The sequence below is a fragment of the Acomys russatus genome, chromosome 19 (genome assembly GCF_903995435.1).
Source record: "Acomys russatus chromosome 19, mAcoRus1.1, whole genome shotgun sequence".
In the NCBI taxonomy this organism is placed as follows: domain Eukaryota; kingdom Metazoa; phylum Chordata; class Mammalia; order Rodentia; family Muridae; genus Acomys; species Acomys russatus.
The window spans coordinates 9753243-9825331 of NC_067155.1; the positions used below are offsets into that span (position 1 = coordinate 9753243).

At 38.3% G+C, this 72089-nt stretch overlaps 4 protein-coding genes and 1 pseudogene across 4 annotated transcripts; 3 read left to right on the forward strand and 2 right to left on the reverse strand.

The window, feature by feature from the left end:
• Positions 1-9332: 9332 nt before the first annotated feature.
• Positions 9333-10304, forward strand: LOC127203583 (vomeronasal type-1 receptor 4-like). The gene has a single exon (XM_051162409.1). The coding sequence runs from the start codon at positions 9390-9392 to the stop codon at positions 10302-10304; it is 915 nt and encodes a 304-aa protein (XP_051018366.1). The 5' UTR covers positions 9333-9389.
• Positions 10305-18326: 8022 nt separating this feature from the next.
• LOC127203079 (vomeronasal type-1 receptor 4-like) lies at positions 18327-19286 on the forward strand (annotated as a pseudogene).
• Positions 19287-24294: 5008 nt separating this feature from the next.
• Positions 24295-24740, forward strand: LOC127203608 (thymosin beta-10-like). The gene has a single exon (XM_051162430.1). It carries the CDS (start codon positions 24354-24356, stop codon positions 24486-24488), a length of 135 nt encoding a protein of 44 aa, XP_051018387.1. The 5' UTR covers positions 24295-24353; the 3' UTR covers positions 24489-24740.
• A 19114-nt stretch (positions 24741-43854) lies between these two features.
• Positions 43855-44823, reverse strand: LOC127203080 (vomeronasal type-1 receptor 4-like). Its single transcript, XM_051161887.1, has one exon. The coding sequence runs from the start codon at positions 44821-44823 to the stop codon at positions 43855-43857; it is 969 nt and encodes a 322-aa protein (XP_051017844.1).
• A 17908-nt stretch (positions 44824-62731) lies between these two features.
• On the reverse strand, positions 62732-63682 carry LOC127203561 (vomeronasal type-1 receptor 4-like). Its single transcript, XM_051162388.1, has one exon. The coding sequence runs from the start codon at positions 63680-63682 to the stop codon at positions 62732-62734; it is 951 nt and encodes a 316-aa protein (XP_051018345.1).
• Positions 63683-72089: the final 8407 nt, after the last annotated feature.

Consider the following 72089-nt stretch of genomic DNA (forward strand, 5'->3'; position numbering starts at 1 on the left):
AGGAAACATATCATTGTATTTTAGGAGCATATATATGAAAATATATTTTTATTTTCCAAACTACATAGTATAAAAAAATGTAAAATTCTGCCACCATCAAGAATCAACAAAGGCAGATCAAAGCACAAGCCTCTGCTACTATGCCTGGAAATGTTGGTACTGTTGTATTGAATTTTTAAGTATTCTTTCATTTTATTGATAAAGGAAAATCCCAATATATAATGATACTTAATAACAGCTGTTCCTTTTGTAATATAAGACTACATGCACCTGGATTGAATTAAAGCATTTACTGTCAATATAAATTCTAAGTACATGTACCATGGAGTTTTCTACAGCATGAAACCCAACAAAGCATGACACATGCAACATGGGTGAATCATTTCCAAACCTTTACCTGAAGGATATGATGCACAAAAACCTATGATGTTGTGCATCCTCCCTACCCTTTAATACTTGAACATTTTCATTGAAAATGTGCAAGTGTCCAACCCAAGGAATTGTTTATAAAAAGTGTTTTTATTGTAGATATGATGTAGAGAATAGGCCAATGCATCAGGAAGAGTCCAGAGCAGCTATAGAAGGTAATACAGTAGACATGGCCAATCTACTGAACAGGCCAAGAGAAGAGAGAGAAAGTGGTAGACTGAGAGAAAAGAAGACAGAGGTGACAGGGCAGACAAGGGAGCTAAGAAGACAAAGTTACAAGAGAAGAACCAAGAGCCCAATAGCATATGGTGAAAAATGTCTGTGTTTATAATAAAGAGAAGCTGGGGGAATGAAAGGCAAACCCACAAGCCAGAGAGGTTTAGGGTAGGGATCTAGGGTGAGATGTACTGACAGGAGCAGGTCTTTGAAAAGCTACTTGCAATGCTGGGAGAGTATGACAGCAAACATCTTCTTTGATATGTTCATAGGCAGCCCAGGTAGCCTCTTGTCCAGAGTGTCTTTGGGACCAGACAATTTTGAGATGCTCAAATGGTCTAGACCACTGAGAGATAGGGAAAGGGCCTCCAGGGGCAAGACCATGCAATTTGCTTATACTTTCATAACATTCAAGTTCTTTTTGTAATGCCTCCCTGTGGTACCCTTTTTGCTCCAAGGACTGACAGAAGAGTTTCTATCCTGTTTCCTAATTGCTTCCTCAGAGCGGTTTGTGTAATTTGCCCTTCTTGTTCTGTTCATATATATATATAATATATATATTGTTTTGGACAGGAAGTGTTGAAATGTTACTTCAGACCCTTGTGGAGATGCTGTCATCATGGATCTAGACTTGATTTGAAAATCGCCAATCTGTTGGGAAAAAGAATACCAAGAGATCATGAACCTTTAAGTGAGGGATCGTGTCTCACCACTGTTTCAGCAGAGACTCATTTCTCATGGCAACAGGCACCATCATGGTGTCTTCATGTACTGAGGTGAGTGGCCAAAGCATAGGACTAGTAAAAACTAAAGACATTAGAAAGCAATTCTTGGTAAGCTAGGCATTGTGCTCTCTGATGCATTTTGTTTTCTTCCTTATGGTCTCTCCTAATCTTAGTTATGCTTAAAATTTGTACTAAGAATTTATTTCGACATCCATGTGCAAAGCAGCATGAGGGAGGTGAGGAAGAAAGGTACAACTGAAGGAAGGAGGGAAAGAAAGAAAGAAAGAAAGATAAGGGGAAAAGAAGGAAGGAGCTGGTGGGGGAAAAGGAAGGAAGGAAAGAAGGAATGGAGGGAGGGAGGACTCAAGGCACAGATAGGATAAGGATAAGGGACTGTGGTATTATTAGGAAGTGGAAACTTGCAAGATCTTTTGGATGAAATTGGGGCTGTTTCCAACTCAGGGCAGAGGAGATTGTCCCCAATTCTTCCTAATCTACGTGAACCTATTCACCCTGTAAGCTCCTGTTAACTACGACTCCATTTTCTTTTTTCCTTTAGCTTCTATATCTGTCTTTCCTGTGTCTTTGTCTCCCACATCCTCTTACTATCTCCTTCTGGATATCTTTTTAGTTTTTTTTTAAAAATTTTTTTATTAATTTATTCTTGTTACATCTCAATGGTTATCCCATCCCTTGTATCCTCCCATTCTTCCCTCCCTCCCCTTTTCCCCTTATTCCCCTCCCCTATGACTGTTCCTGAGGGGGATTACCTCCCCCTGTATATGCTCATAGGGTATCAAGTCTCTTCTTGGTAACCTGCTGTCCTTCCTCTGAGTGCCACCAGGTCTCCCCCTCCTAAAAGAAAGATTTGTTTTTGATTCTTCATTTTTGTAAACTGATGGCCATGGGGCTTACACCCAGTACCTTGGGAGGCTAGCCAAGACATGCTCTATGTTTGCATCTTACAGTAAATAGATCGAATGTTCTATTCTTTCCATTCCTTCCTCTCAGAAATTTATATGCTTCTGTAAAATGCTAATTCTATTTTTGTGTTTGAATAGTTGAAATATAGCAATAAGTGGTATAGAATATTGATGCTAGTAACTAAAATAGTTTCACCACTGATAGAATTATAAGGTTATTTTCTATGAGGAAACAATTTTATGAAAATTGAAAATAATAATTAAAGTTGAACGAACTACCAGAAAGGAGTCAATGCATACTAGGAGTATTTTAATTTCTTGGTACTTCATCTATTTTGAAGTATGAGGGATGTTTCCCTGATTTTATTTCTATGTTTCACTAAATGAACCTCAAGATTGGTTGGTGTATGATCCACCTTAACTTGATATTAGAAAGAACATTGAAGACACAGTGTTCCTGGGATGCATGTAAACGGTTAGGCTTGTCCACTTCTGGAAAATGCTCTCAGGTGTTTGGCTTTCTCTATTCCTTTTGCCATGGTCACTGTTGAGAGCTTTAGAAGCCATCCTATGTCTGCCTGATCTCAGGAATCATTGTTAATAAGAGAACCCCAAAACAACAACAGAGAGTCTCTAGCACAGTATACTCTTATCTAATATTATTTTAAATCTTCCTCCAGGATAAAAACATACATACACTCTTGTGACCCTAAGCTTTATTTTAGAAACCTATGAGCCAAAGTCAGTGTCCAGTTTAGTTTATTGTCTTCACTGCAGTTCCATATCATACAACATGGGGAAAACGTCTTATTTATTAACAACAATTCACTCATCATTAAAGTTAGAACCAAAGTCAAATCACAAATATTTATGATGTTCAACATTGGGAGTGCACAGTGTATTCATGTGTATACTATTGTTCTAAAGCTGATCTCCAGAAACTTTACCACAAACTCAAAACTCTGCACCCTTGAAACAAACATCCATCACTTTTTTGCATCCCTGTCAATCATTATTCTAATGTCGTTTGAATTTTCATTACATGATCCATTTATTTTGGGGAGGGCATGTGCACCTAACACAGCATACATGTGTAGAGGTTAGAAGGTACGTTTTGAAAGATGGTTCTCTTCTTTCACCATGTGTGATGTTTTCTGTCTTTAGTCATTGAGCTTGTTACAAAGCACCTTGACCTGCTGAGAAGTCTTGGTGGCCCTCATCATTTTAGCATGTGTGTGTGTTTTTAGTTAATGATTGAAGTTAAAACAGTTGGACACAATCAAACAACAGTACAAGTGGTCATACAATTTAACACAGGAATACTTGGAATTATCTATCTTGCAACATGTATCAACTTACTTTTCAAAGGATGGCCGGTTTCATTTGTTGTTTCTTTGTTTTGTTTTGTGAGACAAGGTTTCTCTGTGTAGCCTTGGTTGTTCTGGACTCCTTCTCAGACCAGACTGGCCATGAACTCACACTGATCCACCTGCTTTGCCTCTCTGAATGCTGGGATTAAAGGCATGGGCCACCATGCACAGATCAAAGAATAAAGGTAAAACCATTTTATGCATACACCATGTTGTTTTCATGAAATTCTTTGTTGATGGACATGTGGAATGCTTGAGTTTTGTTGTTTTGGGTCATGTTTTGTGGATGTTAATAAGGAAGTATCTCTTCAAGACATTGGTTTTAATTATTTTATATTCATATGAAGAAATTGAATTGGTGGATGACATAGAAATTCCTCTTTCATAAGAAACAGTATTTTATCTCCTTAAGGCATATACACTATAAGTACTTCTTTTGAATGGTATTTATAAAAGCAACACAATTAATAAAGCAATACATTAATTTAACAAGTTAGTAGTAAATAATCTTGTTATTTATTATTTTTTCTTTATTATTTTATAATTATTGGTTAATTTACTGAATGATTTATTAATTTGTTAATATTGAATGAATTGATTAAAATTAATGAATGAATAAGTCTAGAAAATGCATTTCTTTTAGGAATAAAATTACTACAATTCAAAATGTGATCTATTAAGTAAGGAGGAAGGAATATTTATGGCATGCCTTTGAAGGAGAACTTCTGAGGTACAAACAAAGTTGTTTTCCACAAATTATTCTATGCACAATATAACAGCATAGACGCTGTATCCCTAAAAAAAATAAGAATTACAAATTTCGCTATTCTACAACTTAATATACTGACTTAAAATTCATATAGAAAGAGTAGGACTGTAGCTCCATGGTAGACAGCTTGATTTTATGACTGAGATTCTGGGTTCAATCCAAGTCCTTCCAAAATAATAAAATTCCCATAGAAGACAAATAACACAATGACAGCTATAGTCATTTTAAGTATTGTGTGTAAGTTTGCAAGATTGCATTGAATGTAAGAACTGTCTTTTCAAATGACAAGATTGAATATAAAACCATGTTTTTTTTTAATGTCTACTTTCTTTTTTTTATTAATTTATTCATATTACATCTTGATTGTTAGCCCTTCCCCTGTTTCCTCCCATTCTTTTCTCCCTCCCACTTCCCCCCTTCTTCCCTCCCCTATGTCTGTGATTGAGGGAGACCTCCTCCCCCTATACATGCTCTTAGAATATCGAGTCTCTTCTTGGTAACTTGGCTATCCTTCCTCTGAGTGCCACCAGGCCTCCCTATCCAGGGGACGTGGTCAGAAAAGGGGCACCAGAGTATGTGTGAGAGTCAGATCTCACTCTTCACTCAACGGTGGAGAATATCATGTTCATCGGCTAGGTCTTGGTAGGGGTTCGAAGCTTACTGCCTATACTCTCCTTGGCTGGTGCCTTAGTTTGAGGAGGACCCCAGGATCCAGATCTGCCTGTCATAAAGTTCTTCTTGTAGGTTTCTGGGACCCTGTGGGTCCTACTATTTCCCCATTCTTCCATGCTACTCTCGCCTAAAGTCTCAATAGGATGTCCTCTCCTCTGACCCACTTTCTTGGTAAGTAAAGTTTTTCATGGTATGTATCCCTTGGACTAGTGTTTTGATATAAGTGAGTATACACCGTTTGTCTCTTTTTGCTTCGGGGTGAACTCACTCATTATGATAATTTCTAGATCAATCCATTTGTCCACAAATTTTGGGAATTCCTTGTTTTTAATAGCTGAGTAGTATTCCATAGTGTAAATGTACCACAGTTTCTTAGTCCATTCTTCTACTGAGGGACACTTGGGCTGTTTCCATGTTCTGGCTATTATGTATAAAGCAGCTATGAACATGGTTGAGCATATGTCCCTGTTGTGTGGTAGGGCATTTTTTGGGTATATTCCAAGGAGTGGGATAGCTGGGTCTTGAGGAAGCCCTATTCCCATTTTTCTGAGAAAGCGCCAGATAGCTTTCCAAAGTGTTTGTACTAGTTTGCATTCCCACCAGCAATGAAGGAGTGTTCCTCTCTCTCCACATCCTCACCAACATGTGGTGTCATTTGAGTTTTTGATCTTAGCCATTCTGGTGGGTGTAAGATGGAATCTCGGTGTCGTTTTGATTTGCATTTCTCTGGTGACTAACGAGGACGAGCATTTCTTTAAGTGTTTCTCGGCCATTTGATATTCCTCTGTTGAGAATTCTCTGTTAAGTTCCAAGCCCCATTTCACAATTGGGTTGCTTGGTTTTGTGGTGTTTAATTTCTTGAGTTCTTTATATATTTTGGATATTAAACCTTTGTCAGATGAAGGGTTGGGGAAGATCTTTTCCCATTCTGTAGGCTGTCGCTTTGTTCTCTTGACAGTGTTTCCTGCCTTACAGAAGCTTCTCAGCCTCATGAGGTCCCATTTATTAATTGTTGACATTAAGGCCTGGGCTGTTGGTGTACTGTTCAGGAAGTTGTTTCCTGTGCCTATGTGTCCCAGGCTCTTCCCCACTTTTTCCTCTAACTGAATTAATGTCTCTGGTTTTAAGTTGAGGTCTTTAATCCACTTGGATGTGAGTTTTGTGCATGGTGACAAATAAGGGTCTAATTGCATTTTTTCTACATGTAGACATCCAGTTAGACCAGCACCATTTGTTGAAGATGCTATCATTTTTCTATTGAATAGATTTGGCTTCTTTGTCAAAAATCAAGTGAGCAAATGTGTGTGAATTCATCTCTGGGTCTTCAATTTCATTCCATTGATCCACTAGCCTAATGCTTTGCCAGTACCATGATGTTTTAATTACTGTTGCTCTGTAGTACAGCTTCAGATCAGGTATGGAGATTCCTCCAGAGGATCTTTTGTTGTATAGGATTGTTTTTGTTATTCTGGGTTTTTTATTTTTCCATATGAATTTGAGAATTGATCGTTCAATGTCTTCACAATATTTTGTAAAAACCATGTTACTTTTTGGTTTAGTTTTTAACATTTTAAACTACCATATACAATGTGATATTTTCAAACAAATCTATTTTTATTCTCCTCTTCCCCAGTGTTTCTCCAATAGCCCAACACCTCCTAATACCTCTCTATATCCTTTATAATCCTTTTCATACTGTGCCACATTTATATTAATGCCACGTTTGCTCTAATGCCCCACTTTTGATTCCTCAACACCACTTTTTTCATTTTTTTCCACTGAAGAATTTTTATTTTTTAAGATATATTTTATTAATTTATTCATATTACATCTCAATTGTTATCCCATGGCTTCTTTTTTTTTTTTATGTTCATTCTTGTTTCAAAGCTATCACTTTCTCTCCGTTTACATTTACATGGACATATCCCTGTTTGATGAAAAACATGTAATTATTGTTTTCCATATTTTTGTTTTGATACCACCATACTGAATTCTCTCTGAGTCCATCTAACTATTGAATATTTTTCAGTATTTTATTTACTTTATAGAACAAAGTCCCACTGTGTAGAGAGATTATATTTTCCTTATCTTCAGATGAACCTCTAGGTTGTACACCATTTCTTTGATATTGTGAATAAAGATTATCATAAATGAATGCAGGTATCTCTGTGCTAGAATATAACGTCATTTTGGTATATGTTCATAAATTATATAGCTGTGCTATATGGTAATTTTATTCTTAATTTCTTGAGTATTTATATTTACCTCTATAATGAATGTAATACTTTGCCTTACCACATGTGTAGAGTGGTTACTTTCCCCACATCATTGTCAGAATTCATTATTATTTATTGTCTTGGTGACAGTAATTCTAAGATGTGAAAAGCAATATCAAGGCGTTTGTCATTTTCATTTCCTGAAAAGTTATTCAGGGTGAGTATTTTTTTTAAAAAGTCTTTATTGCACATTTGTTTTTCTGCTTTAAAGAAATCTCTGCCCATTTCATTAGCCTGTTTGGTGACTGGAAAGTTTGTGGAGAAGCAGTTTAATCTTTATTTTCATTTATACATTTTAGGTACTAAGCTCCTGATTGAAGTTTAGAACTCAATGTTTTTCTCCTATTCTGTAGGTTATATCTTGACTCCACAGTTACTTTCCCTTAAAGTGCAGAAAGATTTGAATTTCACACATTTCCACTCATTAATTCATGGTCTGTGATATTGAGTCCTCTTTCCTCTACCTCTATCTTTTATTATTAACATTTTCCTCTTAGAGTTTCTAACATTTCAGCTTTTGAATGATTTAACATTATTTTTGTGTGCAGGTGGAAAGGAAGGGGATATAATTTAATCCTGTTTTTTCTGCCAGTGATTGTCCAGTTTACACATAATCATTCATTATTAGAATTTCTGTCCAGAAAGCCCTATGAAACATTCAAGAAAAAAAAATGACTCTGATTTTTCAAATTCTTCCTAAGAACTGAAGAAACTCAGGAAAGCTATGACAGAGAAATCTAGAAACTTCATTTATCCTTCTTACTCAAAAGTAGTCATTCCCTATATGACTCTGGGTCCTTGCATATCCCCAGATCCTTGTAACACTATATTTGGAACTAGGTAATGATTGATTAGTTTTTTGAATAAAAACAACACTAATTTGAACCGTTGCTACGACATTCTACTTTTCTTTATAGTCTGCACAAGGGTTATTATTTCACTATATTCTCAGCAGATTTAACTTCTGCTTTTACTTGTTAATTTCTTTTGATTAATACCTGTTTATAAATATGTAATGATATCTCATTATAACCTTGATTGCATCAGATCATTGTGTTCCTGTAATTGTTGGTAATATTGATCCTAAACTTTGTATACATTTTGGACGTCTGAATTGTTCAGAGAAAATTTACCCAAGACATGAACCCATATCTCATTTGTTTTATGTTTTAGTTTGTTCTCAAACATACTTTCAAATATTTTTGGTAGGATATAGGGATAAATCAGAGTTTAAGAGAGCATACTGCTGTTAATTGGGATCTGGGGTCAGAATATACAGCCAATCAGTGGCTCACAATTATCTACAAATACAACTCTAGCAGAGCCCAACACTCTTGCCCACGCTGGTACTCACACTCGCGTGCAGCCACAAACATAACTAAAACAAAGTAAAACATAATTAAAAGCAAAATAATTACTGAATGAAGTATGCTTTTCATATCCTAAGTGTTTACTTACTCGCTCTCAACACTATTTTTAAATATTTTCTGTTGTTAATTCTCTTTCTTGTATATTTAAGGAATAAAGAAACGCTTTGAAAATTCTTTCTTTGAAAAGTGACTCCAAATAATTGTGGTTGGTTAATATCAGAGAAATCATGAACTATTTTTTGGTGGTTTTTGGAGGCGGGGATTTAGTTTGTTGCAGAACTGCATGTCCTGGATCCAACTCTGCAGATCAGGCTAGTTTCGAGTTCATAATCTGTCTGCCTCAGTCTCTTGATTGTTATGTTGAAGTGGATGGGAAGCCTTGTCCTGTGAACATGTTATTCTTCAGTAAAAATATCCAAAACTTTTCATTCAAGTGGTAATGAATATTTAATTAAAAAATAAAGAACAAATCTTTAGACAGTCTTCTTGAATGGGGGGGGGGGACCTCTATAAATTCTAGAAAATGTTAAATATATTATTTTGGCTAACACCATGAAACAGTGCCAAGTGATAAGGTGTTTCAAGGGTTTCATAACCATAATATATATATTTTTTTTTATATTTTCAATAGGAAGGAAAATGGCTTTTGAAAATATTGCAATGGGAACTTTTTTCTTGTCCCAGATTACAGTTGGAATGCTTGGCAATTCCTCGATACTATTTCATTATGTTGTCCTGATATCCACTGGAAAGCACCTAATGGCCAAAGATATGATTATGAAACATTTGACTTTTGCCAACTGCCTGTCTCTCATCGCAAGAGGCATTCCTCAGACACTGTCAGATTATGGATTTAAAGATTTCCTAGATGACATCGGGTGTAAATTGGTCGTGTATATTTTCCGAATAACAAGGGGGGTGTCCCTGTATGCCATGTGCCTACTGAGCTGCTTCCAAGCAATCACAATCAGCCCCAGGAATTCCAGGTGGATGAACCTTAAACACGGAGCCGCCAAGTACACCGGTCCCTCCTGCTCCCTCGGCTGGCTTGTGAACCTGCTTCTAAATATCATGGCTCTAGCAAGAGTGTCAGGCCCCCGTCACAAGGAAAACGTCACCGACAGGATGAGCTATGAGTACTGTTCATGGTCTACCTCGGGTAATTTAGCAACCTCACTATACATGTTCTTACTCTGTTTCTCTGATGGGCTGTGTCTGGGTCTCATGCTTTGCTCAAGTGTCTCCATGGTGACCATCCTCTACAGACACAAGAGACAGGTCAAGTATATCCACAGTGCTCAGCACCCTCTAAAAGTGTCACCTGCAGACAGAGCGACACAAACTGTCCTCATCCTGGTGTGCACGTTTGTCATGTCTTACTCATTCTCTTCCGTTATGGTCATCTTTACTACCTACTCCAAATATCCGATGCTATGGCGAGTTAGTTTATTTACATTTCTAGAAATATGCTTTCCCATATTTTGCCCCTTTGTTCTCATCAGCAAAATGAAGTCTAGTTTTTGCCTTTACGTTCCCTTCTCTCATAGAAGATAGCTTTCTCTAAGTATAATATGAGCCCTGGGTCATCTGTCTCTTCTTATGTATTGGTATACTATTTTATCTATTTTATTTGCTGTACAGTGCTACGACTGCAGTTTGAAAATATCAGGCTTTGTTATATGTAGTGATTAGGAGTCAATTATCTGTTATCATAACTTTTTTTTTTTTTACAAAGCTTCCTATAGAATATTATCAAATATTCAAATATCTGATTTACACAGTTACAAATCGTTATGTGATATTAGGTAAAAATACAGGTAAGTAGGGGAAAATGCACAAGGCCAAACATTTTGTCTCCAGAGCATGCGTGTGTGTGTGAGAGTGAGTGTGTGTGTGTGTGTGTGTGTGTGTGTGTGTGTGTGTGTATGTTCTGTGCATGTGCAAAACATCATTTTTATTTTATATGAATGGGTAATTTTCTTGCATGTATCTGTGTACCACATAGACATAGCATCTGCAGAGCTTAGAATCGGGCATTCTAATCCTTAGCACTGGAGTTACTTACAGGTTTGAGCCACCACTGAGGGAAACAAAACTTGGGAGCTCTGGCAGAGCAGTCCATGCTCCTAAGCACCAAGCAATCTCTTCAGCTCAGAATGTTTTTCATAATATTTAAATTTTTAAAATTTTGTATATGTGTGTGCCTAAGCATATGTACATGCACAGAATTCATGGCTGCTTCTCACGATGGCAAGAACGGTGTGGTGGATCCTGTGGAACTGGAATTACACGCAGTAGTGAGCCATTCATTGTGGTTGCTGGGAACTGAATCAATTCCTCTCCCAGATCATCACATGGTTCTAAACACTGAGCCAGTCTCCATCTCCAAGGTCTTGCATATCACTTCTCATAGCAAGACACTACCCTTCTCCAACTGCCATGACTGTAAAGAAAAATGTAGGACTATGGATGGAAAAATGGAATCTCGCTGCCATGACTGTAAAGAAAACATAGAAATATGGATGGAAAATGGAATCTTAAGAAAATCAGTAAGCTTCTCAAAGGCCAGTATAACATTTTTTTTCCATGTTAAATCAATGAGGGAAAAATGAACCAATGTAAAATATGAACTATTGAGAAGAGGAAAAGGTCTGCGGAGCAAGAAAGAGGTAGAAGAATAAGATAATGAGGGATTAATATGAAACAAAGTCATAATGCACATGTATGAAGGTATCACAATGCAGTCCCTCACTGTGTACAATTAAGATAGAAAGAAATTAGAACTGTCACCACGTCCCTGTGGTGTCTTTGGGTTCATGTTACTTACATGACTTTCTTCCTGGCTCTAGCTCCTACATGCCATGTGATGTGTCATCCATTTTCTAGCAAGTTCATAAAAAAAAAAAAAAAAAAAACTTTAACTTTATAATTTAACCATTACACTCTTTGCATCTATTCATTTTTCTCAAAAAATGAAGATATGGCCTCCTGCTTTTTCCTAATGAGTTACATTGCTAATATACTTTATTCATTGTAACTTTTCATTGGCATTTTTTTTTCTGCAAAAAAATGTGGTTATAGTCTGGGGTTCCCTAGAGTATATACAGCCCAAATACTACACATTGATTGTTTAAAAGCTCTGTATTTTCTATGTTGGGGGAAAAAAGTTAACAAATGGAGCTTGGTGGAAAGACCTTTATATTCAGACTTTAGCATCCGTCTTAAAATGCACTCAGATATCGTTTTCTAAATAAATGTGACACCACCAAATCATGAATATCATGCTTGGCTCTATTTAGATGGGGTGTAGCTATGTTTTTAAGTTTGTTTCATTCAAACATCCCGTCATTAGCTTTATTTTTTATTTTCCAATTTCACAACACATAACAATTTTCCACATTTCGTCTTATTGATCTGAGCATTTTAAAGTCTTCTCTTTCCAGACACTGCATTTAGCCTCCCAATACCCAGGCACTGTGCATGTTGGGCATTGCCACAATGACAGCCAGAAAAACATCTTCCTCTTTGAAGGCCTCTTTGACTCTGTATTTATTAGTTCTTTAAGAAATTTATTTGTTTCCACTTTAACAGCCTCTGAACATCTATGCTCCCAATACAAGGGCACCCACATTTGCAAAAGATCTGTTAACAAAGCTTAAACCACACATCGATCCCTACACAATAATAGTGGGAGACTTCAACACCCCACTCTCACTGAAGGATAAGTCATTGAAACAGAAACTAAGCCAAGAAATAACATTATTAACCAATGCCGTGAATCAAATGGATCTAACAGATATCTATAGAACTTTTCACCCAAACAAGAAGAAATATACCTTCTTCTCTGCACTCCATGGAACCTTCTCTAAAATTGATCACATCATAAGTCACAAAGCAAGCCTCAACAGATACAAGAGGATTGAAATAATACCTTGTATCCTATCAGATCACCATGCTCTTAGGCTGCAATTTAACAGAAATAAAAAGCCTACACATACGTAGAAACTAAACAACTCTCTGCTTAATGACACCTGGGTCAGGGAAGAAATAAAGAAAGAAATTAAGGACTTCCTGAAATTCAATGAAAATGAAGGAACAACATACCCAAATTTGTGGGATACATTGAAAGCAGTGCTAAGAGGAAAATTCATAGCACTAAGTGCCTTTAAAGAGAAATTGGAAACATCCCACATAAGCAACTTAACGACACAGCTGGAAGCCCTAGAAAAAAAAAAGGAAGCAGAAACACCCAAGAGGAGTAGACGCCTGGAAATAATCAAACTCGGGGCTGAAATTAACAAATTAGAAACTGAGAAAACAAAGAATCAACAAAACCAAAAGCTGGTTCTTTGAGAAAATCAACAAGATAGACAGACCATTAGCCAAACTAACTAAAAGGCAGAGAGACAGTATTGAAATCAACAAAATCAGAAATGAAAAGGAAGACATAACAACAGACACTGAAGAAATACAAAGAATCATAAGACCCTACTTCAAAGGCATATATGCCACAAAAAAAATGTGAAAATCTAAGGGAAATGGACGATTTTCTTGATCAATTACACTTGCCAAAATTGAGTGAAGAACAGATAAACAAGCTAAATAATCCCATTTCCCCTACAGAAATAGAAGCAATCATTGATAGTCTCCTGTAGGGGACCGGCTACATGGCCAATGTTCAGCCATCTTGTCAGAACCTAGGTTCCTATTTCTCCAGAAGTCTGACATTCACCACAGACCTTGTAGTAGGTCGGCAGTTAGACACCTGTTGTGGTTTATTGTGGGAGCCGGTCATTCCAGACCCCCGAGCTACTCCTTTTCCGGTGGGACTACTGATAAGATTAGATTAAAGGCCAGTTGCCTGTGAGCAGCAGTTCCGGGAACTTTTTCCTGACTAACCAGATCCCTCACAACTTCTCTGGAATTTCTCTCTTCTGCAATTATAGCAGCTGTAAAGGTAGACACCTGCTGGAGCATTCCAGAGTTAGGTATCCACAGCAACCCTTGCTTAGGCAAATACCCATGCCTCTGTGCCTATATAAACTCTCCCACCGGGGTTCGACCGATGCTCGGGAGGAGAATTTTCCTGTATAGAGACAGAACACTAGACACGAGAAAGGGGGCAAGTCTGCATTCCGATCAAACCCCATTTATTGAGAATTTTTACAGAGTTTATATAGGCACAGAGGCATGGCTATATGAAGTCTGGTTACACTTACACGGAGGTAACTCATTAATGCTGCTGCTACTTTCTGCTAGGTGAAGCGCCCCTAATCTCTATATCCTGTGCAAACACAGTGCCTTATGTAGCCAGACCTTCTCTTTGATCATTGCTGTTTGTAGGGATGTTATATCTTTTTCTGTTGTACTTATTTCCACCACTTATGTTCATTAAAAGACCCTGAGCATCAAATCCAAAGCAAAAAAACAAAACAAAACAAAAAACAGACATTCACACAGTCCTTAGGAGATTTTAACTAATTAAATAATCATGTCCCTCTAAAGGACATTTTTCAGTGTACATAAGTTGTGTGTCAATAAGAGGGAATTGTATATACAGTTTTATCATTTTTTTAGATTCTTCATAAAAACCCACCAGAAGGTTTCTCTCTCTTAAAGGAGGATTTCTTTAGTCATTAGCACAATAGTAGTTTAGGCACAATCATTTCTGTTCTGCATGATAGATACACAGGAAGAAGAAATTTCTGTGATTGAAGCACCTCTAACTTGTCAGGGCCACATGATTATTTTTTAAAGGGTAAAGGCTATATGATCACTGCGTGCACAAATTTGTTATTATGTTGTTTGTTTGTTGGTTGGTATTGAAATTGTTTTGGAGGAGAGTGGATGTATGGAAGGATTTTTTTATCTTTAAGGTTTTTTGAAAGATTCTATTGTGTAAGTGACTAATGTGGCACCTCTTCAACCCCCTGATTTTGATTCTTTTTCCCACATACTAAGAAGTGGAATTGGTGAGTCGAATAGAGATCCCTCCTATTATTATACGCACAGGACGTCTACACCATGAGGACTTCTGTCAGAAATGTGTTTGTAATATCAACAAATTAATAAAGCATAAATAAAAGTTCTTAACAATTGCATTGATTTTAGGAGGAAATCATTACAAATTCAAACAGATCCAATCAAGCAAAGAGCAATGTACATTTATGTTACGTTCTTTAACGAAATCTCCAGGGACTCATACAAGACCCATTTCAATGCACAAAATGACAGCACAGCCACTGATCACCAAAAGTAAGAATTACAAATATCCTTCGTCTACAACTTGTAATACTGATATTTAATTCATATAAAGAGTCCAAGATCAAAGCATTATGTCAGAGTGATGAGATTCTGAGTTCAGTCCACAGGCCTTCAAGTATAATAAAATTCTTACAGAAAAGAAACCAGACATAACGTCAATTACAATTGTTACTACTTTTGTAAGTCGTTAAATTTTCATTAACTATAATCCAAGAGCAAAATTTATTATAATATCATAATTAAAAAAAAATTTGGTATATTTTTAAAAGTTTAAGTAGCACACATATTTTACATTCTATTATGACATTGTCAAACAAATTTAGTTTTCATGCTTCTCTTACATGCTTTGTCCCATATTTGTGACACACACTCCTCTATAATCCTTCATAGTCCTTTGACTTTAAGGCTAAATTTATCCTCTTCTCCTTACCTTGATTCTTCAACACATTTTCTAATCTTCTTATATTCCTTCTGATTTCATAGCCCATAATCAGTTGCTCTCAAGACTTAGATATTTATAGTCATTGCCATTCAAGTCTCTTTTTGAAATAAAAAAAAAAAAATGTATGATTTTCCCCTTAGTCTATGGTATCTTGCTAAAATATTTGTATGTCCATATAGTTTTGGAAATTTTTATCATTTCATTTTCTTCTACAAATTAACAACATACCATGCGCTGTTATCTGCTGATGAATATAATTTCTTTGCTATAGTGAATTATGCATTATTTATTATGGGCAGGCAGTATCTCTGTGGTAGGACATAGATCCTTTTGCGTCTGTGTGTCCAAATTATATAGTTGTGTTATATTGTAATTCTATTTTTGTTTTATTGAGAAATCTTTGTATTTCTTTTTTCAATGACTGTAGCACTTCACCTCCTACCATTATTCAGCAAGGGTTCTTTTTTCCACATCATCGCCAACATTTGTTGTGGCTATTCTTTGTTTACGATTTTAAGGTGTGAAGTGGGGTCTCAGAGTATTTGTAATGTGCATTTCCTTGATATGTAAACAAGATGAACACTTTTACAAACCATTTACTGCCAATTTTTGTCTTGAATTAAAAAAAAAAAATTTCTTTGGCCATTTCTTTCACCATGTGTTGACTAAGAAGTTGGTGAAACACTGTTTAATCTTTATTTCCCTTTATACATTGTAGTTTATAATCTCCTGAGTGAAAATAAGACATTAATAATTTTCTCCCCAATTTTAATGTTGTATCTCCACTTGGCTGGTAGTTTCCTTTAGTAGGCAGAAAGCTTTTGATGTCATACGCTCCCACTCATTAATTCTTGGTGCCTTTGCTGAGCTGTTAGTGTGTTGCCCCTAGCTACACGTCTTGTGTTTCTAACATTTTCCACTAAGAGTTTCAGCATCATTTTATGTGCACACCAAGGGCATATAGACATAATCCATTCTGTATGTGGATATCAGTTCTAAATAAAGTCATTCGGGGTAAGAAGGTCCGACCACCAAGTATCACCAAGCATTCAAGCAAGTAGTGATTGTGTCTTCCTGATATTTTCCTGAGAACTGCTGAGACTCAGCAGGGCATTGGAATAAAGTGCCTGACTCTGCATTTATCCTTCTTATTCAACACTGGCCACTCCCTATGTGGCTTTGTATCCTCCCATGCCCCCAGGTCCTTGTACAGCATTCACTATTGTGATTAACAAAAGGTGATGACCCAACATATGAGAGATTCAGTAAAACTACAATGGAAATTTGGTAATTACTTTTCAATTTTATTAATGAAAAACAACACAAATTTCTATAGCTTCTACATTTTATGTTCCTATAGAGTATGCACTATGGTATTTTTTTCCTATGTTTGCAGTAGCTTTAAATCCTGACTTTAGGGGAGGGCATCCTATTGGGACTCTAAATGAGAGACGCATGGGAGAATAGCAAAATAAAAGGATACAGAGGGTCCTAGAAATCTACAAGTAGAACAATATGATAGGCACATTTGGGCCCAGGGGTCCCGCTCAAACTAAGGCACCAGCCAAGGACAATACAGGCGGTAAACTTTAAACCCCTACCCAGATCTAGCCAATGGTCAGAACATTCTCCACAGTTGAGTGGAGAGTGTGATATGACTTTCTCACGTACTATGGCGCCTCACATTTGACCATGTCCCCTGGAGGGGGAGACCTGCTGGCACTCAGAGGAAGGACAGCAGCAGGTAGCCAAGAAGAGACTTGATACCCTATGAGAATATACAGGGGGAGGTAATCCCCCTCAGGAACAGTCATAGGGGAGGGGAATAATGGGAAAATGGGAGGGCGGGAAGAATGGGAGGATACAAGGGATGGGATAAACATTGAGATGTAACAAGAATAGATTAATTTAAAAAAAATCCTGACTTTATTTTCTTAATTTGTTTTGATTAATACCTGCTTATATGTATGAGATGATCTGTAATTGCAACTTTGATTTGCATCGCTTCATTGTATTCCTTTAATTACTGGTGAGGTGGAGCCTAATTTTGCTAAAATTTTGGACATTACTAAACAGGGAGGTTTTTTGAAACATATTCATAAACCCATTTTAATTTATTTAATTTTTTTTTCCAAATTCAGATTTAAATATTCTCTTTAGGCTAGAGAGATGAGTCAATGGTGAAGAGTGCATATTGTTTTTTCTCTATGTGTTCAGTTCCTAGGTTCTATTTGTGGCACACAAGTATCCAGAAATTTAGATTTATGAGAATCCAAGCCACTGGCCTCTGATGGCATTCAAACTCGCATGCAACCTCCCAAACAGACACTTAATTTAAAAATCAGATTAGTTTTCCCTCACTTGTTGTGAATATGATTTTCAAATATTTTCTATTGTCTCTCTTGATGAATTTTGAAATCAGTTTCATGCAAATCTCAGAAAAAATGGCATGTTTTGAAAATATATTCTTTTGAAATTGGCCTAAAATCATTGGGGTTACTAAAAAAAATTATATATATATATATATATATATATATATATATATATATATATATATATATATTCATCAATCCTTTGGTTTCTTAAACTAGTTTGTCTGGGTGTAGCCCTAACACTCATGTACTGCTTTAATAGACCAGGTTATCCAGAATTTTGTAAGTCAGTCTTTCTCTGTCTCTTGAGGCCTAAAATAAATGATGTCTACCACCACACATCCAATTTGTGGCATTCAATTAAAATAATAGAGAATATATAATTTCTTTAAAAAATCATTTCATATACTCCCTGTTTTCTGTGTAACAGCCACATAAACACAATAAATCATTGAATGTTTTATTTTATCTAATTGCATTAAATAGTATGCACTTAAAATGCATTTTCTGAACCCCTAGACCATAATAAACTTATTTCCTTTTAAAATAGGAATGAAAATATTTTCTAAAAACTTTGCAATGGGAATTTTTCTATTCTCACAGATTACTGTGGGAATGCTATTTTCTTACGTCCTTTTGATATTCTCTGGGAAACAATTAATGCCGAAGGACCAGATCATAGGACACATGACTTTTGCCAACTGCTTGTCAATCATGTTAAGAGGCATTCCACGGGCAATGTCAGATTGTGGATTTAAGGTATTCCTGGATGACATTGGATGTAAACTGATAATGTACATCCCCCGAATAACAAAGGGGATGTCCCTTTATGCAATGTGCCTACTGAATTGCTTCCAAGCACTCACAATCAGCTCCAGCAACTCCAGGTGGAGAAAGCTGAAACACAGAGCCACCAAGTACGTAGGTCCCTCGTGTTCACTCAGCTGGCTTGGGCATCTCTTGCTAAATATCTTGATACCAGTCAGAGTGTCAGGCCCCAGTTATATGAAAAATGTGACCAGCACTGTGAATTATGGGTACTGCTCATGGTTTGCATCAGGAGATTTTTCAACTGCATTGTATATGTTCTTACTATGCTTCTATGATGGACTTTGCCTGCGTCTCATGCTTTGCTCAAGTGTCTCCATGGTGAGCATCCTCCTCGGACATAAGAGACAAGTCAAGCATATCCACCATGCTCGGCATTCTCAGACATTCTCCACTGAGGACAGAATCACACTAACTATCCTCATCTTGCTGTGTATATTTGTCATCTCTTATTCGTTTAATTCCATCGTGGTGGTCTTTAGGGTATATTGTAAATATCCAATGCTATGGGGTCTAAGTGTATTTACATTTGTAGAAAGATGTTTTTGCATATTTAGCCCCTTTATTCTCATCGCCAGTATAAAGTCTAGTTCCCGCCTGTTTTCACCCTGTTGCGTTAAAATATTATAGCTTTCTTCAAGTGTGAAATGATCCCTAGTCATCTGTTATTCTAGACTATTCTCATATTGATTTATGTGTTGTACAATACAAAACTGAAATTAGAAAACTCTAAGATTTTTTTCTTTTTTTATTAAATAGTTTTCATTTTTACGTATACATTTATGTTATTACACATATATACAATCAACTACCTACAGCCAGAAGAAACCATAAACAATCAGGAATTATATAAATGTTACATTCTTAGTGTTTTGGCTATTTGTATTTGGCAGCCTTGAAGAAAACATCTTTCCTATCTTGGTGCATTGAAAATTCTGAATGTAAATCAATATCTATCATATCTCATCATTTTCAACTTAAAACATCTACCTAGACCTAAAAACATCTGAACCCCTAAACAACTAAATTTAATTGTAAAACTAAACTCTCTGGTCTTCAACCCCATCAGAGACTTGAGAAGGAATAAAATTAATTACCTGAGTACACAGGGGCTGCAGATTAGCAGCTTCCCAAATGAGAAGATGAAAGAGACAGTTTGCTACCTCAGCAGTCATCCAAAATTCTCTATGATGTTGTAGCATCATCTTCATCCTCCTTGGCCGAAATATATTTAGCAGACAACTGACGCCTTCTATATGGGGAATAGTCAGTAGTGATTCTGTGGGAAATCATCGGATAGGTGTGTTATTTCTTTTCTTGTTATTCAGGCAAAATACCTGACAAAAAGCAATTCAAAGAAGGAAATATTTCTTTACTTCCATAGTTTGAATTTGTGTCCATGATGGTTTTGTAGAAGCAGTCATGGAAGACGGGATTGTAGTGAGAGGATCTTAAGAAGTGTGGTAAAGATACTTGAATTCCTGTGCTCAGCTATTTTCCTTTGGCATTTTTAATTAAGATTCTACATCAGTCTACAAGATGGTACAACCCTGGGTTTCTTCTCTTAATTAAACCTGTCTGAGACACCCTCATCGTCTACCAATGGTAGAATGTGAGTATCATAACTCCATATTGTCAACTTGTCACTCATACATATTATTTCAAGTATATAAAAAATCTTTAAATTGGAATTTATGTCTATATTTATGCCAAAATGTCATTTTCCAACTTTAAAATGCATAGTTAATCTTGAGACTATAAATTCATATATACTAAAATTGGCATAAAATCCTAACACAGATTCCACAGGTATATATATGTACACACTTACATATATATTACATACAAACATCCCTACATATACACATCCATCCATCCATCCATACATACATACATATACAAATATCTATATATATATGTATATGTGAACCATCAAACATTTATGCTAATGGTATATGTTCGCAATTTTATAAAAATGCTTGACAATATATTAACAAGGGAAGTGAATGAAGGTGAACAAAATAGGATGATTAACAATAAAGATGCTTGAAAAAGCTATATAGAGGTCTATCTATAGTGTGTGTGTGTGTGTACATGCACATGCATGCATGCACACATGTATTTATTTGGGCTTACTATATACAGAGTGTTTGGTTCACCTCAGAATCCAGAGGGTTCTAACTAAAGAAACATATGGTAAATGCCTACCCTTCAGTTTTTAGGCTGAGTAATGGAGACATACCCCCCCCCAAAAAAAACATACAGACTGTTGACATTGGTCATGATTACCAAACAAAACTTTATAGCAAGACCTTCTCACTGAAAATACCACATAGTTAGGAGGTGGGACAAGAGAAATCAAGCTCCTGTTGTCCAATATGACTTATTACTGCTCTGTAGATTCCATTCGAGAAAGAAAGTCATTAATACTCATACCCAATAGTAAGCAATGTGAGTTACAACAATATCTGTCCTAGTAAGGTATTCTAATCATGACATTGATAGCAAATCAATTATGCAATGTGTTCCTCAAGGCCCAGGACCGACAGACTGAGAACAACTGCTTTATAGGAGGCCAGGTGCTGCAAATCACTCCAAGAATTCATGGTAGGGGACTTCACACGCCACATGGATTCACTGAAAATCAAAATTTGGCTAAATAAACGTAATATGTCAAAGTACCCTCGAAATGTATATATTTATGCCCATAGAGAAGTGTATCACTTATAACTCATCATAGAACTTTCTTTGTGCTGTCACTGTGGACATCACATTGACCGAAGTCCAGAGAATGGATGACTCTGTAACGCCAGGCCACGTACCTATACCATTCTCCTCACTACAAAGTTCAGATCACATCACCATAAATAAGATGAAAAAATTCAAAGAGAAAGATATGAGGGGGGGGGATCAGAGAATATTTTTTTCCTACAGGCTATGATAGGACCACTGCTCCCATGAAATTCACAAAGTCTGTGGATGACTGCGTAAGACACACACAATATTGAACCAGTCAAAATCCTGCCAGGAGGAAGAGGCTCATGACAACCCAGGTGTAACTGAGAAGTTCATGCTTGGTGGGCAGGGGACAACATATTCCATAATATTCTGTCACATAGTAGGTCATCCAGTCACCAGGGGGAAACCTCACACACCTATGAGTATATGAACAGTGGAAACTGACTTGAAAGGTTATAAAAAAAATAGAGTATATGAAGTAGAGAGCATTTGGAAATGTAAATGTAGACCTAGAGAACTTAGGAGAATAGATGGGAGACCTGGTGGCACTCAGGGGAAGGACAGCAGGTTACCAAGAAGAGACTTGATACCCTATGAGCATATATAGGGGGAGGTAATCCCCCTCAGGAACAGTCATAGGGGAGGGGAATAAGGGGAAAATGGGAGGGAGGGAGGAATGGGAGGATACAAGGGAAGGGATAACCATTGAGATGTAACAAAAATAAATTAATAAAAAAATAAAAATAAATAAATTTAAAAAAAAAGAGTAACAAAACTATAAGGATATCGGTTCTGAGGACTGATTTTGCTGGCATTGCCAGCAGGATTTCTTCTGCTGGAACCTGGAGTAACCAGAACCTGGAACCTCAGCAGGAGCCCAGAGCCTCAAAGCCTTTCCTAGAGCGGTTCTCTCTAGGAGAATATCAAGTGGAACGATGAACAGTCAAAACTATCCCAAGTCTCCAAAGGCCCTGCCTCCAGTTCTGGGCTCATTTATCTATCTCCTCCCAGAGTCTGTTCAGGGGATCTTTTCAGCTGGCAACAATCAAGCTCCCGCAGGAGGTGGTTTGTCTTCTAGTGGATTAACCTCACCTGTTCTCGCAAGACTGTTCCAATCTCACACTTGGGATCACAACAAAAACAGGTTTATCTCTCCTTCAGATATAGAATGTTGATGCCTCTAGAATTGTTTTTTTTTTCTTACAATATGTGGAAGAATTCAAATAGTTCTTTTTATAAACTATATTTTCACTTTTCAGATATTTGTTATTAATTTCTCTCAAGTGATAACGATAAGCTCTTTGCCAGCCTTCATTAACCATCCATAGTGACATTGTCTCTGCATTAGTAATAAGTACTATACTCTCAGCCAGATCTGTTGCTGACAATTGTGGTGGTCTTATTCTACCTTTCACATATGTCGTCAATATTTTCTTTGTTTATGAGCTAAGAAAGTTCATTCCATGATACCATCTTCCCTTTGCATACTGTGCCCAGTGAGAATGAGTTGAAAGCAAAAGGACCAAAACCTAATCAAGTTTCAGGTCAATTTGATTCACATATTCATCTTGCAGGCTTTGTTCTATAAGAGTTAACACTCTCTCTCTCTCTCTCTCTCTCTCTCTCTCTCTCTCTCTCTCTCTCTCTCATTCAACTGTTAGACATCTGTGACTGTTTAAAGTTAAATATCCTTGTAATGTTTTAAGCACATTATTTAACTCATCAGTATGTAATTAAACTGTAGGCCTCATCCAGTTAACAGGATAGGGAAAAGTTTGCTTTCTGAGTACCTACTCTGAAAACCAGTGAGCGGTCCAATAAGGGATACTATTGGAAGGTACTTCCACAGGGAATGTTAAATAGTCCAACTTTATTCCAATATTTTGTGGGGCATCGAGTGGGAATATTTCATAGGCAATTTCCTCAATCATTCACTTATCGTTACATGGACAATATTTTGATGACTGATTCTGACTCGGATACTTTAGAGAAAATGTTTAAGAAAGCACAAAGAGGCACCCCCTGGAGTGGGAGACCTGGTGGCACTCAGAGGAAGGACAGCAGGTTACCAAGAAGAGACTTGATACCCTATGAGCATATACAGGGGGAGAAAATCCCCCTCAGGAACAGTCATAGGGGAGGGGAGTAAGGGGAAAATGGGAGGGAGGGAAGAATGGGAGGATACAAGGGATGGGATAACCATTGAGATGTAACAAGAATAAATTAATAAAAAAATTAAAAAAAAAAAAAAGAAAGCACAAAGAATTCTGCCATGCTGGGTGTTATAGGTTGTTCCAGGAAAAATACAAAGAGGAGATTCACTTAGTTGTCTGGGTTATAAAAATCAGTCAACAAAAAATTTGACCACAAAAGGTAGAGATTCATAAAGGCCAACTACAAACTCTTAACTATTTTCAAAAATTAATGGGAGATATTAACTGGATGATGTCTACAAAGGGTCCTTTATATCCCGGACTTCCTTTACCTTCTTTGTTACTGAGAACATGGCCTATAATAAAATTGACTTGAAAGGAATCTTTCCTGCATCTACCAAAACTTCTATTTTCAACATCATGATATTTGTAATTTGGCTCTCTGATCATTGACCACTGCTTGCCAAAACACACATTTTTCCAGTACTCCCAAAGCTCCTCTTCTTTCTACCAGAGCAGCCTTACCCTTGAGTACCGAAACAGTAACACCCATGGAATTCTAACCCCTAAATTAATTTGCATCTCCTTTTTCACATATGCCATTATCTTAATATCTTCCTTGCCATCCCCATCTATAATACCCAGATGCAAAATAAATTCTTGAGCAATCAATCCACTTCTTCCCAATATTATTCCCACTGTCTCTGAAGTTAAAGGACAGTAAACACCGGTCTCTTGCTGCAGCAACGCGAGTGGGAGCACCTGGAGCGCGAGCTCGGAGCGAGACTTCACGGGCTGCAAGAAAATGGCAGACAAGCGGGACATAGGGGAAATCGCCAGCTTTGATAAGGCCAAGCTGAAGAAAACCGAGACGCAGGAGAAACACACCCTGCCGACCAAAGAGACCATTGAACAGGAAAAGAGAAGTGAAATTTCCTAAAAACCTAGGAGGATTTCCCCCACCCCACCCCACCCCGTCATCTCCAAGACCCCCCTCGTGATGCGGAGGAAGAACCACCTGCAAGATGGGCGCGAGCCACAAGCTGCACTGTGAACCCAGGCACTCCGTGCCGATGCCACCGGCCTGCGGGTCTCTGAAGCGAGACCCCCCCTACTATAATCAGACTGCCAAATTTCACCTGTTTGCCCTGGGATATTATAGAAAATTATTTGTATGATTGATGAAAATAAAACACACTTCGTGGCAAAAAAAAAGGGGGGGGGCAATAAACACCAGTGGTTAACTTATAACATCCCCCCTTTTGAGTATAATGTCAGAGGCATATCCGTGGCCAGATCCCATAGCTTAACTTTCTTCTGTAGTATGTATAAAATCAGAAATACATAATTTGGATTCTCTTGCCTCCTTGGTACCTCCTGGCCGACAAAGGAAGATAGCGTATATTGTTGGCCACTGGGCCTCGAGCTGACTGACCTCACTGTTCATTTCCTGAGGTCAAGAGGTTACCTCATATGTCTCTCTTGGACCTACAATCTTTAGACTAATGTCTGCCCTCCCACAGTGGCTACAATGCTCCGGAAGCCTTTGTGTTCCATTGTAGCCATAGACTAATGTCTGCCCTCCCACAGTGGCTACAATGCTCTGGAAGCCTTTGTGTTCCGTTGTAGCCATAGACTAATGTCTGCCCTCTCACTGTGGCTACAATGCTCTGGAAGCACCTGATATTTGGAGCTCTGAAAACTGTCATCTCACAACTTCTTTGGAAACGGCCAAATTCACCACAATTAACACACCACGCATTTTAATTCCTGAGCATCAAAATCTACGGCTTGCCCTATGATAGATATTGGCATGATACTCCTGAGAGTTAATGTCTCTCTTATCTATTCATCCGTCAGGGCTTCTGCTTTCAATAGTCACACGCTCTCTTATATTCAGGACTTGCATTCTCAAAGGCAAAGGTCTCTATCTCCAACTTTCTGGTTTCAGTGTCTGATATGGTTCTAGTTACAACTGAAGCCGATCTCTGTAAGAAATTCAGTAAAGGCTTCTGCAGGGTGATGTATTACCTTAGTAAATAAGGTGGTTTCTTTCCCCAGCTCCTCAAACATATTCCCTCAAGCTCTTATGCTGCAACGAGACATTGTTCAATAATAACATCATAATGCCCATTACCAAGCAGTTGGCTTTTCACAACATTTATCCTCTTTTTTCTTTTTTTAAGATTTATTTATTATTTATACAGTATTCTGCCCGCATGTGCATCTTCCTGCCACAAGAAGGCACTGGATCTCATTATAGAAGGTTGTGAGCCACCATGTGGTTGCTGGGAATTGAACTCAGGACCTCTGGAAGAGCAGACAGTGCGCTTAACTTCTGAGCCATCTCTCTGGCCCCTGAACTTTTTTTTTTTTTTTTTTTTTTGGTTTTTCAAGACAGGGTTTCTCTGCGTAGCCTTGGTTGTCCTGCACTTGCTTTGTAGACAAGGCTGGCCCCAAATTCACAGCGATCTGCCTGCCTCTGCTTCCCAAATGCTGGAATTAAAGGCGTGCGCCACCACACCCAGCAACATTTATCCTCTTGATATATTTCTTCTTGCCTCCACCACAACAACCATTGTAATTGTTGACCAATTTCCAGCACAACTGACACCAATCCCTTTCACTCTTGGGGGAAAAGCTCTATGCTGAGTAGCCCAGTTATTTAACATTTTGTTAATGAATGGAGAATGTAAGCCATACAATACAGAAGCCTCTTTGAAATGTTTTAGATCTAGCATGTCTACTGGGCATCAGGTCATGACCACCACTGTCATGAGGCATATACTGCACAAAGACAGGGAAGGCTGATGTTGCCTGTGTACCCACAGGTAACTCCTCTGGTGGTGCACTTGGCTCATCACTAACCACTTGCCCCTGTACAGCCTCCTCTTCCTGGTACCTTCGCTCACAGAGGTGCTTTGAGCACCTGGCAGTGGAAGTGTGTGGACCAGGGCAGGATGGTAGTCCTCCTTCCGGGCTAGTTTGCTTCCCTCTTTCGTTGTGCAGGCAATTCCTATGTTGGACACCAAACCCGAAACCTGTTGTTCTTCCACTGGTTCTAGTTTCTTTCCACACATATTAATTCATATCCATAAACTTTCTAAGTTCATAGCCAACTCTGCAGTCTTTTCTAACCCAAGAGAGTTAACTGAACCTTCTGAGTGTTCAGCTGTATGCTCAATCCTTTTCAACACGGTGTATAGGAAAACTACAAAACAAAACCAGAACACTCTCTCCAGGAGCAAGGCAGGAGACCACCCCACAGACAGTAGCTACCTTTTGCCAACCCCTTAAAATAATAACATTGCCAACTCACCAAAACCTGTCAATTCCTCTACTACATTAGGAGCAAAGTTACACTTATACCTAGGCCACTTTGGGCACTACTCTCAAGGCTAGATTTTGGAAATCTTCTTTACTTAGGATTCTAAAACACTTGAGCCTCACTTCTAACCCACCAACTGGAGGAGGTGGAGAAAGAGTGTTAATAGTGCAAAGGGATTGTGAACCTGTTTAGATGCAGTATAAAGGGTTCAATACCACTCTGTACTGTCAAGATACCAGTAGCCTAGTCCAATAACTAACACCAAACAGTCACAGGAATATGTAGCAGTGGCACAACCCAGAAGAAACTGCAAGGTTCTGCCTAATTGGCATGAGTCCATGGGACCAGCCAGAATCACCCAGGGTACCACTACAGATTCTCTGGAAAGGTTCTTTCCGCAAAGCAATGCCCAGCAAAGACCAGTGAAGTGATATATGGCAGGGAAGCCATGCAAAAGCCTTCTTCCACTGTCTGAGGGCTTCTATTTATACCCTTTGAAACCTCATGCACTCTTTCACATGTCTTCTCCCAGCAAAACATCACATGCCTTCTCTCAAGATCTCTCCCAGAAAAACCTCACCAGACACAACGATTCTTCAAAGAGTCCAGAAACTTCCACTTCGACACTCCTAATAGCAGTACCAGAAAGCTGTTCTTTCATCTGTTTTTATTGACTGTAGATGAAGGCAAACTTTTAAATTGTTTTCAACTATATGTTTTGAAATTTTATAAAATTCTATTCCTATATACATACTCTTTATTATATGTGTCTGTAAAAAAAATATGTTATTCAAAAAATAGCTACCCTGGATCTGGAGAGTTAACCCCAAAATCAACAGCATTTGTTGTGTTTCAAAATACATAATTTAGTTTCCAACATTCACTTGTTAAAGACCAGCCATCCCCCAGCTGATTCTAAGCCTTTTGCTGATCTCCATGGGAAAAAGGAATATACATGGTGTACATATATACAAACATAAAGACCAGATATTGATATGGATAGAAGCAAATATTTAAAGAAAAAACAAAAAATTAAACAATCACTGGGCATTTTACTCCTTTTCAATTCAGTCAGGAATTTCATTAAAGATCTTAAAAAGTATGAGAAGCTTTAATCATAGAAATTCTTCCTTTCTATGGTATCTGTTCAAGGATAAGTGAGGTGAGTATAAGTAAAAAGTTACTGTGCTAATCACTGAAGGAAATCCTCCTGTAAGAACTCTTTGCATTGATTCTCCTAAAGAATTAAGGAAGGATAGATCTACATGTCTGTTTCTCATATATTCAAACAATAAGGTTTTATGTGTACTGTAAAATAGCCTTTATAAAAATTGTATTTATGTAATTAAAGTATCTTAAGAATTATATAAATGTCTATTCATGTACTTAGGGTGTGAAACCTACTGTCATTTGATGAACTTAAGTGGTGGGAGAAAATAACCAGAAAGTGTATTACAGCCTTACAAATGGGTACTGTCAAGGTGAAGCTCTGTCTACATAAGGAATCATATTTCCAAAAGATGAAAGCAAAATTGTAATTTGATGATTCTCTTGCCTCCTTCAAGTAGACAAAATGTTAGTTTCATAACAACTGTGTATCCCTAACGCTGCCTACCTGATCAATGAGAATTACTACCAAATCACTTTGTCTTAATATTGTCATGGAGTGAAAACAAGAATAAATTACACAAACAAATTCAAAAAACTATTAGTAAGTGTTGGGAGGAAATTTATTCTATCAGACATTGACATGCTCAGTATATTGCAAGAAGCATAGATGACACAAATGTTTAATACGAAGCAATGCTCTAGCCAATGTTGGAAAAACAGAATTCAAGGCTTTGTTGCCCAATAGTGGTGTAATAAGTGAATCCACAAAAACCAACCCATTAAAAAAAACATAAATACATACAGGCAAAATACTGGTACCCTGTAAAGAAAAACAAAACTTTGAAAATGTTTTCCAAAAGAAAAAAAAATTGTTTCAGTTTACAAAGAACATTTTATAACAATGGGCAAAACAGGAAACCTGTTGAGAGCTTAGAATCAGTAACTTCACCTGGCAGTGAAAACTCCACTCTGCATAGGTATTTAATTAGTAGGTTGTGATTGTGGAAGAATTATCAGACAGATATCAGGGTTTCTCCCCTTTTGTTACCTAAGCTGTTTTACATGATCCCTTGCCCCTGGCCCATATTGTAGAAATTTACTAGTAGAAGTGAGCTAACAATCCATCCACCAGCTGAAGCCCTGTACCTCCTTTCGCATAGAATTCTTCAAATTTGCTTCCTTTCCTTCTTACTGTCATTGTAGAATCAATTATTGGAAAAGTCAATCTGTCCTTTTGGTATCTTCCTGTGAATAAAATTGCATTGCACAGCACCTGTACAAAGGATTTAATAAAGTTAACCCTAGGTCAAGAGGCAGAGCAAGAAACCAGCTGACAGGGATTAATTAAGGAACAGGAGGAACTGTGAGATGAATGGTATTTAAGACAGTGTGTAGAAGTAGAAGGAGCTGTTTGGTTCCTTAGCTCTTGGGCTTTTAGCTTTTAGCTCTTTAGCTCTTCAGCTCCTCAGCTCCTTGGCATTTGGCTTTTTGACCAAGAAAGCCTTTGGCCTTGCATTTTGTTTGGTTGCTTAGTCTGTTCTATTTTTTATTTTTTGGCCTTTTACTTCTGGGCTATAAGCTGAGCTAGTGAGCCTTTTGGGCCCTTTCCATTAGGACATGAGATGAGTGCTTTCTCTGCCTCTCTGAGATAGCAGGTTTTCACCCCAGAATCTGGGTCCTGAGTCTGTATTGGTAAAATAGAACATTTGGGATTTTCATTTAAAACCACAGGGATGTGTAAGGTTGCCCTTGCATTGTCTTATATTGGAGTTGCTGCTGATTGCTGTTGTTTCCAAAGCTGAACATTTCCTTAGAGGGCATACATACCCTTAGAAAAGAAGGTTTCCCATTCCTGCATGGAGACTTAGGTATTTAAACATGGGTAATGCATGGTTAATGAATCTGTGGCTGACAGAAAACCTGCTCTCTGCCTGTTAGCACAAGATCATTGAACTAAGGGTTAGCTAACCTCTCTGGTCCACCGCTCACAATGTTATCCTGGCATGCACAAGTTCTGTCCTTTAAAGTCACTATACACACTGTGTTTGAAAATGTTGAATCACTGTCCCTAGGGAAATATAAAGGTAGGTTTCTATGGGCTCTGGCCTAGATGTTCTTTTCAACTAGACAATGCATTAAAGGATGATCAACTAAAGGTATCCCAATCTCAAAAACAGGGACTGTATCTTTAGCAAAGGCTGGTAATTATTCCATGGATTCCCTCCAGTCTACACTACAAGCCCGTGATATTCCATCTATTACAAAATGTCTGTCTTGGGGGAAAGAGGTCAGGACTGTGGAAGGCAAAGCAGGAAGAGGAAGGGACCAAAGAAGCCTATAAAATATCTGACCCAGAATGACCTGGGCCACTCTTCCATCCCAGGAACATCTCTTCTCCCCTTGATGGGAGGTGTTCGTCTTTCTTAATAAAATTTTCTGTTTTAGAAGACCCATCTCTCAGACAAAAGGCATCTCTTCCAAACTCTTAAATCCTTTTCCAAATGTCAACTGCCCAGTCTCTCTGCAAAATGGAAGTACACTAAACTGAATTAGGACCATTAAACGATGAATGGACCCCTTTCTACTTTATTCACACTCATTTAGAGCAGTGAATATTCCTTCTTGCTACAATTTTGGTGGTGGGAGTACATTCTCACTAATAACAAAAGTACAACACTTTCTCTCAACATCTTTCTAAATCCAAATGACTGTCTTTCTTCTTAACTTATTCATTTCTCCCCTTGGTTACTCACCATGACAGGAGACTTCATATACTCATTGGTCGGACTCCCTAGAAATTTCCCCATGTTTCTGCCTTTTGATTCCCATTTCTCTGTCAAGTCAAGCTTATACTTGTGGTGTCCAGAAATGAGAATCTGCTCCAAAACCAATAGAGAAATCATCTGCTCCTGCTTGATTTTTCAGGAAAGAACACATTCTAAGCAAGCATTTTAAATCACTGTGGTGAAAGGAGAAAGTACCATACTGAGAGAGAATATCAAGGCTGGCATTTATATCTCATGACTTCTGAGCCTGTGTTGTCACATAAGGCTCATTCCAAAGATTTTAAAGTTTCCTGATTTCCAGAGGGCTGTGGATCACAAATACTGCAGTAAACAAAATTAAACCCTTGGCATGGAATGACTCAAAGGACAAGAGCTGCCCAGGAAGTGTGTCCAAAGGACATCACAGGAAAGATAGAGGATAGATCATCTCTGTCAGCAGAGAGAGGGGCATGTGTTTTATTTTGGTAAAACATGATGTTGGATAGGAATGATGTGAAGACTTTTGTCATGGGAGGAACTAAAATAGTAGGGCCAAACATGAGTGGTGTTTTGTTTTGTTTTGTTTTTGTTTTTGTTTTTGTTTTGTTCTCCCTTCTTTTCCCCCCATCTTTCCTGGTCTTTGCTTGCTTTTTGCACACCGGTGTCTAGTAGTCTAGTCTGATTACTAACTCACTAAGTAACTGAGCCTAACCTTGCACACTTCTTGTATGCTTTTTACCTCCCCAGTACTGGGTTTTTAATAGATGTTCTACTGGGTTAAGCACAGTCTTTGTGTACTTGCCTGTTTTGTTTTGCTTTTTTTTTTTTTTCTTTTTTCTTTTTTAATTTTTTAAATTTTTTTTTATTAATTTATTCTTGTTACATCTCAATGTTTATCCCATCCCTTGTATCCTCCCATTCCTCCCCCGCCATTTTCCCATTATTCCCCTCCCCTATGACTGTTCCTGAGGGGGATTACCTCCTCCTATATATTCTCATAGGGTATCAAGTCTCTTCTTGGCTACTTGCTGTCCTTCCTCTGAGTGCCACCAGGTCTCCCCCTCCAGGGGACATGGTCAAATGTGAGGCACCAGAGTACGTGAGAAAGTCATATCACACTCTCCACTCAACTGTGGAGAATATTCTGACCATTGGCTAGATCTGGGAAGGGGTTTAAAGTTTACCTCCTGTATTGTCCTTGGCTGGTGCCTTAGTTTGAGCGGGACCCCTGGGCCCAAATCTGCCTATCATATTGTTCTACTTGTAGATTTCTAGGACCCTCTGTATCCTTTTATTTTGCTGTTCTCCCATGCGTCTCTCATTTAGAGTCCCAATAGGATGCCCTCCCCTCTGTCCCAGTTTCCTGGTAAGTGAAGGCTTTTGTGGGACATGCCCCTTGGGCTAGTATGCAGATATAAGTGAGTATATACCATTTGATTCTTTCTGCTTCTGGGTTAACTCACTCATTATGATCATTTCTAGCTCAATCCATTTATCCACAAATTTCGGGAATTCCTTGTTTTTAATAGCTGAGTAGTATTCCATAGTGTATATGTACCACAGTTTCTTTATCCACTCTTCTACTGAGGGACACTTAGGCTGTTTCCATGTTCTGGCTATTATGAATAAGGCTGCTATGAACATGATTGAGCAAATTTTCTTGTTGTGTGCTGGAGCATCTTCTGGGTATACTCCAAGGAGTGGAATAGCTGGGTCTTGAGGAAGCCCTATTCCCATTTTTCTGAGATAGCACCAGACAGATTTCCAAAGTGGCTGTACTAGTTTGCATTCCCACCAGCAATGAAGGAGTGTTCCTCTCTCCCCACATCCTCGCCAGCATGTGGTGTCGCTTGAGTTTTTGATCTTAGCCATTCTGATGGGTGTAAGATGGAATCTCAGAGTTGTTTTGATTTGCATTTCCCTGATGACTAAGGAGGTTGAGCATTTCTTTAAGTGTTTCTCAGTTTTGCTTTTTTTTTTATGTAATATCTATCTATATACACATGGCTGTCTCGAACTTGCTACTTAGATCAGACTGGCTTCATACAGAGATTCACCTGCCTCTACATCCTGAGTACTAGGATTAAAGGTATGTTCTACCATGACTTTTTCTACAAGCACTATATTTGTTAGGTTGAATTGTGTACCCTAAAGTTAATATTTTGAGCTCTTACTCACAAATACTCAGATCTGATTTCTAAAAATTGCTTAGCCTCAACACAAAAGTCAGAACACCAAATGCCATAATACAAAAGAAAGCTGGATGTTCAGTTCAGTGATTAAAAATTCTGAAGCCTAAAGTCCTCAAAAAATCCACAACATTTAATATTTTGAATGCAAACCTTTATAAAAATAGCATAATAGCATTTGGAGTATTTTGCATTGATAACTCTTTCTTGACAAGCTGTGTTTGGTATCATCATAAGTCTCTTCCCATATAATCTATGGCTGTTGGTTATTGAAGTAGTGTTGGCTTTTGATTGGTTACCTCTCATGGCGTGGGCCTTAAGTCAAATCAGTTATGGGATTTCTAGTCTCACAAGTTTGTGTCAAAATTGCTCTAGCATATTTTTCAGGCACAATAAATTGTAGGCCAAAGATTTTGTTGCTGGGTTAGTGTCTACATTCCTCTTTTTGTATCCTGCAGAGTACCTTCCCACACCAATGAGATGAGAGCTTGAGGGTGAGGGCTCTATGTAGACACCAGATCTCCTGCTCCACATCAATGATTTGTGTGGGTGTTGTACTCAGATCTGGGGTGCCACATTCATTTTGCAGAGAGCATCCCCTCATCTTAGAATCAGCTTGAGTTGTTTAGAAATTTCCATGGGGCCCCATTGGTCAACAACTCAATTAAATACAACCCAATACTGCCACTGGAAGCCAGTCTTGGTAACAAGAGATGGAAATCAATACTCTCAATTCCAAATTACTAGGAATCTTCATAGGATTACCTTGATAAATTCCAGGATGTTTCTACTGCAGAAGATTTTTACACCACCCCCCAAATGCCCAATAATTCCAGCAGTCTTTTCTTATTCACTCTTTCTTGACCCTATGCCACTCACTAGCTTATCACCCCACACTTGATGCACTCATCCCCAGTGTGCCCATAAAGTCTATTTTATTTCCTGCTCTCAGAAAAATCCATAAATCCCACCTAGATCTCTCCTCTTCTCCTAATATCTCTGTGTTTATGAATTGTAGCTTGGTTACTATTTACTTAATGAATAATATCTAATTATAATCAAATAAATATAATATTTATCTTTTGGTTCTGAGCATGCTCACACTAGATGATTTTCCTCAAGTTTCATCCATTTGCCTGCCAAATTTCATTATGTCACTCTTTTTAAACTTACGAGAAATACTTCATTGTGTAAATGCACCACATTGTCTTTATCCATTCTTCTTTAAAAAGGACTGTGTTATTTCCAATACTGACTATCATGAAGAATGCCAAAATGAACCACTTTGAGAAAATGTTCTTGTTTTAGGATGGATCATCTAGTGGCATATGCCCAGGTGCAATAGTATGCCTGGATCTTGAGATAATTGAATTCGAAATCTGGAAGGCTTCTAGTATATTATTTTATACTCCACAACTCACCTCTAATCCTCCTCTACTCCCTCCACACTGAACTTTAATTTCTTTCTCCTTCATAAGAACAACAAATGCAAACAGAAAAAAGTTAAAGAAAACATATAGAGGCTAATCTGTGGTGGACAGTTATTCCTGAATATGATGCCTGCCCTCAAGTAAGGTTGATATACTCAGCGTCATTTCATTGAAGAAAATTGATTTTTCCCTAGCAGGTTTAAGTTGGAAATAAGTTCTTAGTTAGGGATTGAAATTTAACAAATTTTCACCATACATAGAATACAACTACAAGAAAATGGGAATGGATGAAGAAAAAGAATGAAGAAATAAAGAGAAAAATTCCAAGTTCAGGAGGAATAACACTTGGCATCTTGTGGAAGTAGTGATATTTTCACAGGGCAGAGTAAGTACAGTCTATTGTGCACTCAGCTGTAAACACCTTTTCTTTCATTCCAGATAAATATATTCAAGTCTCAATTCTAATCACAGCAACATAGTCAAGCTCCAATAGCCATGTACATCTCAGGTTTATTACTGTCAATCTCTTGATATGAAACTAATTTTCACCTGCATGGTGTGCAATTCCACAGTAACAAGTGCTGTACTCTGGTAGAGTCTGTCCTATCTGAGCTGAGACTCTGGGACCAGATTTATAGGATTACTATTCCAAGGTCTTCTTTTCTACTACAGAAGTCTTTTTCCACTTAACTCTAGACCCACAATACCACCTAATTAAGGGGCAGTGAAATATTAAGTAGCTTTCCACCACTTACATGTCAGTGAAAACATGTCAGTATCACAAGAGCAAATTAAATGAAGAAATTAGAAGTAATTAGGAAGAAAACATCTCTGTGTATCCTTAATGCTACAAATAGGGAGGCCAAAGTCACAAAAAAACAATGCTAAAAACCATAAGTTGTTTCCATGACCTTGATAAATAAGGAAAAACCTAGAAGCCTGTTCCAACATCCCACTATCCTAGAGATATTTACAAGTTGAAGAACTGAACTATTAGACATGAAAAAGGAGATGCCATGGATAGTCTTTGTATTCTATTATTTCAACTATATTTTCTAAAAGTTAGGTGACTTTTAACTGTAGAATTGTCATTTATTCTTTATGAACTATACTGTACTCCACTCCACATTTATAACATAATTTAAATGAACACTTAGTGTTCAGCCTCTTATTTATAGTTACACATTAAGCTCTGAACTTCCTTGTAAGTGGATTGTAGTACACACATGGATATGTTTGCTTCCACAGACTTAAGACCAGATTATGGTTATTGAAGTATTTTTAAAATACAGTGCTTTTATTTATACTTTGAAAATATCATGTACACAAACAAGGCACTTTGATCATGTTCACTCTATTATGTGTACTCCTAAGTCCTTTCCTAGCACTCTTAATTTCATGTCCTTAATGTTTTATAATACACCAAGGCTAAATTGGATGTCCATATACTCATAGATGTATGAGGCAAACTACAGTGATCCTGTCATAGACAGGGGATGCTTTTTTCTCTGCTGCCCAACATCTGTCTCTGACAGCCTTTCCATCTCCTTTTCGCTGATGTTATCTGAGCATTGGCATGATGGGAATGATATGGGCATATCATTTCTGAGTGAGCACTACAGAGTCACTCATTCTCTGCACTTTGGCCAATATGATAACTACCATCAGAGTACAAAGAAACTACACACATACACACACACACACACACACACACACAAAGATATATATGCACATATACACGCACACACATGTATATATTTCCTTAAAGTATTTTTAAACTACAGTGTTCTTATTAATTCTTTGAGAATATCATATGCACATAAAATGCACTTTGACCTTTATAACCTATGAAAGAGTTATTATGTATATTTATATATAAATAAATTATATTTCATCTTCAAATGTGTGTGTGTGCACGTGTGTGCGTGTGCGTGTGCGTGTGTGTGTGTGTGTGTGTGTGTGTGTGTGTGTGTGTGTGTTAAGTTCATGTCCCTTCCTATTAAACTATCACGGGTTTATGCATGCAGTAAACAGCGAACTCCTACTCAGATCTAGTCTATGGACAGGACATTCTCCACACTTGAGTGGAGAGTAGGAATTGATTCTGACGCAAACTCTAGTGCCCCATATTTGACCACTTCCCTGTGGGGAGCTACCCTTAGTGGCTCTTGACTTAAAACATTGGGCAATTCCACTTTGTCTGTAGACTCCATTTTCTATACCTCTGCCTGGCACGTAGCAGGCTGAGGTCAGCCCAGGCCACTCCACCCGGACCCTGGAAACTGCTGCCTGACATGCAGCAGGCTCTTCTGGATCCTGGGAAGTGACTTGCTTATCTTGCTGCCATAGCTGCATTCCCTCAGAGCTCACTCCCTAATCTTGGAGTACTTCCTGCCAAGAATGGCTGGCTGGATATTTGCTGTTAGTTTCCCACAGCAACCCTGCCCTTGCCCTAGATATTGCTTATGTAAACCCTGTAAGAATTTTCAATAAACTGGGCTTGATCAGAATTCAGACTTGCTCTCATTTCTTCGTGTCTCCCGTCCCTTACTTTCACCCCGGCATCCCCTCCCAAGTTCCATTTGAAGACCCTGCTGGCCGGGGCACTTCCACTTGGTGGGGAGGCCTGGTGGCACTCAGAGGAAGGATAGACAGGCTACCAAGATGAGACTTAACAGCCTATGAGCATATAGTCGGGGAGAAGGTCCCTCTAGGTCACTGACATAGGGGAGGGGAATAGGGCGAAAGTGAGAGGGAGGGAGGAACGGGTGAATACAAGGGATGGGATGACAATTGAGATGTAATCTGAATAAATTAATTTTTAAAAACTACCATGGGTTTGTACATATTCTCCATATAACTTTTTAATTCAAATTTTTGAAAATGCTTTATCTAAATTTGTAGAAGTATTTCTGCATTTCCATAACTCAGAGTGAGAAGATTGATGGTTTTCCTGTTCTTGGAATTCAAAAATGTATGGTGCCTCTTGGCAAGTAGAGATTCCTCTGTTGAGAATTCATGGTTCAGCTCTGTACCACATTTTTTAAAGTGGATTATTTTGGTTGTTGGTGTTTACATTCTTGAGTTCGTTATATGTTCTGGATACTATTGCTCTGTCAGATATGTAGGTTTGGTGAGGATCTTTTTCCAGTCTGTAGACTGTGCTTTTATTCTGTTGTCAGTGTCCTTTAACTTACAGATTTTCAGCTTAAAAGGTCCTATTTGTTACCTCTATATCGTACAGCCTGAGCTTGTGGTGTTCTATTCGGGAAGTTGTCCCTTGTGCCAATGAGTTCAAGGCTCTTTCCCAACTTCTATTCTAATCAATTTATTGTATCTGGTTTTATGTTGAGGTCTTTGATTTGCATTTTTCTGTATGTAGACATCCAGTTAGACCAGCACTGCTTGTTTAAGATGCTGTTTTTTCCATTGTATGGTTTTTCTTCTTTGTCAAAAAGCAGGTATGTGGGTATATTTCTGGGTCTTCAATTACACTCCCTTGATCCACCATTCTGTTTCTATGCCAGTACCATGAAGTTTTTATTATTATTATTATTAATGTTGCTCTGTAGTATGTCTTAAAATCAGAAATGATGATACCTCCAGAAGTTCTTTTGTTGTACAGGATCATTTTATCTATTCTGTTTTGTTGTTGTTCAATGAGAAGCTGAAAATTGGTCTCTCAAGATCTATAAAGAATTGTGTTGATATTTTCATGGAAACTGCATTCTGAATTCATAGATTGCTTTTGATACGATGCTAATTTTTTGCTATGTTAATCCTACTAATCCATGAGCATGGGAGATATTTCAATCATCTGATATCTCATTCAATTTGTTTCTTCAAAGACTTGAAGTTCCTGTCATGCACGAATTTCACTTGCTTGGTTAGAATTACACCAAGATATTTTATATTATATGTGGCTGTGAGAAGGATGTTGTTTCCTTAATTTCATTCTCATCCCATCATCATTTGTATACAGGAGGGCTGTTGATCTTTTAACTTAATTTTGTATCCAGTCACATTGCTGAAGGTGTTTATCTGCCACAGGTGTTCTCTTAAGACTTGTACAATCGCTTTGTAAATAAATCTGGCAATTTTTCAGAAAACTGGGAATAATTCTACCTCAAAACTCAGCAATAGCACTGCTATGCCAACAGAAGATCCGCCATTCAACAGGGATATTTGGCTAATTGTGTTCATATCAGCTTTATTCATAATAGTCAGAAACTGAAAACAATCCAGATATCCCTAAACCGAGAATAGATAAAGAAAAATGTGTTATGATAAGATACATGAGGATTTTTAAATTTTCTTGTATCTGTTGAGGCTATCTTTTTTTTTTTTTTTTAAACCAAGTATGTGGTCAGTTTTGTAGAAGGTTCCATGAGGTGCTGAGAAGAATGTATGTTCTTTTTTGTTTGGGTGACATGTTCTGTAGATGTCTGTTAGGCCCATGTAATTCATGATGTCTATTAGTTTCATTGTTTCTCTGTTTAGTTCCATGATTTGGCCATTGGTTAGAGTGGGATGTTGAAATCCCCCACTACTAATGTGTGGGGTTTGATGCATGATGTAAGCTTCAGCAATAATTCTTTTATGAATGTGTATGCCATTGCATTTGGGGCTTAGGTGTACAGAATGGAGAAGCCGTCTTCATGGATTTTTCCTTTGATGACTTTTCCTCATCATTTCAATTAATTTTGCTTGAGAGTCTATTTTATTAGATACAAAGATGGCTACTCCACATTGTTTCTTAAGTCCTTTTGCTTGGAAAAAAATTTTTTTTCCTTTTATTCTGGAATGATATCTGTATTTATTGCTAAGGTGTGTCTGTTGTATGGGTCGGATTGATGGTCCTGTTTTCTCATTTACTCTGTTAGCATGTGTCCCATCTCCATCTCTGTTTGATGCACCATGGTTTAAAGCTGGATTTCAACAACAACAGGCACAAGAGAAAAACCCACAAACTCATGGAAACTGAACAACTTTCTATTCAATGACCACTGGGTCAGAGAAAAAAACAAAGAGATAAAGAGTTTTTTTTTTTAATTCAATTAAAATGAAGGCACAACATACCCAATCTTATAGGACAAAATGAAAGCAGTGCCAGGAGCAACATTTATAGCACTAAGTCACTTCATAAAGAAATTGAAGAGTTTTCATACTAACCATATAAATGTTCACCTACAAGTGTAGAACAAAAATGATGCAAACACAACAAAGAGGAGTAGAAAGCAGAAGATAATCAAATTCAGGACTGAAATCAACAATTTAGAAACAAAGAGAAAAATAAGAAGAATAAAAAAAAGCCAAGAGATAGTTGTTTGAGAACATCACAACATACCAAATCCCTAAGACAAATGAATTAAAAAGCAATAACACAACAGGCACTGAGAAAATTTAAACAATTATTAGGTCTTATTTCAAAAGCCTATATTTAAAAAAATGGAAATATAAATAAATTAATGATTTTCTTAATAGATTGCACTTACCAAAGTTAAATCAAGATCAGGTAAACAGTTTAAACAGCATTACAACCTCTAAGGACATAGAAGCACTTAGAAAAGTCTCCTAACCCAAAAAAGCCCTGGAACAGATGGTTTTAGTGCAGAATTCTACCAGACTCACAAAGAAGAGCTAATACCAATACTCCTCAAACTCTTCCACAAAATAGAAACAGAAGGAACAGTGCCAATATTCTATGAAGAAACAGTCACACCAATACCTAATCCAAATAAAGAATCAACAAAGAAAGACAAATTCACCATATGAACATTATGAATATTTGTGCAAATATACTCAAAATACTGAATCCCAAAACACATCAAATACATTATCTGCCATGACCAAGTGGACTTCATCCCAGGAATGTAGGTGTGGTTCAATATAGAGAAATCAATCAATGTAATCTACCATATAAACTGAAAGAAAAAAAAAACCACATGATCATCTCCTTAGATGCTGAAAAAGTCTTAGACAGAATACAACATCCATTGAGGTGAAAAGTCTTGGAAAGATCAGCGATACAAGCCACATACCTAAGTATAGTAAAGGCAATCTGCAGCAAGCCTATAGCCAGCATCAAACTGAATGGGGAGAAGCTTAAAGGATTGCCACTGAAATAAGGAACAAGACAAAGCTGTCCACTCTCTCCATATCTCTTCAATGTAGGGCTTGAAGTCCTAGCTAGAGCAATAAGACAAATAAAGTAGATCGAGGGGATAGAAACTGGAAAGGAAGGAGACAAAGTATCATTATTCACTGATGATATGATAGTATACATAACTGGCCCCCCCAAATTTTACCAGCAGACTTCTACAGCTGATAGACATCTTCAGCAATACGGCTAGATACAAAACTAACTTAAAAAATCAGTTGCCCTCCTGTACGCAAAAGACAACAAGGCTGAGAAACAAACTAGGGGAGCAGCACACTTCACAATAGCCACACCAAAAAAAAAAAAAAAAAAAAAAAAAATCACAAAGTATGTTGATGTAACTCTAACCAAGCAGCTGAAAGACTTGTATGAAAAAACAACTCTCTGAGGAAAGAAAATGAAAATGATATCAGAAGATAGAGAGACCTGCCATACTTGTGGATAGGTAGTATTAACATAGTAAAAAATGGCCATTTTAACAAAGCAATCTATAGATTCAGTGCAATTCCCATCAAAATACCAACAAAATTCTTTACAGACCTTGAAAGAACTTCATATGGAAAAACAAAAAGCCCAGCATAGATAAGGTAATCTGGTAAAACAAAAGATCTTCTGGACTTATCTCCATCCTAGATCCCAAGCTGTACTATAGAACAACATTAATAAAAACTGCATGGCGCTGGCATAGAAACAGACTGGTGGATCAATAGAATCGAATCAAAGACCCAGAAATAAACCCACACAACTACGGACACCCGATTTTTGTCAAAGAATCCAAAACCATACAATGGAAAAAAAGATACCATCTTTAACAAATATCATGTGTTCTAACTCACAACAGAATACTATCCAGCTATCAAAGACAAGGAAATGTTGAAATTTGTAGGCAAAATGGATGGAACTAAAAATGATCATCCTGAATGAGATCATTGATGCCCAGAAAGACATGCATTGTATATAGTCACTTATAAGTGGGTATTAGCTCAACCAAGATGTCCTCTGAGAGACTCCACCCAGCCAGGGATCAGGTCAGATACTAGGACTTGCATCAGGACTCTGGTCAAAGCTCTGTGAGTTGTGTGGAGGAGTTGGGGGAATGAAAGGATGAGCACAGAGTGTGTCCAGAGTTCCACAAGGAGACTATCAAGGTTGGTAGATCTTGACCCAAGAAGGACCTGTAACAACTGATGCTCCATGCAAGGACATTGCAAGCAGAGAACCCACATCATCTTTTCAGATGTAACCGATGGGCAGCTCATTCTCCGCATGGAGAAGAGGGAAGAAGAATGAGGGGCTGCCTCTTGAACAAACTCTGGTGCCGGTGATTTGATCACTGCTCTTTGGTGGAGAGGCCCCGTGGAAACACAGAGGAAGGGGATGCCGGCTAACCAGACAAGACCTGACAAGATGTGGTTGTGGAGGAGGGCCCCGCCTGCCAAAGGTCTAGGTGAGAGGAATAGGGCCAAAGATGGAGCGAGGGTGGGAACAAGAAGATAAGGATGAGAGGATTACAATTGGGGTGTAATATATAAAAAAAGTATAATTAAAAACCTCTGCTAGTAAAACTCCCTCTTCTCTCTCTCATTCTATGTGTTGATCCCTTAAGTAGCTTTCTTTTCCTCTCTTTTCTCACGGGAGTTGGGCATATCCTATTCTGTCAAATCTTCTCTGATTTGCCACTTTCCTTTTCTGCCCACTAAATTAGATCTCTCTTTCAAACGTGGGTGCTTCCTTCTACAAACTAACTTTACTTTCATTGTTTGGGATTAAAGACATGTACCAGCACACCAGGACCTAAGCTTTTGTTTACCTGGAACTCGCTCTATACAAGGTTCACCTCAGTCTCCTGGATTAAAGGTGTGTTTGGACTCAAGTTGGAGCACATAGATCTAGAAGGTTTTTGGATGTGATCTTTTGCCAGAGCAACACATCTTTTAAATTACAATTCCTCTACATCTCCCTCAAAAGGTCCATTTGTTGACATGTAGCGTTTCTACATATATGTTAGATATATTTTTTATCTCCTATGTGGTAAATACCTTAGTTATTTGAGGTATGCCTTCTCTAAGTGACCAGAGTACCCCAGATTAGACACATTTTTTTTTCTTTGCAGAAAAAGATAACTTTCCTCCAAGGGAAAGTTATTATAAATAACATATGTTAATAATGTTAATCTTCAAGAGAAACCACAAGGCCAGTGGTATATTTTCTAGAAAAAGTGAATATACGTAAATAGTAGATTTAGACATAATTAAAATATTTTTATGTATTTTCTAGAAACTGGATGTTACAAGCACTTGACATGTAGCTGTTAGATATTCATGAAGATGCTCGTGTGTGTAAAAGGAGGCAAATGTGCCACAGGTCTGTTGTGACATTTTTAATTACTTTTAATTTTAAAGCATGTCCTGTTGTACATACTAATGGGTTGCATTATGATACTTTCATACATGTGCATTATGTGATCATGTCGTATTTGTCCTTTTATTATCTCATCTATGTCCCCCTTTCAGCTTGAGGCTGGTGAGCTGGCTCAGTGCTAAAAGCATGTTGATACCATCTGGAGGAAACAAGTTCAGTTCCAAGCAACCATGTCAAGTAGTCATGAGACCCAGACACAGCCCATCAAAGACAGAGGATACAACATGCTTTTCTTGCCTTTGTGGGTAATAGGTATGCATGTGGTACAATACATACACTGAAGCACATATAGCTATACAAAATTTTAAAAAATTAAAATTCAATCCACCATCTTGGGATGGAAATGCAGCTTTCTGCTTAAGAGTACTGATTACTCCTCCAGAGTGCACCGAGTATACCTCTTACAGTGAGAGATGACGCGAAACACTCTGTAACTCAAGTCCTAATGGCTGAACACCCCTTTTGACCTCTGAATTTATCAATGTAGTGCACAGACATGCATGTAGGAAAATACATGCATGTAAAATAAGTGCATGCAGACACACACACACACACACACACACACACACACACACACAGCACCTGCAAATCTTTTCTGATCCTTCATACAAGTTTCTTAGATGTATTCTCCTGCTCACGAGTACTTTTCTTATGGTCTCCTAATAATTGGTATAATACAGTGGATCCACATATTTGAAAACTTCTCATTACTGTATAGTAAATTTTGTAAGAAAAGTGTAGTAATAAAATGACTAGAAATCAAACAAGATGAGGCAGAAGTCAGTTATAGGGTGCTTGATATTTTCCAACTGCCTGAAACCTTAATATTATAAAACAATAAAAGAATATGCAAGTAAATAAGAAAAGATAGATGACCAGAGATTATGTCAAAATTAAAGGGAGCTATCTCTTAAAACAGCAGGGCAAAAGTTGGCTACAAATAGAATTGTGGATGAGAACAAAGGGACAAAATATGGAAAAGAATATTTCTGGAAATATAAATACACTCTCTTTCCACAGCACTGGACCTTTAGAGTAGGCCCTAAAGATGATCAGAATGGAAGAAAATGAATAAGAAATGACAAATGTGCACAGCAGGATGAGAATAGTTCGGGTGGCTCTGTCCTCAGACGAGACTTTCAGAGAGTGCTGAGCACTGTAGATATGCCTGACTTGTCTCTTATGTCTGTAGAGGATACTCACCATGGAGACACTTGAGCAGGCCATGAGAGCCAGACACAGCCCGTCAAAGACAGACAGTAAGAGCATGTAAAGTGCAGTTGCCATATTGCCAGAGGCAAACCATGAGCAATATTCAGAAGTCACCTTGTTAGTCACATTTTTGTTGTAACTGGGGCCTGACACTCTCGCTGGAGTCAAGCTATTTAGAATTAGGTGCCCAAGCCAACCGAGCGAGCAGGAGGGACCAATGTACTCAGAGGCTCTGAGTTTAAGTTTCATCCACCTGGAATTGTTGGGGTTGATTGTGATTGCTTGGAAGCAACTTAGTAGGCACATGGTATACAGGGACATCCCTCTTGTTATTCGGTAAATATACATTATCAATTTACATCCAGTGTCATCAAGGAAATCCTTAAGTCCAAAATCAGACATTGTCTGTGGAATGCCTCTTGAGACGATAGACAAGCAGTTGGCAAAAGTCAAGTGCTGTATAATAAGGTCTTTGGGCATTAAATGCTTTCCACTGAATATCAAAGTGACATGATAAATGAGAATTAAGGAATTGCCAAGCGTTCCCACTGTAACATGGGAGAAGGAGAAAACTCCCATCACCAGGTTTGCAGGATTCATTTTTATTCCTATTAGAAAGGTAAATAAAACCATTGTAGTTAAGAGATCCTGGAAATGCATTACGAATGTTCAATAGTTTATGAAATGAAGTTAAATAAAATATCCATCACGGTATTGTATTTATATAGCTCTCTCACTGAAAAAAGAATGTTTAATGGTTTTATTTTAATATAAATTAGATATTCTCTATTATTTCAATGGCTTGGAAAATGTTGGCTATGTTTACTAAAGTCTAATTTTCCTTAGGTATGATGGTGGACATCTTTAATTTTAGGACTCCAAAGAGAGAGGCAGTCATATCTATGAATTTGTGGCTAATCTGGTCTATAGAGGCAGTTTCAAAGGTACACACAGACAAGCTCATTCTAAAACAACAACAGCAATATAACTTTGCATTTGAAGGAACACCATGTATTGGTGTAAGTATTCAAAGAAATATTTTAAATGCCATTATGGCTGAGGTTCACATAAAACAGATTTCAAAGTTCATCAAGAGAAATAATAGAAAATATTTTAGAATCATATTTACAGTAAATGATGAAATAAAGAATATTTATTTGAAGATTTATATTGTTTTTAATTAGGTGTATGTTTGGAAAGCTACGTGTGAGTTTGAGTGCCAGCAGAGGCCAGAGGTTTGGCATCTCCTACAGCTGGATTTGTAGACAGTTGTGAGCTACTGGTAGGAGCTAGGAACTGAACACAGATGCAAATAACAGCAGTATGCACTTCTAAACACTGATTCACCCCTCTGCCCTCAAAAGAATATTTAAAACTAACTTTGAAAAACAAAAAATATAAATCGAATAAGAGAATAGTTTTGTGATAGGTAAATTTCTAAATATCTAAAATGTGTGCAAAATGAGACTCAACATCAATAATTAAGGGAGTAAAATGGAATGAAAATTAAAATGGCAATCAAAGACTGTCACATAACATATAAACAAGTATTACCCAAGACAAATTAACATAAATAAAAGCAGGAATTAAAGGGGTGGGGTATAGAGAGGAAAAGATCCCTAGTACAGGCTGTGAAGGAAAGTAAAATGTTATAAAAGCTGTCAAAATTATGGTAGTTTGTCTTCAACAAAATTAAAAATTAATTACCAAGTTCCAGTTGTAATGTTATGGAATCTCCCACATGTTGGGTCATCAACACTTGTTATTCATAATGACAGACGCTGTAAAAGGATTTGGAGATGGGAGACAATACAGAGTCACACAGGAAATGGCCAACGTTGAGTTAGAGTGATAAATGGGGAGCCTTAATTCCCTACCATTGTCTTGCTGAGTCTCAGTAGTTCTCAGGACGAGTTGTCAAAGACGCAATCATTTCCTTTTGACTGTTTGGTGTGATTAGGGGAGCAGCTGTTCTGATACTGTGTGACTTTGTGTAAAATGTATTTCCACCTGCAAAAGAATGGACATATGTCTATATCCACTCACCTTGCATAGAAATTAATGATAACTATTCTAAAGCTGAAACTCTGAAACTTTCAGAGAAAAAAAAATTAAAAATACAAGGCAACAATACTAATACCACAAGAAATGCACCAAGAATTAATGAGTGCAGTTTCACGAAGGTAAAAGCTTCTTGCATATTAAAGAAAACTATCAGCCAAGTTAAGTTATAGCTTACAAAACCGGAAAAAATCATTAGCTTCTGTGTTTCAACCAGCAGCTTAAATCCCAGACTGAATAAAGAAAAATAAAGATTAAGCAATGTCTTCATAAACTTTCCAGTCAATGGACATATTAATGAAATGGGCAAGATTTTTTAAAGACAAAGCACACACTGGCAGTAAATGTTTTTTTAAGTGTTCATCATATTTATTTACCAAAGAAACACAAATTACAAATACTTTGAGATTCCATTTCACCCCTTACAATTATTAACATCAAGAGAATAGATAACAACAAGTGCTAACCATGGTATGGGGAAAAAATTCTCATTTTATACTACGAAGTATCAATGTACATATGTGTCTGAGTTTCAAGAGAGGCTTACATTCCTTGTAGAAATAAATACAAAGATTTCTCAATAAAATAAAAATAGGATTTCAATATAACACAGCTATATAATTTCTGGGCATTTATATATACCCAAAAGACTATATGTCCTACCACAGAGATACTGTATATCTGTGTTAACTGCTATATTTCCCACATAGCAAAGAGATGATGTTTGTCAGCAAATAATGGAATTATGGTATCTATACACAGCTGAATCTTGTTAATGTATAAAAAATAAAATAAAATCATGACAATTTCAATAACTAGATAGACTTTCACAGGTCATACCAAGGTGGTATAATCTTAGAAAAAAATTCAAATGTTCTTTCTGAAAGAGGGACATGTATCACAATGTGCATATATGTACCTAAGATTCAAAAGGAAGTGGTGATGGGCTATGAAACCAGAATTGAGATCAGAAGCTGTGGTGGTGGTGGTGGGGGGGGAAGAGGTGTTGAGGAATCAAGGGAAGGGAAACAGGACACATGTGTCATTAAAGTGAAAAGTATTATAAAAGACACATTGAGGGGTGAGAGGATGTCAGGGGGAGCAACACTTAAAACTGCCATGGTCATTCTCTCTCTCTCTCTCTTTTTTTTTCCCTGTAGTAAAATTATCACATTGAAGGACTGGGGAATCAAATCCAGAGTCTCATGAATGAAAGATCAACACTCTGGCTCCATTTATATGAATCTTCTTTCAGTACGTCAAATTGTAGAAGAATAAACTCTATAATACATATTCCTTTGTGATACAGTGGCTGCGCTGTTATTTTTGTGGGTAGAATCATTTGAGGAAAATAGTTTTGTTTACGTCCCTGAAATTTTCCTTGAAGCACATGGCATAAATTTGCATTCCTCTTTGCCTTATGAAATATACCTCAATCGTAATAATTTTCCTCCTAAGGGCAATTCATTCTCTAAAATATTTTTGTATGGTTTATTAATTTTGTTGGAACTGTAATAAATATTTTTGAAAGAATCTCTCATGGTGTAGGCGTCTTATGTGCATAAAATACATTTTATATGAAAAAGAAATTGCTATTTCATCCACCGGTTACACTTCTTAGCATGGGTGCCGTCTTGTTGTTTTAGTTTGTGCTTCACTTACTGACAGCAATGCTTGGCATCAGGTAGATAGTCAATAGCGCCTGAAACTCTCAATAGCGACCATAGCAGAAGGAATAAATAAATAAAGCCCAACATAGCTATGTCTATTTTCCTAAAATGGACAGGTTAAAGGGGCAATCATCATATGATACCGTATATGTATGCTTTTGCACATAACATGTAAGCTGCAACCATATAACTAAAAAATTTAGGGTATGTTTAGTGAAAGAGAAATAGAATTAAAAAAAATCTGTCATATTTATGAATAGCTAAAGTACCAAGACAATAAATGTACCATTAACATGAACTTATCCCTCGCTTGTAATTCACTCAATTTTTAATTCCTAATATACAAGCTTCCATAAAATTCTTTGCTTCTAGTAGAAATATCACCCTATAATATTATCACTAGTAATAAATTTTAATTTAAGAGTATTAATCTTCTCTTTCACCCACTATTTTCACTCAGCTCTTTAGACACAAATATAGAATATAGCAGTTTCCAAAATGATGTAAATTGGTGAGTAGGAGGAAGGAAACGAATAAAACACACATCCAGATATTTAGGATGAGATAGGGATGTAGCTCAAAGCTTTTCCAGGCATTGCAAGGCCCTGGGTGTGATCCCCGGGGTCATCAGTAAAGAATAGTAGAGAATCAAAACATTTCCTTTTAAAAACTAAAAATTACAAAGAAACCTGCAAAGAGAGATGGAGAGAAGTTGAGGGAGATGGACACACACACACACACACACACACACACACACAAACACACAGAGAGAGACAGAGACAGACAGAGAGAGAGAGACAGAGACAGACAGAGACAGACAGACAGACAGACAGGGACAGACAGAGAGAGACAGACAGACAGAGAGAGACAAACAGAGGAGAGGGAGAGTTAAATGAAGGAATAAAAGAAGAAAACCTCAGTAGCAGTTTACTGAAGGAACAGGGTTCATACAGATTAGGGAAGGCTGGAGACAGTCCACACTGCCCTGAGTTGAAAACAGCACCACTTTCTCCCAAAATCCCATTCAAGTTCCCACTTTCCAAACCAACACCAGAGTTTCTTTTCCCTACCATATCTATACCTTGAGGTTTTTTTTTTCTTTCTTCCTGCTTCCCTGCCTTCCTACTTTTTCTTCCCTTAATTTCTTATTCTACTCCCGCCACTGTTCATCTTTTAAAACAGGCCTGTTGAAAGAAATTCTTAATAAGTTGAGCTAAAATTAAGAGATTCTCTTAAGAAATAAGTAAGAGGTTGCCTAAAGCACAAGTGTGACTTCTCCAAAAAGTACTTTCTAATGTTTTCAGTTCTTACAACCTCTAGGTTCTGGTCACTTACCTCGACGACACCATTGTTGTGCCTGTTGCCGTGAGAAATACGTCTCTGCTGAAACTATGGTGACGTACTCTCCCTCAGTTAAAGATTCATAATCTCCTGATATTCTTTCCCAGAAGATTGGTGATTTTCAACGCAACTCTAGATCAACATCTCCACTAGTGAATGAAGGAACTTTTGAACAATTTGGTCCTAAATACCTGTCAGAAAACATAACAGCAACAAAAGGATGTGTAAATTAACTGAGCCACTCCAAGGAAGTAATTAGGAATGAGAAGGGAACTTTTCTGTCTGTCCTCAGAGCACAAAGATTAAGTCAGAGAGATATGCGAAGGGACAGGGCTTTATCACTTTTAAAGAAAAGGCAAATTACATGGCCTTACCCCTTAAGACACTTTCCCTATCCCCTAGCATTCTAGACAGTTTCAACATCTCAAATTTGTTTGGTCCCAAAGATATTCAGGACAAATGAGTAAGTAGGGTGCCTATTAACTTATCAGAGTAGACGTTGTCTGCTGGACTCTTACAGCATTACAAGTTCCTCTTAAAGAGTCCTGAATCCACTCAGCACCTCCAAACTGCCCTAAATCTTGGTAGCCCCTGAGCTTCACTTCCCTTGCCCCACCTTCTCTTTCATATAAATTGATATTTGTCCATGTATTCTCGGGCTTTTCCTATTTTTCTTGGCCCTTTTCCTCTTGGTTCTTCTCTTCGCAATTTGACAGCTTGGTTTCCATGGCCATTTCTCTTCTCTCATTTCATCCTATGCTCTTTCCCTCTACCTCCTCTTATTGTTTGGTTCAGTCTACAGACCATAGCTACTGTACTTCTTTCTGTACCCTTCCAGAAGTCTTTGGCTGTTCTCTCCTTTATGTCTACAATAAAATCTTTCTCTTCAATAATACCTTAGTGTGGTCATATCCACATTTTCATTCAAAAATGTTCAGGTGTTAAGGGGTCTGGGAGAAGGGAGAAGTCTTAGGTTTGTGTGCATTCCATCCTCCAGGTCAAGGTTTAGAAATAATTCATCCATGTTGTGTGTGCCACTCTTTGTTGACTTTTATGTTGTAGAGAACCCTATTGTATTTGTATAAAACAATTTATACATGTTAAGTATAAAGTTGGGTACTTCCTCAGTGTGAGCTATCATGAAGGAGGGTGCTGTGAACTTTAATTGAATCCAGGTATACATAAGGATGCATTCCAATGGACCACCTTTTATTAAGTATCACTGTATATTGGGATTTGACTCTCTCAATATAATTACAGAAGATTTCAAAAATGATTATAACTGTAGCAATTCTTCCACTAGAAGTATTATACAGTGGTTCTTTCATCCGTCTTTTTTGACTTTTGATGTTGGCAAGATTTTAAATTGTTCTCGTGAATATTTTAGCAATGGACAAAATTCTATCTTCATATTATATATTTTCCTAAAGCATGAAGAAATTGAATTTTTTATTTTATTTTATTTTTTTAAGAAATTGGATTCTTTTTTTAATTTATTTTTTTATTAATTTATTCTTGTTACATCTCAATGGTTATCCCATCCCTTGTATCCTCCCATTCTTCCCTCCCTCCCATTTTTCCCTTATTCCCCTCCCCTAAATTGAATTCTTAAAAATTATTTTATGTTCATGAATATTTTTTCCTAAAAAAACTCTCCTGAGGCTAGAGGCTGATATAAGGAGACAAGAACAGTTGTACCTTTTGCAGAAGATCTGATTGAGTCCCAAGAACCCATTTGGTAGATAGCATCCATACCAGGTGGTCCTGAGCTCTTTTCTGAACTCCATAGACACTAGTCATCTTGTGGTGCATATTCATACATATAGAGAAAATATCCATTCACAGAAGGTAAATATTTTAAAAATGAAAATTAACTTGTGAATTGACAGCTTCTTCTTTCCTGAGGTGCTTAAATCACAAAACATTCTTCCTGTGCCATCATTTCATAGAGAAGGAAGACACGTGTGTCTAAAACTCAGTTATGCTAATCACTCAGGAAATCCTTCTTTAAGAACATGTAAGGTGGCTTCTTCCTCAGCATTAAAATAGAATACACCTATATTTTTTTGCTCTCTTATTGACATAAAAAAGCATTTTTATATACATTGTAGTTTTTCCTTTAGATAGACTTGTGATTATTTAATAAGTTAAATTATCTTAAGAATTGTGTAAATGGCTGGTTCTGTCTTTAGTATTTGAATCCTAGGGTTTTTAGTGGACAGAAGTGGTGAAAGAAAAGAAACAGAGTAAGATATTATAGCCTTTAAAATGGCAAATGTCATGGGGGAGGCTGTGGTTACATAGTAAGCCATATTTACATGGGGTATAGAGAATGGGGAAGCTTCACCTAGCAGGAAGTATCCTCAACCTGCAGTGAGTCACCTTAGTATAGCAGCAAGCAGGCTTCAGTAGCAAGACATGGCCCCAGAGTGAACGGAGAAGTCTACCCTATCAGGAAGAAGCTTCTACGTAACAGGATGTGGCTCTTATTATACCTAAACATTTATTAGCATCTCACTTTAAAAAGTAGAAATAGAGGCTGGGCTTGGGAGGCAGAGGCAGGCGGATCGCTGTGAGTTCGAGTCCAGCCTGGTCTACAAAGTGAGTCCAGGACAGCCAAGATAACATAGAGAGAGCTTGCCTTGCAAAAAAAGAGTAGAAACAGAATCAGTGTGCCTTACTCTATCTTTTTTCTTCCCTCGGTGGTTTTCACTGTCTTGATAGGAAAGAAAAGATCATCTACTGATGTGTTCCATGGAAACACAATTGTGTGTCCTTTAGGGAATGGCTCAGTATTTCCTATGAGTGTGATTAGAATCTTGAATAGTCACCTTATAAATTTATGATTACCTGGCCTCTTTCCAAATAGAACAATTGTTATGTTCATAGCAACTGTGTGACCACAACACCATCTACTTGAGAGATTGAGAATTACATTCAGACAACTTGGAGTAACAATAAAGACCAAATTACACAAATACATTCAAAGAAGCAATTGTGAGGAGTAGCAAGAAAACGTTTTCCATAGTCTTTGGAGTGCTCAGTTTTCCCATAAGTCTTTGGAGTGTTCCGTGTATTCCTTAAGGTACCATAGATGACACAAAGGCTCAACACTAAGCTCTATTCTAGCCAGCATTTGAGATGACATGAACATTCATGACTTTCTTGCCAATAGCGGTTTAGTGATTTAGTTGGTTTGAGTCCAAACAGCAAACCCATTGACAACAAACACACAGCCAAACCATTCATAAACTTTAGAGGAAAATGAACCTCTGCAAAGGATTTTCTAAAGAAAATCATGATTACTTCTTGTATAACAATGAGTAAACCAGCCAAACAAGTGATTACAGTGTAGAATAGGCAAACTTCTGCTGGCATCAAGGACTGCACGATGCATAGGTATATAATTGATTGTTTTAAGGTTGCAGAAGAGTCATCAGGGAGATATCAGAATATCCTCCTACTATTATTTTTAACCATTCCACATGGACACCTTTTCCTTGTCTGTGTAATGGAAGTTTACTGGTAGAGGTGCACTGATGCATTTTATTTTCCTCATGAAAGAAATTCTTATGGCTGTGTCACTGCCATGTAAACATATGCCAGAAACATTACTCCACCATTCTGCAAACTCAGTTTTCTACACAGAGTATCTAATTGGCATGAAATAGCTAATCTTTAAGCCATATAGTCAATTTGATCCCATGTTTCAGTGGAATCATGCTAGTGTTTTGAAGCACATGTGTAAGTCTGTGCTGACTTTCCAGTTCAGTCCTTTTGATTTCAAGGTAAGCAACCATCTCCCAGACCCATGGCATATCCCCTAGACTCTTTTTTTATTAATTTATTCATATTACATCTCAATTGTTAGCCCATCCCTTGTATCCTCCCATTCCTCCCTCCCTCCCGCTTCCCCCCTACTCCCCTCCTCTATGTCTGTGACCGAAGGGGACCTCCTCCCCCTGTATATGCTCATAGGGTATCGAGTCTCTTCTTGGTGACCTGTTATCCTTCCTCAGTGCCACCAGGCCTCCCCATCAAGGGGACATGGTCAGAAATGGGGCACCAGAGTTTGTATGAAAGTCAGACCTCTTCTTGGTAACTTGCTATCCTTCCTCTGAATGCCGCCAGGCCTCCCCATCCAGGGAACGTGGTCAGAAAAGGGGCACCAGGGTTCGTGCGAGAGTCAGATCTCACTCTCCACTCAACGGTGGAGAATATCATGTTCGTTGGCTAGGTCTTGGTAGGGGTTCAAAGTTTACTGCCTATATTCTCCTTGGCTGGTGCCTTAGTTTGAGGAAGACCCCAGGACCCAGATCTGCCTGTCATAAAGTTCTTTTTGTAGGTTTCCAGGACCCTGTGGGTCCTACTATTTCCCCATTCTTCCATGCTACTCTCACCTAAAGTTTCAATAGGATGTCCTCTCCTCTGACCCACTTTCTTGGTAAGTAAAGTTTTTCATGGTATGTATCCCTTGGACTAGTGTTTTGATATAAGTGAGTATATACTGTTTGTCTCTTTTTGCTTCTGAGTGAACTCACTCATTATGATAATTTCTAGATCAATCCATTTGTCCACAAATTTTGGGAATTCCTTGTTTTTAATAGCTGAGTAGTATTTCATAGTGTAAATGTACCACAGTTTCTTAGTCCATTCTTCTACTGAGGGACACTTGGGTTGTTTCCATGTTCTGGCTATTATGTATAGAACAGCTATGAACATGGTTGAGCATATGTCCCTGTTGTGTGGTAGGGCATTTTCTGGGTATATTCCAAGGAGTGGGATGGCTGGGTCTTGAGGAAGCCCTATTCCCATTTTTCTGAGAAAGCGCCAGATAGCTTTCCAAAGTGGTTGTACTAGTTTGCATTCCCACCAGAAGTGAAGGAGTGTTCCTCTCTTTCCACATCCTCACCAACATGTGGTGTCATTTGAGTTTTTGATCTTAGCCATTCTGATGAGTGTAAGATAGAATCTCAGTGTCGTTTTGATTTGCATTTCTCTGATGACTAACGAGGAAAAGCAAAGAGACTCGATATTCCAAGAGCATATATAGGGGGAGGAGGTCTCCCTCAATCACAGACATAGGGGAGGGGAGAAGGGGGGAAGCAGGAGGGAGGGAAGAATGGGAGGAAACAGGGGAAGGGCTAACAATCGAGATGTAATATGAATAAATTAATAAAAGTGTAAAAAAAAAAAAAAAAAAAAAGAAAGTCAGACCTTACTTTATGGTGGAGAAAGTCTTGTCTAAGTGTCAACTTTCCAGTCTCTCTGCCACTATTTAAACAAGCTTAAGTTTAAATATGCTCATCAAACTATCAATTGGCTTGTTTTTTGCTTTATTCATGCTAATTTAGAGCACTGGATATTCTCCTTCGTATTTTGATGGAGTGAGTACAATCTCATTAATAACAAAAGCCACAATACCTTCCTTATATTTCTTTCCAAATGCAAATAATGAATGGTCTTTATTCCTGATTTAGCTATCTCTCACATCATACCAGTTACTCAGCGTGACAGAAAGCTGCAAGCACTCATCACTCAGACCCTGTATGAATCTGCCCATGTTTCTGCCACTTGAAGTTCACTTTTCTGCCAAGGCAAACTTTTCTTTGCAATGGCTCAGTGATGAGAACCTGCTCCATGATCAGCTTAGAAATAATTTTTTCCTTGTTCATTTTTAATGGGTGCAACCAAGGGGGTTAACATCTCCCACAGTCTTTGAATCTCCTGCTTTGCCCAGGAGCAATTGCCATTTGGGAGAAATTGAGTCTAGCATGTGATAAGTGGGCGATGTCTTCTCCAAACTGCACAGCAGAACCTTGGGTTATAATAAACTTGGCATTGTCTACATTAAGGTCATTTGCTTCTGACCTAGGCTTAAAGCATTCTCTGAGATGTGAAGTCATCATTTTGAGAATCCTAAGGTAAATTCAACTATGGAAGTTTGGTGCCTGTCTTGTGATTGAGGATCTCTTTCAACAATTCTCAGATCCATAAAAGCTATAATTAAAAAGAAAAGAGACACATAATGAGAGAAATCAGCTAACAGTTCTGTTAGAGTTGGTTTAATCGTTACATGATATGAAAGGTAACTGCCTAACCACAAACATTAAAGCAAACACAGAAACCAAACAGAGGAAAGCCACCTTTCCTGCTGATGGAATCAAGATGAATTTCTAACCCAGCTCCAGCTCTGCGTTTCTCATGCAACGCTTAATGGTTCACAGGAAAAAAAACACACTCTAAGCAAACACAGTATCAAAATAACCCTGAGGTTCCATTTTACATGAGTCAGAATTGCTAAGATTAAAAAAAAAACAAACTCACCTGGTGGCACTCAGAGGAAGGACAGCAAGTTACCGAGAAGAGACTTGATACCCTATGAGCATATACAGGGGGAGGAGGTCCCCCTCAGGAACAGTCATAGGGGAGGGGAATAAGGGGAAAATGGGGGGAGGGAAGAATGGGAGGATACAAGGGATGGGATAACCATTGAGATGTAACAAGAATAAATTAATAATTAAAAATTAAAAAAAAAAACAAAATCAAGTGACGTGCTGGAGAGGGTATGGAGAAAGGGGGAACAATCCTCCATGGCTGGTGGGAGTGCAGACTTATACAAACACTTTGGAAATCAATCTGGTGCTTTCTCAGAAAACTGGGAATAGCCTTACCTCAAGACCCAGTTATACCACTCCAGGTCATATACCCAAAAGATGTTCCACCATACAACAAAGATATTTGCTCAGCTATGTTCATAGCACTTTACTCATAATAGCCAGAATCTCAAAACAACCTAGATGTCCCTAAACCAAAGAACGGATAAGGAAACTGTGGAATGTTCACAGAATGGAATACTATGCAGCTATCAAAAACAAGGAGAACTTGAAATGAGTAGGCAAATGGATGGAAGTAGAAATGAACATCCTGAGTGAGTAAACCCAAGACCCAGAAAGACATATTTGGTATGTACTTACTTATAGGTGGATATTAACCCAACACTGATGTCCTCTGAGAGACTCCACCCAGTGGAGGATGATACAGATGCTGAAACTCACAGATAGACTCAAGCCATATTGCTGAGTGTCTTATGGAAGAGTGGGGGAATGGAAGGACCCAGAGGGGTCAGGAGCTCCACAAAGAGACCATCAATGACCACGGATCTGGACCCAGGGGCTCCTGCACAAACAGATGCACCAACCAAATACATGCAGAGAACCTCAACCCCATGTTTCTATGTAGCCAATGCATAGCTCATCCTCCAGCTTGTGGTTGGAATGGTGGGATGATTTGGGATTGCTTCTGATGTGAACTCTGGTGCCTGTAATTTGATCACTTCCCCTTGGCAAAGCAGCCTTGCAGGCCCACAGAGAAAAGGGGAGTAGGCTATCCTGATGAGACCTGATAAACTCTGGTCAGATGGGGTTGGAGGAGGGCCCCCTGTCAGAGGACAAGGGAAGGAGAATACAATGGAAGAGGGAGGGAGGGTGGGAATTGGAGGATATGATTAAAAGGGTAACTATCGAGATGTAATGTGAATAAGTAAACAAAAAAAAAAAAAAATTAGAGGTGGAAAAGAAAGACCCATCTGTTCTTGCAATATTTGTTTCCTGGGCTGCCAAACACCTGGAGCTCCAGATCAAAGGCGTCCTATCGCCTCTTCTGGCCTCTCAAGGAACCTGCATACCTGAATGAATACATACAAAATCTATCTCTCTGTCTCTCTCTCTCTCTGTCTCTGTCTGTCTGTCTCTCTGTCTGTCTGTCTCTGTCTGTCTGTCTCTGTCTCTGTCTCTCTCTGTCTCTCTGTCTCTGTCTCTGTCTCTGTCTCTGTCTCTGTCTCTCTCTCTCTCTCTCTCTCTCTCTCTCTCTCTCTCTCTCTCTCTCTCTCTCTCTCTCTCTCTCTCACACACACACACACACACACATGCACAACACACAAACGAATGAGTGAAAAAAAATAAAAATAATGATAGAATGCAAATCTTAAAATGAATGTGGCTAAAACTGGAGGGACAGAACAACAGAAGTCCAGAGGATCATTATAGATCATTTTGAAAATTCAACAGCATTTAATAACAAAGGTAAAAAGAAATCATCATCTGATGAACGGAGGAACCCAGTGTAGCTTGAATATACAAAGGGAGCCAGACTGCAGTGGCACAGGCCTTTAATCCCAGCACTCAGAAGGTAGAGGCAGGGGAATCTCTATTAGTTTGAGGCCAGTTTGGTCTCAGAGCCAGGGCTACATGGGGAAACCTTGCTTAAACACACAAACAAACAAACAAACAAATACATAAATAAAATAGGTATTGTTTAGCTTCACAAAAGAAGGACCTTCTAACAAAACTCAAATTTGGATTAACACAAATTTGTACACTAAGACAACTGACGATATCGCACTATTTTACCTCCATGGTAGAAGATTCTGCCATGTAGGTAGTCAGATTCATAGAAACATAAACCAGAATGATGGTTGTCTGAGTGATTACAGATTGTTTTACAGCGTTCTACAGCTTTAAAATTGGAGTAACTAGATGAAAACATTGAGATCCTACTTTTTTTTTTAAGATTTAGTTTGAGCCAGACAGATGTGGTGGCACAGACCTTTAATACAAGCATTCAGGAGGAAGAGGCACGCAGATATCTAAGTTCAAGGGCAACCTGGTCTATAGGGGATGTTTTAGGATGTCAGAGCTATACCGAAAAGCAAGGAGGAAAAAGATTTATTTTTGATTCATATGTGCAAGTACATGTATTATCTTTTTGGGGGAGAGGAGAGAAGGGGTCATCAGATTCACAGGAGCTGAAGTATAACAGTTATATGCCTCCTACACAGAGACACACAGACACACACACACACACACACAGAGAGACAGAGAGAGAGAGAGACAGAGACAGAGACAGAGAGAGACAGAGATAGAGACAGAGACAGAGAGACACAGAGACAGAGAGACAGAGAGAGATCTTTTTTTGATAAAATAGATACTTACAACTTTTGCATAATGAAAGAGCTACAAAGATAATAATAAACAAAAATGTCTCAGAATGAGCATAAACATATATGTATATATATGTATGTATGTATGTATATGTATATTTCAGAACTAGATGGGGATCACTTTTTAAACTATTGGCTAAGATTATGTGGAGAAGTGGAGGCAACATTACTTTTCATGCACAGGTGGTGTATGTGTACTTTGTATAAGAAAAATAAACTGAGACCTTTCCCCAAACCTAAGACAGAGTTTTCAGTGAAAATGAGCAATACAATGAAATAAAAGTATCTATCTTTTCTCATAATAGCAAAGAAAACAATCGTGGTTTAAGCAAACATTAAGTCCTATATTTTTAAATCTGTATTAGTACTCTGGGAGTAGATGTAAACTATTTTAATTATATAAACCACACCTCCAAATTCTTCCATACGCCACCCTCCTTTCACTACTCAGTTAAACTTTCTGTGCTATACACAGATTTATCAAAACCAATGGGCTCTATCCAAATATTCTTGCATGTGTGTAATCTTCCAAGAGTGTTGTCTGATTGCCAGGAACTACTGTCTAAGAGAAAACTGTCTCTCCCTCTTCCAACGGCTAACAAATGCCAATAGTTACACAGCTGTGGTAGAATGTAGTGCCCAAGTCCATTTCATTTTGTTTGCTGGGATTTGGTTAGGCTTGGACTTGTACAGATGTTGTGCATGCTGCAACAACCAGTGTGAGTTCACATGTGCGGCTCCCATGCTGTGCACAGAAACCAGTTTCCTTATATTTATCCACCACCTCTAGCTCTTACACTCTTTCCCACACTCTCTTCTGCAATGATTGCTTAACATTTTGAGGAGGGGAAGTGATAGAAACATCCCGTTCATGGATAAGCATTACCATGCATTCTCTTCTTCTCTGCACTTGAACCTTTACGGGTCTCTGAGCTGATCACCATCTATGGCGAGTACAAGCTTATCTGAAGAGGACTGAGAGAGGAAATTGGTTCACGGATATAACAAGTTGTAAGGAGTAACTCTCATACTATGTTGGTTTAGTAGAGTAAAAGTAATAGGTTTTCTCTTACGGTCTTTGACCTGTCTAGTCATAGGTTCTTAGCCCAGTAATAGTGCCAGCCATGGGTTCCAGATTGTGGAGAAGGAATTAAATCCAATCAGAAAGTGGTTGGTTGTTTCCATGATGTGTACGCCACTGTGTCTTTACAGTACACAGTGTCACTGCTGGGTATGACTGATGATTACTTTTCTCCTCCAGGTGAATTTTATCCAGTGTGCATGAAACTTCCAGGTCTGTGCCAGATTTTTCTGTCACTTTCTCTAGGGTAATGAAGACAAATGGTAATATCAAGTCGATTTTTTAAAACTAGGACAACTTTTAATTCTGAGCTATAAGGTGGTTTTGTTGGTAGTGGTTATTGTCATAGCCCTGTGTTCTTAATGTTTTGTTTTGCACAGTTTGGGTTTCACAAGGTATTCCACGCCTGCCTCAAGCTCACTATATTCCTTAGGCTTGCCTCCTGTTTACAGAAATCTTTCCCCACAGTGAAATTATTGTATTGCAACATTATGAAAGACAGTTCACAGCTTTTTACAAATTCTTCTCACACCACAGAGTGTTAAAAATTTTTGTCCTGCAACACTATGAAAAATAGTCTCCAGCTTTTTACAAATTCTTCTCTAAATGATGCTCACCTTATGTAGATTTCTACTATCTGCATCAAAATGGGACTGATTCATCTCAATAACATATCCCAATATTTCATATAATCCAACTATTCAGACATAATATAGGATTCAATTCCCCCCTCCAGAAACATATAAATTAGTGTAAAGGAGAACTGAAAGAAGGAAAGGGTAATTCAACAGACTTAGTTATGAGTAGATTAGAACTACTTAAATTTTAAAAATCATGGTAGGAAACATTTAAATTTTTTTTTATTCTTGTTACATCTCAATGTTTATCCCATCCCTTGTATCCTCCCATTCCTCCCCCCCGCCCCATTTTCCCATTATTCCCCTCCCCTATGACTGTTCCTGAGGGGGATTACCTCCCCTATATATTCTCATAGGGTATCAAGTCTCTTCTTGGCTACCTGCTGTCCTTCCTCTGAGTGCCACCAGGTCTCCCCCTCCAGGGGACATGGTCAAATGTGAGGCACCATAGTACGTGAGAAAGTCATATCACACTCTCCACTCAACTGTGGAGAATATTCTGACCATTGGCCAGGAAACTGGGACAGAGGGGAAGGCATCCTATTGGGACTCTAAATGAGAGACGCATGGGAGAATAGCAAAATAAAAGGATACAGAGGGTCCTAGAAATCTACAAGTAGAACAATATGATAGGCAGATTTGGGCCCAGGGGTCCCGCTCAAACTAAGGCACCAGCCAAGGACAATACAGGAAACATTTAAATTTTATAATGGATAAAAATTGTTTATTACCATTGATTTAAATGAACTTTGTTGGTCCATGCTTAAATTCTTATTTTGTTCATTTCAGGGGAAAAGAGATAGTTTTTGTCTTCTCTAGGATATGAAATTTCTCTTCATGGATACACAGTACTACAAATCTGAGCATGTCATAATCACCTAAGCTAGGAAAATATTTACCTTGTGCTGCATAATTTTGTAAGACCTGGGGGATTAGCTTAAGTTGACAGCCTCTAAAAATTGCATTACTTGCTATGAACTGCTAGTAAGCATTGTAATGTTCACGTCATAGCAATGTGAAGTGACAGGGGAAAAAATTAATTCTTATTACCCACTGAGATGATCAATATTATTGTATCAGTGTGATTTAAGAAGCTTGTTTTTGTTAATTTTCTCATTATTCTGAGAATAAAATGACAAAAACAGTTTAAGGTGTGAGTGGTCTATTTTAGCTAGCAGTTTGAGGGTACAGCTCATCAAGGCAAAAATTCTCATGGAATCAGGAGCCTGAGGAGCATTAGCATATTGCATCTGAAGTCACACAGCAGAGAGCAATGCATGCAGGTTCCCAATTCGCTTTCTCCATTTTATTCTGCCCAAGAATCAAAACATCAATCTGCAGAATTAAATTAGGTCCTCCTATCTGCATCAACCCAACTTAGAAGCTCCCTTAATGATGTTTGTGTTCTAGGTTCTTCTGGATCCTGTCAAGTGAATTGTCAACATCAACCATCATGTAACCCAATACAGTTGAGCCCACAAGGAGGCTTATCCTTGCACAAAGAATAAAGGAAAATATGAATATGTTCATGAACAGGAATCAACAAAACTTGGGACACCTTGGGAGATTTTAAAAGTATCATTTTCATGGCAAGGAAAAGAGAGTGTGGAGACAAAGTTCACAACACTCATGAGTACAGTGGGACAACATATGGAGAAATGTTTGTAGAAGTGTAGATTGTTACTCTCCACAGCTGTGAATAGTCACAGACTTTCATACAGGATAAAAGTGTGCAAGAAACTGAGTAGGAGATGACAATGCTGCACAGCAGGATTGGGAAGGCTAATGGTATGTCTGACATCAAGTAGAACTCTAAGAAAAACAGTAGGACAAATCTTTTAAAACCCCAAATTCCACCAGCAGTAGCATGCATCCTCCTTATCTCTTTTTCCTAATTGAGGATCAAGGTGTAAGCTCTCAGCTATTCCGATTACCAGGCTTTTGTTCCACCATCATGGAATTTAACCCTTAGAAATTGTAAGCCACAATTTAACTTTTAGTTGTATAAAAAGGAGGAGGAGGAAGAAGAAAAAGAGGAGGAGGAGGGAACAAGGAGGAAGAGGAGGAGGAAAGAAAGAAAGAAAGAAAGAGAGAAAGAAAGAAAGAGACTGACCACTGTGAATAGGCATCACTTGGCTCTTCTTCTCATAGAAGAATATTGAAGTGGAGATGTAAGCCCAGACCATGAGATCAGATGCAAATCATCAGTGAAGTTGAAACATGAATAGCTACGGTTCACTTGGTCACACAACTATGTTTTTCTCATATGCCAGAGATGCTGGGTTTTTTTTTTCCTTTGCTGTTCTTTTCTATCATTCAGTTTCAGGAGTCAAAACGGTACCTACCAAGAAGTTCATACCTCAGCAGCTTCTTGTTTATCGATAGCCACACAAAAATTCCTTGATACATGATGACACCTAATTTTAAAACATTTTTTATGAAAACAAAGATATCTTTGATATTGTACAACCATTTTAACCAACATTATGATAGCTATAACAGCTTATGATGCTTAAGTTACAGAGCCATCAACTTGCTTAATCACATCTTGTCATGGGGGATAGAGTTTCTCTGTGTAGCCTTGGCTGTCCTGGACTCACTTTGTAGACCAGGCTAGCCTCGAACTCACAGCAATATGCCTCCCTCTGCCTCCCAAGGACTGGGATTAAAGGCGTGCGCCACCACCACACCCGGCTCATGGGTGACTCTAATGTTCAATAATGAATAACGGGGAAAATATTTGAATTTATCATAACACACAAGTGACCATGTTAAACTACCTTCTGCTACAGCAGGGAAAATAATTATTGGCAGCAGATTTGGTGTTACAGATAAGAATGAAGGGGCAAAGTGTGGGAAAGCACGTGTCTAAGAATGTAAATATATTTATTACCCACAGCCTTGGATTGCCAATTACCACAGTGTAGATAGCTAGCACGAAGGACATTGAGTAGGAGAGGACAAAGGTGCACACAAGGATCAAGATGGTTTTTGTGGCTCTGTTTTCAGGGGAGCCTCTGAGGCAGTGCTGGGCACTGTGTAAATACTGTAGCTGACTCTTATGTCTGTTGAGAAAGCTCACCATGGAGACACTGGCCCAGACCATGAGACTCAAACACAGACAATCAGTGAAACACAGCAAGTACAGATGTAGCGCAGCTGTCGCACTAAAAAAAGTGAATGCTGAGCAGTACCCCAGCTTGATTTTCCCAGTGAAATTCTTGTTATCACCGGGTCCAACCACATCCATAGCTGTCCTGATGTTTAGAAGCAGGTGCGCAAACCAACTGAGAGAGCAGAACTGAACCATGTACTTGGAGAAGGAGTGTGTAAGCTGGATCCACCTGGAGTTGCTGAGGCTGATTGTGATTGCTTGTAGACAACTCAAGAGGCAGGTACAGTGCAAGGAAACACCCCTGGACACTCGGTTACTATAGAGACTGAGTTTACATAAAAGGTCATCCAGGAGATGTCGCAATCCCAGCTGTACCATTATGTGAGGAATTACTCTTGAGATGATAACCAAGGAATTGGCTAAAGTCAGATACTTTAAGATCTGGTCTTTGGGCATCAAACTTTGTCTAGTGAATATGGACATGACATAACGAAGAAGAAGTGACCAGTTGCCGAGGATCCCCACAGCTGTCTGAGAAAAGAACAAAATCCTTATTGGCAGGTTCTCAGAAATCATGTTCTTTTCACCTGAGATAAACAAATTCAACAACATCAGTAAAGCAATAAAGAAAACATTTAAACATATATTAATTTATCATAGTAGCTTAAATTATGCCAATATCCAATCAGTCCAAAGGACGGTCTTATCTCAGGTTACGCAGTCAATCAAGATACAATAACACGCTTCAACACATTTTGGGTTAACAAATGTGGAGCTAAATAAAAGGATGTAAATTTAGATTAAAAGCTCTCACAGTTTCTATAATGTTTTATAGTCTCTTAATTTTAAAAAAGAGAAAAGGTTTTCTTCCTATGAGTTTCTGATGTTTTTAGAGCACACAGCACTGGCCTAACTGGATGTTCACTTGTAGAAAAATGCAATAGGTCCATTTATCACCTTGCACAAAACTCATGTTAAAGTGGACTAAAGATCTCAACATAAAACCAGAAACAATAAGCCTATTAGAAAAGAAAGCCTTGAACTTATTGGCACAGGAGACAATTTTATTAACAGAACACCGATATCTTGGGCTCTAAGATCAATAATTATTAAGTGGGACCTCATGAAACTGAAAAGCTTCTGTAAGAAAAAGGACCCTGTCAATAGAACAAAACAATAGCCTATAGACTAGAAAAAGATGCTCACAAACCCTACATCTGACATAGGAATAATACGCAAAATATATAAAGAATTCAAAAAATTAAACACTAACCAACCAAATAACCCTATTAAGAAATGGGGTACAGAGCTAAACAGAATTCTCAACAGATGGATCTCTAATGGCCGAGAAGCTCTTAAAGAAATGCTCAACATTCTTGGTCATTAAGGAAATGCAAAACAAAAAAAAAAAAAAGATTCTGAGACTCTAATGTATATGTTTCAGAATGTCTAAGACCAAAAACTCAAGTGACGGCACATGCTGGTGAGGCTGTAGATAGGGCAAGGGGAGCAATCTTCCAACTCTGGTGTGAGTTCAAATTTGTACAGACACTTTGGAAATCAATCTGGTGATCTCTCAGAAAATTGGGAGTAGGTCTACGTCACTATCCAGCTATGCCACTCCTGGGCACATACCCAAAAGATGCTCCACCATACAACACACACAGTTGCTCAACTATGTTCATAGCAGCATTATCCGTAATAACCAGAAACTGTAAGTAACATAAATGTCCCTCAACTAAAGAACAGCTATAGAAAAGGTAGTACATTTACAAAATGGAATCTTACTCAGCTATTAAAAACAAGGAAATCGGGGCTAGAGAGATGGCTCAGTGGTTAAGAGCCCTGTCTGCTCTTCCAAAGGTCCGGAGTTCAATTCCCAGCAACCACATAATGGCTCACAACCATCTATAATGAGATCTGGTGCCCTCTTCTGGAGTGCAAGCTCACATGCAGGCAGAACACTGTATAAATAAGTAAATCTTAAAAACAAAACAAAACAGAAAATCCAAGGAAATCTTGAAATTTTCAGTCATGTAGATGGAACTATAAAAGATCATCCTGAGTGAGGTAACCATGACCCAGAAAGACGCACATGGTTTGTATTCACTTATAAGTGGATATTAACCATATACTACAGATAACCAACCATACTACAGTCTGAAGTCTCCAAAAAGCTAAGTAAATAAGGTCCCAAAGGCATGCTTGACTCCCACTCAAAAGAGGAAATAGAATAGACATTGGAAGTAGATGAGGAGGGGGAACAGAGTGGGAGAGGGTGTGTGGAGGGAAATGAGAATAGAGAACAGTATGGAGAGAGCGAGATGGGAGTTGAAAGTATTGGGGAAAAGAAGTGATACCCAGGAGAAGGGGCATCTCTGGGACAAGCTGGAGACCGGCACCAATATAGGCTCCTAAGAGGATATGGTGGTGACTCTAGCTAAGTAGCAGCAGGGGACATGGAGATTGAAGTGGTCACCTCCTAGCTAGGCAGGACATTCATTGGAGAGAGGGGGACACAAACCTACCCCCAAAATCTTCAACTCAAAATTTACCTTGACTGCCAAGATGTGCAATGATAAAGTTGGAGCAGGGATTAAGAGAAAGGCCAACCAATGACTGTCCTGGCCTGAGACACACCCCCTAAGGAGAGAGCCAACCCTTGACCCTATTCATGATATTCCACTATGTTTGCAGACAGGAATATAGTGTTACTGCCCTCTAATAGGCTCTGCCCAGCAGCAGAGTGAACAGATGCTGAGACCCACAACCAAACTTTAGGCAGAGATGGAGGATTCTTGTGGAAGTGTAGGTGCAAGGACAGAAGGACCCAGAGAGGACAAGAAATCTACAAGGAGATTAAGATAGGCTCAAGAGTGGGGGAAGGGTGGAGGGAGAGGACTAGAAACAGACTATGAGAATTATTATGATTAAAAAGAGTCTCTGCCCTGAGCTGGTAATAGTGAGATCAATAATGGAATTCATCAAAGAATTGTGATAACTGACCAATGGAAAACTGTAGAAAATCACCAACCAGTCTAAGGAATTGACATGAAATGAGTTGTTAAAGAGATTCCTCTGTGTATTTTTCCAGTCTTCCTAGCATATATACTTTACTGAGGATATATAAACCTGAATGTCCCAGGAAAATAGCATACAATTTAAATGTTCCTTTACCTCCCCAAGGATGGAAATGTGCTCTGGCTGCTTCATCAAACAGCCCAAGGGCTCCTCTGCCTGGACTTTAGTAAACTTGACCCTAGACAACAAGAGTTATCAAAATTGATATAATATTATAACACCATATGAATGTAAACAGACCCATGCCAACTGTTTCTCTAGTATTTTAAACAATGAATTAAATTTGTAATTTATCTTAAAGGAAAAGAAGTGAGCATGTCACATGATATTTTCAGAAGAAAATGGGACAAAGTAAGCAGGAAGCTAAACAAGCAAATTTGCACAAGGGTAGCACAGAATATCTCAAAGCCCTCACATACCTAGCACACAATAGTCCTGGACTGATAGCTCTACTTTTTTTTCATGAGGTTAAGCCAAAGACCCAGAAACCACAACCTTAATTCTTTTGAGGCCCTGGTCCCAGTTCCAGACCTGAACCAACTGCACTCTTGTACACTGAACTAGGTTCCTTTTGCTCCTTTATCAGGGCCTCTAAGAAATCTTGGACTGGGCTAGCTCTCAATACAGCTTCTTATTAATATGCTATGACTACATTTACATGAAGAAATTCCAGTATAGAAAGATGTCTCTGATGGTCTCGGTATGAGAAGACATTCCTTCTCTATCTTTCATCTGCTCATATGAGTTGATACTGAGTCACATACTTTTTTGATAAAGCTTCTGTGGTTAACAGCTGTGATGAGGTAGAAGGAGAGTGACAATGTACAATGTATAGAACAAGAGAGACTTAACACAGCACATAAGTTTGGAATTAGTAAGAAAGAATATGTTGGTTCACAGGGTAAAATATGTCAGGCTATTGAGCAATGCTAGAAATTCAGGTAAGGTAATATAATAGACACTGTATTCAAACGAGAGTGCCAGTGAATCAGATTCCATGATAAATGAATATCATATTGGGTTCAGTTATTCCATCTGTCTATAGCTAATAACAATAAATTCATTCAAAATGCCAAGTAGAAGATAGAAGGAGATAATGGAACATCTAGAAATAAAACACTTTGTTGGTAGACTGATGGCTCACTATGAAAAAGGGAAAAGGGAAAAGGATGAAATGTCCAAGCCAGCAAATGAATGATAGTCATCTCTCTGACATTCTTAAATGGGAATTTTTCCATAAATTCATTTTGCAAAACCAAACAAGTATCTATCAGCCTGAATTTCAAGTGAGCTTGAGGACCTTAGCTGTCTGAAACCAGTGGACTTACATAGTGCAAAGTACTCAGAAACAGCAGTTCCCAGAACTCCATGCTGCCCTGCTCCATTTACAGTGCTCCTCACTTGAGCCTGGCCCTGGCCAGTCCGTGACTTTTGTTTCTGAGCCTCTAGAATTAACAAGACTTTCCTTCACTTTTTTTTACTTGAACCATGTGTTCATGTGCTAAAACTCTCCCAAGTTTCAGACTACACCTGGGAAGGTCAGAACTACACCAGTCAATAGTCAATTTTCTCCAGATTTCAATCAAGACTCTTCTTCACAGTTATTACGAAGTGCCAAGGATAACAGTAACTGTGTTTCCCCTGCTATCACCCAAACTGGTAGAGAAGGGGATTTATTGTGTCAGATATTTCAAAACTAAGTAATAGAATCCTCTATTAAAGCACAGGCATTCTGGCTCGGTCTGGAAGGAGAAGGGCCAGCCAATCACACTGTGCACAAGCCATTCTGCTCAACGCGGACACTGTCCACTCAGTCACAGAAAAATGTCTAGTTTAAAGTACCTATTCCATTAAGGAAAAAAAAAACATGTCTTGTAGTAACTTAAAATATTTTAGGAATTTACTAGTGGCTTACATACATGTGAGTATAAAGTATAAACTTTTATCCAGCAGGAGAGAAGAAAAAGCAGAATTCAGTCCTTAAAGTGGATGACATGAGGGTGGGAGATGTACCACACATAAGAACATTTACTCCAAGCATTAGCGCCTGAGTTCAGATCACACAAACTGCACAACACCGCTGAGGATTTTTTAGCTTCCTGCTTACAAACTCTAACTACTACTACACTGACTTGCATGCACACACATATACATCCACCACACACACCCACTATATTATCTATCACCAATCTATATATCTTATCTATCTATCTATCTATCTATCTATCTGAAATTTTCATTTACAGATATATGTTTACATCATACAAATAAATGAATTTGGGGAGGTATCCCAAATAGGAAAGAAACTTTTGGAGCTTGTGGAAGACACTGGTTTGCACAGTGGGAAAGGAAGGAAACAGTCCATCCTTTGCCAGAAGAGAATAGCTGCCATTTCACGCAAAGGTCTTTTCATGATCTTAGTTCAATACTTAGCAACATTGACTTTCCATTATTCCCTTCAAACCTGTGACATGGCATAAAGAGAATTGAACTTACCATGAGCTCTGTGAAACCACAGTGGAAGAGTGTTGTACTGAGGGATTGAGTCTGTCTTGTTGAAATGAGATGCTGGTCTCTCTCACTTACAGGTTTATAATTCCCTTGTCTGCTTCCCCACAGGACCTGTGACTTTCAACTCTAGATCAATGACAACATATGCATGGAGGATTGAGAATTCCTTTTCCACAACTTGGCTTAAATTACTTGCACTGAAAACAACCAGGATAAGACAGCAAATCCACAGATGCAAATATAAAGAGTTGGGAGGGGGAGGGAAAGACATTCTGTGAGTCCTTAGAGTACACAGGATGTCAAGGGAAGAGCCAAACAAGTCCAATGCCAGGAAAGCAGAAGACTGTTATGTGTCTCTGGATCTGGGCAGATCTGACAGCTCTTCCTCAACACCAAACATCTTGGGAGACTTCAGAAGTTAAAAGTTAAATAACCAACATTAAGAAGGATTACAATCGGAGATTTCTTCTTTTATATCTGACATTTTTGATGTACATTTTCTAATCATTTCTTGCCTGTTTTGTATGCTGATCGAGTCTATTTATTTTCATATCTTACAAAGTTCATTGCAACGTGTTTACAACTATGTATGTATGTATGTATGTATGTATGTAAGTGCGTGGACTTCAATTTTGAGCTATTCTAAGTAAGACTACAATGTGCATGGATTTAGATGGCATAGATTTAAGAAAGAATCATTGGTGTTTTGAGGTCTATGTTTATTTAAAAATATTTTTACATATTATTTTAAAATATTTTAAAAACAAAAATTTCAAACATATACACAATATAGCTTGGTTATATCTACTCTCCCACCCATTCTCCAATATCTCCTTTCCAGTAGATCTCCCTGCCAATTTCACTTCTCTTTTAGTTTTTGTTTTTGTTTGTGTGTGTGTGTGTGTGTGTGTGTGTGTGTGTGTGTGTGTTTCTGATGCTTCTTTTTTTAAATATGGCCCACTAAGCCCAGTTAGTGCTGCCCATATGTTCATAAGTGTTGGCTATGCCCTATGGCTTGGAACAACATATCAATCTTGAAACACCGAAGGAAAAGTGACTCTCCTCCTTAGCATCTGTTCCCTGCCAATACCTCTGTATATAGGAGTAGGCTCCCATAACCCTTTGCCTACCCATGTTGGGAAAAAACTGGAAATTTTGCATAGACCTTGTTCAGGTGCCCACAACAGCTCATTAGCACAACAATCATGCCATACACAGAATACAGCATTTTATAGCTCTCCTTTATTTCTTCTAGGTGTTTTAAAACATTTATTTCTTCACTTTGTATGCAATCATATCCTCCTTCATCCTCTCACCTACTCTTCAGGGAAGGGGAGCACCTCCATCTACCAATCCGAACACATCCAGGCTTATCAGGACTGAGTACCACTCTACCATGGTGGCCTGGCAGGGAAAAGCAATTAAAAAGTATGCAAGAAAGCCTTTGTCAGAGAAAGCCCCTGCTTGCCTTAGTAGGTGACCCACATGAACACTAAGCTGCCCATTGGGTCCATTTGTATAGGGCGCCTAGGACCGGTCCATAGATGATCCTTGGTTGGTGTTTCAATCCCTGTGAGGCCCCTCTAGTCCCAGGTACATGGCTTTGTTAGTCTTCCTGTGGAACTCCTGTTTCCTCTGGATCCTTCTATCCTTCCTCCCGCTCTTCGACAATGCTCTCTGTGCTCCACACAATGTTTGGCTGTGAGCCTCTGCATCTGCTTCAATCAGTTGCTGGGTGACTCTTCTCCACTCCTGGGCATATACCCAAAGGATGCTCCACCATTCCATAAGGACACTTATTCACCTATGTTCATAGAAGTATTTTTTCTTTCTTATTAATTAATTTTTCACTTTACATCCTGACCATAGACACCTCCATCCTCTCCTCCTTGTTCCATACTTACTTTTGCTTCCGTAATCCCCCTCCCCTATTCCTCAGAAAAGAGGGATGCCCTCATAACCCACACACTCTAGCATCAGGACTCAGTGTGTCCTTTTCCCTGGTGGCCACCAGAGGGAAGTAATCAAAAAATATGCAACCATGTCAGAGACAGCCCCTGTTCCTTTTACTAGAGGACCCTCATGAAGCCTGAACTGAAAATCTGCTACATCTGTAGTGGTGGCCTAGGCCCAGTCCACGCATGGTTCTTGGTTGGTGTTTTGGTCTTCACAAAACACTCTGGGCCCTATTTAATTGGCTATGTCTACCTTCCTGTAAAACTCTTGTCACCTCCAGGCTCTTCTATTCATCCCCCCCCCCCACTTTCCCCCAAGACTCACCCAATGTTTGTCTATGAGTCTCTGCACCTGTTTGGATCTGCTGGTAGGTGTAGCCTTTCAGAGGACAGCTATGACAGGCTCCTATCTGAGAATATATCAAAGCATCATTAATAATGCCAGGGTTGGTTCTCTCCCATGAAAGGGGTCTCATGTTGGGACAGGCGTTGGTTGGACGCTCAATCCCTGCTCCATCTTTATCCCTGCATATCTTTTAGGCAGTGTAACTTTTGGGTCAAAGACTTTGTGGGTGGGTTGATGTTCACCTCCCTCCAGTAGGAGTCTTGTCTGGTTAGAGGGTGACCTATCCAGTCTTCATTTTCAACACTAGTAGGGGGTCTCAGATAGAGTGACAGCCATATATCCTCCCAGACAGAGTCTTGAGGCTGTCTCAGGGATGTCCCAGGCTACAGTTTCTCTTCCCCCTGCAAGCCCTCTGTCTTCCTGCTCCCACCCTCCCTACATGAGAACTCCACCCTAATTTTCCTCAGTACTCACTCTCCTATTTTGTTCCCTCTCTCCCAGCACTCCTTTTTCCTATTCTATTTCCTTTTGTCAGTGAGATTCATGCATTCTCCCTTAGGCACTCTATGCTACATAGCTTCTTTCGGTCTGTGAATTGTACTTTACTCATCCTGTACCATATGTTAAAATTCACTAACAAGTTAGTACAGACCATGTGTGTCTTCCTGGGTCTGAGTTACCTAACTCAGGATGATATTTTCTAGTTATGTTCAGTTGCATGAAACTTTCAAGATTTCCTGGTTTTTAATAGTTGATTGGTATTCCATTGTGTAAATGTACCACAGTTTCTTTATCCATTCTTCGGTTGAGGGACATTTAGGTTGTTTTCAGTTTCTGGTTATTACAAATAAAGATACTATGAATATATTTGAGCAACTGTCCTTGTTGATTGATGTGTCATCTTTTGAGTATATGCCCATGAGTGGTATAGCTGGGTGTTGAGGTACAGCTATTCCCAATTTTTTGAGAAACCTCAGATTGATTTTCAAAGTAGTTATACAAGTTTGCACTCCAACCAGCAATGGAGGAATATTCCCCTTTCTCTACACCCTCTCCAGCATGTGCTGTCATGTGAGTTTTTATCTTAGCCTTAGCCATTCTGATTTGTATCTCAGTCATTTTGATT

Excerpts from the sequence above, each read along its gene's own strand:
- LOC127203561 (XM_051162388.1), bottom strand. The coding sequence starts at position 63,682 with ATGTTGTTGAATTTGTTTATCTCAGGTGAAAAGAACATGATTTCTGAG.
- LOC127203608 (XM_051162430.1), top strand. The coding sequence starts at position 24,354 with ATGGCAGACAAGCGGGACATAGGGGAAATCGCCAGCTTTGATAAGGCC.
- LOC127203080 (XM_051161887.1), bottom strand. The coding sequence starts at position 44,823 with ATGCATTTCCAGGATCTCTTAACTACAATGGTTTTATTTACCTTTCTA.
- LOC127203583 (XM_051162409.1), top strand. The coding sequence starts at position 9,390 with ATGGCTTTTGAAAATATTGCAATGGGAACTTTTTTCTTGTCCCAGATT.